The 70,779-nt window shown below is 52.1% G+C and overlaps 3 protein-coding genes and 1 non-coding gene across 4 annotated transcripts; 2 read left to right on the top strand and 2 right to left on the bottom strand.

Annotated features, from left to right (window-relative positions):
- Positions 1-7,389: 7,389 nt before the first annotated feature.
- LOC144273906 (olfactory receptor 11A1-like) lies at positions 7,390-8,407 on the bottom strand. The gene has a single exon (XM_077832620.1). It carries the CDS (start codon positions 8,356-8,358, stop codon positions 7,390-7,392), a length of 969 nt encoding a protein of 322 aa, XP_077688746.1. The 5' UTR covers positions 8,359-8,407.
- A 10,952-nt stretch (positions 8,408-19,359) lies between these two features.
- Positions 19,360-20,328, top strand: LOC144273880 (olfactory receptor 11A1-like). The gene has a single exon (XM_077832584.1). It carries the CDS (start codon positions 19,360-19,362, stop codon positions 20,326-20,328), a length of 969 nt encoding a protein of 322 aa, XP_077688710.1.
- Positions 20,329-49,620: 29,292 nt separating this feature from the next.
- Positions 49,621-50,589, top strand: LOC144273899 (olfactory receptor 11A1-like). The gene has a single exon (XM_077832614.1). The coding sequence runs from the start codon at positions 49,621-49,623 to the stop codon at positions 50,587-50,589; it is 969 nt and encodes a 322-aa protein (XP_077688740.1).
- A 439-nt stretch (positions 50,590-51,028) lies between these two features.
- TRNAK-CUU (transfer RNA lysine (anticodon CUU)) lies at positions 51,029-51,101 on the bottom strand. The gene has a single exon. It is a non-coding gene; the product is annotated as a tRNA-Lys (tRNA).
- Between the last annotated feature and the right edge of the window lie 19,678 nt (positions 51,102-70,779).

The following is a 70,779-nucleotide window of genomic DNA, read 5'->3' as shown; positions in this document are numbered from 1 at the left end:
TGTGTCTGGGCCCAGATTCAGTGCAACGACATGCTCCCAGCCATGCTCTGCAGTGCCACAGGGGCAGGGAGTAGGAAGTGAGATGGAGCAGGAAATGCACAGTCCCGGTGTTCACCTGAGAGACAGCTCCAGCTGGTCTCCTTCCCACTACGGCACTGTTTCGTCCTCTGTGAGAGCCCCAGGATCTGACAAAGGGCTCGCCTAAGGGGTGTGACTCTCCAGCGCAGTAGCCTGCCACGTACTGACACTCCATGGACCCTGCAGCAGCGCACTCAAGATTCCCTAGCACACTTTGACCTGCCCCCGTTTCAAACACCCCTAGGGCAAAGTCCACTAGGGGACTTTTAGTGCATGATAGCAGGGTCTGCGCGGCCCCTTACTGCACGGCAACCTAGAGCACTGCAGATTTCCACCCCAGCCTGCCATGCACTGACTCCCTGTGTGGACAAACCCCAGGAAGGATCAGATTTAAATTGAATCCACAGCAGGAAACTGCAATGCTGAGTGGATGTGGGGATTGGGACGTGGTTTCCACTTCCAGGCTGCTTCCCTCAGTGTCTCCAGCTCTCAGAGCTTGTCTGCAGGGTGAGAGAGCGCACTCAAGAGCACTGGGATTTCTAAAGGGCACCAGCAAGTTGCACGCGAACTGACTCGTATAGACTCTTGCTGGCGCCCACTGAAATTTCCTTTGTGCACAACGTTTGGTGCCCTGTAGAACTGACACCTCACGGTTGTGCACCACCACCCCACATGGACAAGCCCGCATTCGCTTGGCAAAGACACCTACCTTCTACTGCTGCTCTGGGCTGGCGCTTACTTTCTTGCTTGAAATGCACACATCTTCATGCCTCCTGCTCTGGAGCCTTCCAGAGTTTATAGAGGAAAGCTGCCTCTCGCTGGCTCAGGCAGCTGTTGGGATCTCCACTGTGGCTGCTGATAATGATCCCCTTGAAAGAGCCCTCAGGAGGGAATTCAGTGCTATATTGCTTGTTAAAACAGTGTAAACATCAATCTACACTACAGAGTTAGGTTGACGCAAGGCAGCTTATATCAACCTAACTGTGGAAGTCTCTACACTTAAATTTCGCTCCTGCCAAAGTAACTGCCCTGCTACGCTGACTTAATAATGCTTCCAGAGGCGTAGCGTCAAGGTCAATGTAGTTAGATCGATGCAGTGTCAGTGTAGACGCTGCCTTGCTTATGTCGACTGTTACTGGCTTTCAGGAGCCTTCCCCACAATGCCCTGCACTGACAGTACAATCAATACCAGCGCTCCTGGTGAGGCCGCGCACCGACGAGACAAGGAGCAAAGTGTAAACACGCACAAGCGATGTAATTACTGCAGCAGCGGTATGTCGACGTAAGTTAGGTCAACTTAGTTTTGTAGTGTAGACATGGCCTGATGAGTAGAGCAGAATGAGTTCCTTAGCATTAGGCCCATAGAAGTTATTCTTTGCTGACTGTCTGGGCTAGATTGCCCATTCGGGGATGAATGGACAGGAGTGATATATGTAAGATATGGGAGGGAATTGTTCTGCTCTGTTCAGCTCTGGTGAGGCCTCGGATGAAGTGCTGTGTCCAGTTCAGGGCGCCACACTTTAAGAGGGATGTGGACAAATTAGATACAGTGCAGGGGAGAGCAACAAAAAATGATAAAGAGGTTTAGAAAACCTGACCGATAAGGAAAGGTTGAAAAAATTGAGCATGTTTAGTCTAGAGAAGAGAAGGGTGAGGGGGGACATGATCCCAGTCTTCAGAGATGTACCAGGTCATTGGAAAGAGGATGATGATCAATTGTTCTCCATATGTACCAAGGGTAGGACAAGAAGGAATCTATAACAAAACATGCAGGAGGTGGGAGACACTGTGGAATCACAGAGCAACCTTGTGGCCCAGCAGAGAGACCACTGGACTCGGACTATTCCCAGCTGTGCACCTGGCCTGCTGGTTGACTGTGAGCAAGGCACATTGCGGCTCTGTGCCTCAGTTTCCCATCTGCAAAATGGGAGTATTGCTGTAAAGCTCTTGGGGATCTGCTGATGAAAAGGACAATAGCAAAGGTCAGTCTTTTGATTATTAGCGAGCCCCAGTGGCACGTCAACTGCAAACTTAGATGAGAACTACAGCTGTCTAAAAGGCATCACCTTTTACCAACCTTTTTCTCCTTCTGTTTGAAAAACTAGAAAATAAAATGTCAAAAAACTTTGTCAATGTAGAGTTAAAGTGTCTGGTGATAGCTCGGGCCCTTCTAGAATGCTGTGTTCCGCTAAACTCAGACTTCTGAAAACCAGGAAACACAGAGAGAAGGTGAATGCCTACACAACCTTAATTCTGCCCTACTTGAGCAATGCCCCACAACTCCCATAATGCACACACTCCCATTCTGCTTTTTCACTAGAATAGACAGGCGCTACCTGCACTTGCCCTGTGCTCAAACACGGATCCCACTCCCCCAACAGAACACTACCCATGTATAATTTAGAAGCTTCTTCATCCGCTTTCACAACCCCTTCACACAGGGCACCACCTAAACCTAGACTTCCCCCTATCCAGATTTAAATCCACAGACTGTTCTCATGTCCCACCTCACTACTGACAATGCCCATTCCAACACAGAATTGTGTCCGCTGTGGCAGGAGCAGGGCGCTGGGGTTTTCTAGTCAGGGGTACTGTCAGTGGGGAGGTGGGTCTGTGCATTCACAAAGGGACTTGGGCATTGAGTGTCACAACTCCTATCTTTTTGGTGCCTAGAAAAATCACAGGGCTCCACAAAGCCTGTGTGGTGCCCCCACAACGAAGGAGGAGAGATCAGCACCTAAGAATGGGATCCATAGAAGGACAGCACACTCAGCTGAGAGATTCCTGAGCTAGCTAATGGGAGACGATGAGGAGAGGGGGGTGTCCTCAGCACCACCCCTCTCCAGAAGTTCAGCACCTAAATCTGGGCTGGAGGGGGAAGCCTTGCTCTGCTTGGGACTCTCAGCCCCTCTCTTTGAGTTAGACACAGACGCCTCCTAGCTTGGAGTCCAACGTTTAGGCTATGCCGGCGTCACACCCTGGGTTCAATTCCCCCTTCCCCAGAGTGGAGAAGGGATTTGCCATCCCTCAGGTAAGTGCACTAACCACTGGAGTTATTGGCGATATTGGTGGGAGAAGGACTCCCACAGTCTCTCCCATTGAAGCTGTTCCTCTTGGCATAAATAATGAAAGAGGCCTTGGCCCAGAGACAGCAAATACGAAAAGGGCTCTGTAGCCTGGAAGACCAAGTGCTCCCTGGGATGCAGGAGACCTGGAATCCGAATGACTCTTTCATTATTTTAAAATCTAGGAATCAATTAATTCAGATCCACCCATCTAACCTCTTGCTGCCCCATCCCCGAATTAACCCACCCCAACAGAATTAACCCACCCCTCCCACACCCCACCCCAAATAAACCCCACCCCAACAGAACCTCCTGCCAGGGCCCCCCGCCCATCCCACCTCCCTGCCACACCAACCCCTATCTCGCCAAAAAAACTCATGCCACAAAGTCCCCTAATAAACCCCCCCGCCCAGAAAACATCACCCTGCCCATACCCTTTGTGATGGGTTCCCCCAGGGTGCCACTTGGAACTGGGGTACCACTGAGCCCTGCTGACCCACCAGCCTGGGCTCCCTCCTACACTATACTGCTGTGACAAGCTACAAAGCCCTCCAGGCTGTCTGTAAGCAAGGACTGGCCTGTCTCCCAAGATCTGTGAGAGTGATGGGTCGTCCTTCAGGATAGGTTGTAGAGACTACAATACCCACCTGCTGGAAACTACAATACCCACCTGCTGGAGTGAAGAAACAGATTGACAGAGCCGGAAGAGTACCCAGAAGTTACCTACTACAGGACACGCCCAACAAAGAAAATAACAGAACGCCACTAGCCATCACCTTCAGCCCCCAACTAAAAAATCTCCAACGCATCATCAAGGATCTACAACCTATCCTGAAGGACGACCCATCACTCTCACAGATCTTGGGAGACAGGCCAGCCCTTGCTTACAGACAGTCCCCCAACCTGAAGCAAATACTCACCAGCAACCACACACCACACAACAAAAACACTAACCCAGGAACCTATCCTTGCAACAAAGCCTGTTGCCAACATATCTATTCAGGGGACACCATTCTAGGGCCTAATCACATCAGCCACACTATCAGAGGCTCGTTCACCTGCACATCTACCAATGTGATATATGCCATCATGTGCCAGCAATGCCCCTCTGCCATATACATTGGCCAAACTGAACAGTCTCTACGTAAAAGAATAAATGGACACAAATCAGACGTCAAGAATTATAACATTCAAAAACCAGTTGGAGAACACGTCAATCTCTTTGGTCACTCGATTACAGACCTAAACATCGCAATTCTTCAACAAAAAAACTTCAGAAACAGACTCCAACGAGAGACTGCTGAATTGGAATTAATTTGCAAACTGGACACCATTACATTAGGCTTGAATAGAGACTAGGAGTGGATGTGTCATTACACAAAGTAAAACTATTTCCCCATGTTTATTCCCCCCCCCCACTGTTCCTCACATGTTCTTGTCAACTGCTGGAAATGGCCCACCTTGACTATCACTACAAAAGGGTTTTTTTTCTCTCCTGCTGGTAATAGCTCACCTTACCTGATCACTCTCGTTACAGTGTGTATGGTAACACCCATTGTTTCATGTTCTCTGTGTATATAAAATCTCCCCACTCTATTTTCCACTGAATGCATACGATGAAGTGAGCTGTAGCTCACGAAAGCTTATGCTCAAATAAATGTGTTAGTCTCTAAGGCGCCACAAGTCCTCCTTTTCTTTTTGCTTACAGCTTGGAATCCCTGGGTGTTCCATTCACAGGCTAAAAATCCCTTTAGCCTGAGTCCAGCACTTCCCCCCTGTTCAGTCTTTGTTCCTCAGGTGTTTCCAAGTGTGTTGTCGTAGGGAGAGTGAGTCCCAGTGTGATGTCATTTCCCCCTTTTTTATCTTCTTCCCACTTGCTGGAAAGCTCTTTTGTTGTGACCTGAGTCAAACAGTTCCCATGGTGTAGTGCTATCTCTGAGAGCTTTTGTCATAAATATAAAAGGAAGGGTAAACATCTTTAAAATCCCTCCTGGACAGAGGAAAAACCCTTTCACCTGTAAAGGGTTAAGAAGCTAGGAGAACCTCGCTGGCACCTGACCAAAATGACCAATGAGGAGACAAGATACTATCAAAGCTGGAGGGGGGAGAAACAAAGGTTCTCTCTGTCTGTGGGTTGCTTTTGCCAGGAACAGAAAGGAATGGAGTCTTAGAACTTACTAAGTAATCTAGCTAGATATGCGTTAGATTCTGTTTTGTTTAAATGGCTGATAAAATAAGCTGTGCTGAATGGAATGGATATTCCTGGTTTTGTGTCTTTTTGTAACTTAAGGTTTTGCCTAGAGGGATTCTCTATGTTTTGAATCTGATTACCCTGTAAGGTATTTACCATCCTGATTTTACAGAGGTGATTCTTTTACTTTTTCTTCAATTAAAATTCACATTTTCAGTCACACATACATAGCCAAATGTCATAACTTCACATAAGACGATAGCACATACAATCCAATGAGATATTACTGTCGAGCAGATCTAGACTTTTAGAATGATACCTCACAAGGCCTACTTTGTACAAAACATATCCTGGGGAATATTGGGGTGCCAGGGTGTCACACCCTGCATGCCTCAAAACCCTTCCTCCCCCACTACTCTCCATCCCCCATCCCAATTCCTCAATAAACACACTTCTTAAAACCACCTACACCTCCGTCCCCCACCATCCTCAAACCACTTCCGCCCCCCAAACCTTTCTCCGTCTTCACCCAAGCACCCACACACACTGCCCCACAACCCTTACTCCCCCCTGGGCTCTTATGCTGGCCCCAATACCCAGGTCCATCTACGCCACACATCAGCCCAAATGCCCCCAGCTCCTGGCTTTACCGACCCCCCCCACTTCTTCAGCCGCTCCTGTCCCCTGGGGCTCACCCCGGAACTCCCTGCAGACCTCCTCACCCCTTTACCCTGGCACCAGCATCCCACCTTCACTGTATCTGGGGCTGGGGACCATTCACCTCCTTAGCCCTCCCCTTCCTTGTCCCCTTGGGATGGTCGGACGGCTCAGCCCCCACTAACTCAGAGAAGCCCCCACAGCAAATCTGTGAGCGATGAGAGCCAACGGGCCGGAGCAGAAAGCTGGGCCCAGCCCCACAAGACACTGAGCGGGGGGCAGGCTGGCTCTCCAACCCCCCTTTCCCCTCGCTGGTGCCTCATCTCTGCACCAGGCCAGGGTAGAAACAGCGAGAGAAGGACCTGGCAGTTTTACTGACCTCCCCCAAAGGAGATCTTCACCAGCCCCCCCAGGGCGCTGGTTCGAAGGGAGCAATCCGTGGCTGGCCTGCTCTGGCCTCTGCTGAGCAGGAGATCAGACTAAAATGACCAGAATGGACTTTTTTCACCTTAAAAGCTATGAATCTCCAAGCTCCCCTCCCCTCAGGACGAATGGGTTTACAGGAAAGCATGACTCTTGCAGAGTGGAGAGAAGGTGTGTACATGGCGTGGGGGGGATTGGGAGTCCAGGGCCCCCTCTCTCTCTCTCCTGTCCCCTGCTCAGCTGAGAAGAAAAGAGCACAGTGAAAACCACAGTGATCTCCTTGGGGCACGGACCATTCCTCTCTGGAAAGAGCCCAGGACGGAGCAATGCACCGACAAGCTAGTAATAAATCATAAACCTCAAACGTCGGCAGGGCGTCTACAGTGCGACAGAGAAGGGGCTGGTTAAGAACTCCACATACAGAGCTGAACAGAGGAAGGCCGTCCGCAGTGTGCAACAGCAACTCGCATTGGTCCCACAAAGCCCATGAACAACTATACAGATTCTTGAGCACCAGCTCCTGGCTCCTGGTCCGTTCACTTACTATTTATCAGAGCTGGTGACAGCTTTTCAGTAACAGCAAATTCCAAGACAAAATTGAATTTTGCTTAAACAATTTTTTCATGGGAAATGTTTCCTTCCCTCGCAGATGTTGATTTTTTTTTTTTTTTTTTTTTTTGGCCAGGAACCTGAAAACACCACAGCCAATTATTTTTTCCAGTTTCCAGCTGGAAGGTTTTAAATTTCGCCTGCCAAAAAACAAGACTTTTTCATTTTCCAGGTTTTTGGGTCCTTGATGAAAAGTCAAAATTTTCTGCCAACCCCTCCCCCCCAAATATATTTTCAAACGTCTCTGTTCTTTACAAATATGTATGTGCACAAGCATGTCTTTCATACAGCACGTTTGTATCAGGGTCATTTGGCCCTGCTGCTTTGACAACAGAAACCTAATGGATTGACCCTCATTTCATTCAACTAGTCTGGATTCTTTGTAAGGGTCACAGCTCTCCTGACAGCATTTCTCAGGGCCTCCTGGACCTCTCTGTTTCTCAGGCTGTAGATGAGCGGATTGGCCAGGGGAGTCACGACTGTGTGGCCGATGGAGAACACTTTGTTCAGGGCTCTCCAGGTACCAGATTTTGGTAGCATGTAGACAATCATTATGGTCCCATAGAAAAGTGCCACCATAATGAGGTGAGAGGAGCAGGTGGAAAAGGCCTTTTGCCTCCCGGTGGTGGATGGGATTCCCAGGATGGTCGCAATGATACAAATATAGGAAGCCAGGGTTAAGAGAAAAGGGGAAAGTGCATCTAGGAAGGAAAATATATAAATAAGTGGGGTGATCTGGCTGGTGTCGCTGCAGGAGAGTGGAATCAGTGAGGTGAGATCACAAAAGAAATGGTCAATTTCATTAGGGCCACAGAAAATTAACTGTGGCATAAGACACATGAATATTCTACAAGCTAGAAATCCACTTATCCAAGACCCAGCTGCTAGCTGGAGACACAGCCTGCCATTCATAAGGGTGCCATAGTGTAGCGGTTTGCATATGGCTAAATACCTATCATAAGACATCACTGTCAGGAGATAACACTCTGTAGTTACCAGAGAACCAAATAAAACCAATTGTATCATGCAGCCCTCCACAGAAATGGTTCTGTTCCCAGTCAGGAGACTGGCCAGCATCCTAGGCAGGATGGTGGAGATGTAGCAGGTCTCCAAGCAGGACAAGTTCCCCAGAAAGAAGTACATGGGGGTGTAAAGGTGCTGATAAGCCACAACTAGCACAACAATGAGGATGTTCCCAGCCATGGTCACAATGTAGATCACTAGAAAAAGCAGAAAGAGAAGGATCTGCAGCTCGGGGAGATCCCCAAACCCCAGGAGGATGAATTCCGTGACGGACGTTTGATTTTCCCCTTCTCCTTTCTCCATGAGGTGCATCCTGTGACAGGGAAAAAGTAATGAGCATCGAAAGATTTGGCTGTACCGGGAAATTCAGTCGATAGCCATCATTTGATCCCCTAAGAGTTCCCACTGCAAATGGAGAGCTGGGTTTATATTCTCTCACACCAGAGAAACTGCTTCAGGAGCTGGAGACTCCACCACTTCCCTTGGTGCTTTGTTCCAATAGATAATCACCCGCCCTGGCAGCAGACTGCGCCTTATTTCCCATTGTCGTGTGTCTGGGTCTAGCGCCCAGCCCTTGGTTCTAGCTGTGCCTGTCCCTGGGAAATGGAAGAGCCCTTTGGTAACCAGTGGTTTCTCCCCACGGAGATATTGAGACCTCTACTCAAGTCACGTCTCCACAAAACTGATTTTGTGGCTCTATTCTGCAGCCTCCCCAACCTCTCCGCGTCTGTTTTACACCATGGCCCCAGCCCTGCACACGGTATTCCAGCATCGGTGTCACCAGGGCTCTCTGCAGATGAAACCCGCCCCCTGCTCCTGTTCTCTGCTCCCCTCTTTATACAGCCAAGGACATCACCAGCCCACGGCCCACCCCACCGCTCTGGGAGCTGATGTTGGGTTTCTCGCCCTCTGTAGCCCCTACCCGTGCTGTGATGGGGGCCATGGTCACACCCAAGAGCTGCACCGGGGAAGGGCAGGAGGGAGGTGGCACCATGGCCATGCCTGCGAAGAGGGAGTGATGCTGACCCACAGCACAGATGGGAAAGTGACTCTGCCTCCAGCCGTGACCAGGCACAAATCAAACCACCCTCGGGGCAGACGCACACGCCTCCTCTCGTTCATAGCACAGTAGTGACTGGTCCAGAGATACTGACACTGCTGACAACGAATTACCAGCTATGACTGTTAACTATTAATTATTGGCTGTCCATCACTGATTGTGTTGTGGCAATGGCAGGGGATCAGGTCCTTACTGCGCTGGGTGCTGCGTAAACACCCAACAATTAGTAACAATTCCTGGCTCGGAGGGCGCTGTGTTGAACTGCAGGCAGAGTCTTTGCCGTATCCCAGCTGCCACAGGGACCCCCTAACTCAGCCCTGCCAGCCGCTCTCTCACTGCAGCAGTACCGGGGCCTGGGGTGGGAGATACGGGGGGAGAATGGAAAGTCTGCCTGTGCCCGGTACTCATCCGCCCCCGTTACTGCCGTGTCCGAGCTCCTCGCAATCTGTAACCTGTTGATCTTCACGCCACTCTTGTGACTTAACATTGGGAGCTTGGGTGCTTCTGAAAATCCCACTCGGTGCCTAAATACCTTTCAAAACATGATCCAAACTGACTCAAAGTCGACCAGCAAGGCTGCGGCTGAGCAGAGAAGGGACCCCAGGTCTCCCGTCACAGGCTGGGGCCCTAACAGCTGCGGGCCCCACGCGCTGGGGGAGATGAAGGGAGAGCAGTCAGTGCTCGGGCAAAGGTTGTGACACATACACAGGGAGCGCTGCTTCCTGACCTGTAAGGATTCCAGTCTCCGTTCTGTGCAGTTCTAACGTACACCCCTTTCCTGGGGAAGCTCAGCACCACCCACAAAATGCTGATACCCTCTCTGCTCCCACGGAAAGCCACGGAGCAGACGCTCAGCAGGAGACACGAAACATCTCAGTGCTGGGCTGGGAAGGTGCATCGGAATCTGCCCCCTAGGAAAGGCTGGAGAGGCAGCTGAGAAGCAACTGAAAACCTGAGGGTCCCTGAGCAAAAAATGAGCTGTCCAGAGGAGAGAGGGGACAGCCAGCCAGAGCGCAAGCGGGTGCGGGGAGGAGAGACAGAGGGATGTCTAAGGGCAGAGATGAGAGCTGGGTCTCCTTATGATCCATCCGTGTCGCTAGGTGCAAACCACAAAGCAATCAACTCTGAAGTCCTTCCTCCGGCAGAGCTCCCAGCATGTGAGGACACTGCACAAGGTGGTGTCTCAGACCAAGGGCTGCATAGGTGTAAGGACCTAAAATCTGCCCCGAGGCTAGTGACACTCACCTTCAATCCTCAGCATGCAGCAGCGTGCTCTCCGTGGCCAGGGATTGGGGCTGGTGTCAATCAGCCTTCGTAGCTCTGTTCCTGGCAGCCCCCTACCTGTGGCTGCTGGGATGGGAACCTCTCACTGCCCAGGGTGATTGCTGGCATCACACAGACCCTTAGTGCCTCCTGCTCTGGGTTCTTGCCTGGTTTATCAGCGAAAGAAGCTCCCCCCTGGGCCTTGCCACTGCTGTTGGGATCTCCCCTGGGACTGCTGCCGGCGATGCTCTGGGTTCCCTGCAGAGGGGAATTGATGCTTTGTTCCATGTTTAAACAGTGTAACATCATAAGAACAGCCATACGGGGTCACACCAAAGGTCCATCTAGCTCAATGTCCTGTCACCCAACAGTGGCCAGTGCCAGGTGCTTCAAAGGAAATAAACAGACCAGGGCAGTTGTTAAGTGATCCATCCCCTGTCATCCAGTCCCAGCTCCTGGCAGTCAGAAATTCAGGGACACCCACAGCATGGGGTTGTGTCCCTGACCCTCTTGGCTAATAGCCATTGATGGATCCACCGTCCATGAACTTATCTAGTCCTTATTTCAACCCTGTTATACTTTTGGCCTTCACAACATCCGCTGGCAATGAGTTCCACAGGTTGACTGTGCGTTGTTTGTCTGCCTGAGGTCAGACTCCAGATGGTCTCGGCAGTGTTACCCCAAGGCGGTAAAGTTCAGGAGACCTGAAGATCACAGGGTCTGCTCCTTGCTGGTTGCCCAGAGGGGGGAGAACCACCACTTGCTCCATGGTTTTGTGACTTCCTCTGCACCAGTGTGCGGACCAGGTGAGCCACAGAGGGCTCCAACGATGCAATGTCGCCACAATTTGGCAGCTTCACATTGTCCCCAACATGGGCCCTGCTTGGCATCGTCTGGCTGGCCCAGAATGGACTGAACTGGGTCCCATCCCCTCTGAAGCTGGGGCTGGGAAGGCAGATGAACAATTGTTCCAGTGACAATTTTCCAAGCAACTCTGCTTGCTGTACAGTCACTGTGGCCAGCCAGCCACCCCCGGCATCCTTCTGAGGTCACCCCCATCACTTAGATTGACACTCGCTTTGTCTGGAGGGAGCTGGCCAGAGCTGGGGCGGGGGTGAGGGGCTCAGGCTGGAGGGAGCTGGCCAGAATGGGGGTGAGGGTGAGGGGCCCAGGTTGGAGGGAGTTGGCCTGAGTTGGGGCGGGGGTGAGGGGCCCAGGTTTGAGGGAGCTGGCCAGAGTATAAAATAAATATAAATTAAAAGGTTTCAGAGTAACAGCCGTGTTAGTCTGTATTCGCAAAAAGAAAAGGAGTACTTGTGGCACCTTACAGACTAACCAATTTATTTGAGCACTATAGCTCACGAAAGCTTATGCTCAAATAAATTGGTTAGTCTCTAAGGTGCCACAAGTACTCCTTTTCTTTTTATAAATTAAAAATCAATTAAAAGAATATAAAACAACATTAAAAAGCATAAAATAAAAAAATACATAATGATATTTTTAAATTTAAAAAATCCTTCGAAATGGAACCCATACGTGCCGGGTGAGAGTCAATGGGACGTGTGCTGCTCTCCTCAGACTAGAGGGGTGTCTGAGCACCCCACGTCCAGGCCCTCAAGGACAGGTCTCGACAGCAGTCTCACCCCGGCCCTGCGGCCACCCCAGCCCCGGTTAGCAATGAACTGTGAGACCCTCCAGCCTAAGGGAGTTAGACACCCAAATCCAATTAAAATCCCAGCCCTATTGAAAGTTAATGGGGGACTTGGGGTCTTAAGGTTCCTTGAGACCCCCTCCCATACAAGCTTGTTGTCTACATGGGGGTCTGTCCAGACACGCTGGATTGGTTGGGTTGCCTTGAAATTTGACCAGCTGATAGGATTTTAACCTGCGTTAACAAACGTGATGAGACTGTCAATCCAAGTGACAACGGGGTGTCCGCAGAATGACACGGGGGTGGCTGGGTAGCTGAGCTCAGAATCTGGCCCCACTGCCTTCTACAGCAGAATGGCTCAGGTAATGGCCAGTGGAACCATTTTCCTTCAGACTTCATAGCACCAGTTTCAGAGGGGCTGAGGTTCTGCTTTGGACTTTTAGTTCAGTCCATTCTGAGCCAGCTGAGGGTGCCAATAAGGCCCATATCAGGGACAGGGTGGAGCTGTGGCAGGATGGGTGGATAAAAGTAAACTTCATTACTGTTACCATCAAGCACCCTCCAGCTCCAGATCACAAGCACCTCACTATTAACCTGTGTGGACTGGACATTTAACAGGGAGCATCTGTCATCAGAGATGGGGCTGGAAGATGCTCAAAAGATGTGGACGCTCTCTCATACATCAGCGGCTGCTGCCATGGTCTGGGTGTCTCAGTGACATCCGTGCGGACGTTGACATCCAGCTTCTGGCATAGCTAGAGATATATAGAGCCGTGGTTACACCAACTCTGCTGTACCACCGTGAAACCAGGGCTCTGGGGCAGGCTGAGAAGTGGCGGAAAAATGGTTTTTGATTCTCGTTGTCTACGTTTAAGCAGGGGAATAGTCCCACTATTGTGGGGAACTTTCCTGGCTTCTGCACGACCCCGGTGAAGTGGGCTAGCGAAAGGATCTAAGTCCTCGCTCCCACTTCCTTTACCCAGTGGCTTCCCTGCCCTTGACGACTCCCTTTCTACTCTCCTGTCTGGCAGAGTCCTTGTAACCCCAACAAGGCTGGGCCCAGGATTCCTGGGGGGCTCGACCCCCAACCCTGCTGTGGTCACCTAGGACAGGGGCTAGGGTAACCCCACTCTGGGGTACTCTCTCTGCATTGGGCATTTCTCTGACCCACTGACCATTACATACAAGTTAAAGCAAATGCAAGTTATTTCATCAACAATTAATTTTAAAAAGAATAAGGGAAAATGGGAAAGGTTAAAGGAAACACATCAGCCCGCTCTGTGGCAGGGAACATCACAAACAGTGTCTCTGGAACGTCAGGGCCGTTCACAGCCTGTCCCTTGTAAGTCCCAGGCCTCCTGCTCAGGCCCTGGCTGTGCTGCAGGGATGCTGTGGGTTGGACACTTGCTCTGGTGGTGGCCACATGCTCTCAGGCTCTAAGTGGTAGGATCCTTCTTCCTAGTGTCGCCCCCGCCCTGTCGGGGTTACGATCCAAGCCTGGCCTGCAGAGCCCCTTGGCTGAGGCATCTCCCTGTGCTGGGCCCGCTGCCCAGGGTCCCCCTCGCTCTCCCCAGCTGCTCACTGCACCCAGCTCCGGACTGCTCCAGCCCCAGCTCCACCACTCGGTCTCTGCATGGCTGCTGCTGCTCTGCCTCCTGGGCTGCTTCTTTGGCTCCTCTGGCTCTGGTTGCTGCAGCTCTCTTCCCAGGGCAAGTCTGCTCTCTCTGGGCTGTGCCTCTGGCTTTGGGGCTGCAGCTCTGCTCCCAGCACAGGGTCTGCTCTCTCTGGATCTGGTACAGCTCTGCTCCCCAGCTCAGCTCGGGCCCCTGCTTTCCCCTTAGCTCAGCCCCACTCTGTCCGACCCAGGCAATTCCAGCTTCCATAGATGAAGAGTTCATGTTTAGCTATTCCACCTGGAAGCAGGCGGGGCACACCCTGACTGTTTTGTAGAAGCAATGCACACATTGCTCTATCCAAGGACAAGGGCTAGATATGAACCATGAGAACTTGATTGTTTGGACAGCAACTGTGGGAGGCTTTCTTAGCCTGGGCTCAAGGCCTGAGAACCAGGATTGTAGTAGATAAAGGATGGTAGCTAAGTATATGAATCAACGTCATGCATTCCTTTGGGTAGCAGTGTGTAATGCTTAGGGGGAGAAATATAATAAAAGGAGAAGGTGGAAGGCGGGGGGGCAGAACAGCCCATCTCCGCTGACCAGCCTGTTTGCTTGGATAAAGCTGTGTTCTGTCTCATCATTGAACTGCCACACATGGAGAACGGGACCTCCCTGGCCTCCTGACCCCCTGATTAGCCTGCCCGGGCTGTCATTCAGGCTGACCTGGAGCATTGGCCTCTCCCCATTGTTCCTGGGGGCTGTCAGTCTCAGGGTCCTGATTCCCCATCGACCCTTCCCCTTTTTTAGTACTGGGAGCTAACAACTAAAACACCCCCACTGAATGTTAGTAAGGGGGCAACAGTCCCCTAACATACGTCAGCTGCTCCGTATCAAGTGGCAGGACGAAATCAGGAATGAGGATGTTTGTAGAAAAATCCAGTAACTGCCTCCATCCACACCGGTTCGGTTCTGGCAGCTTTCTCGGAACAGACATATTGTTAGGCTGGATGACCAACAAATGCCGAAGGGGGTTTACCAAGCACTGCCACTGTATGATCAGCAGTCACACAGTCACCGAAAGCTTCAGTGGCATGATAAGGTCTCCAGTGATGGACATACACTGAACATCCAGCCAGAAGTCAGGGCCTAGCTAGAGATGGATCCGGGCAGCCAGAGCATGTCGGGGCCTAGCTAGGGATGGATCCAGGCGGCCAGGGCACATCAGGGCCTAGCTAGGGATGTATCTGGGTGGCCAGAGCACATCAGGGCCTAGCTAGAGATGGATCCGGGCAGCCAGAGCGCATCAGGGCCTAGCAGGAGATGGATCCGGGTGGCCAGAGAATGTCAGGGCCTAGCTAGGGATGGAGCCGGGTAGCGCTCAATGTGCAACGAATCTACATCCACCCTATGGGATTGTTGCCCTGATGCTCAAGTTGGTGGCTGGGTGAAAGTATTCCTAGCTACGCCAAGGCTGGGTTACCTTTGGGAATTGCCTCCATTCTCAGTGCCTTAGTTGTCTTGCCTGTGAAATGCGGATGAGGGCACTTGCCACTCTTTGCGACATACGTTGAGACCCATGTCTGGAAAGTGGTATGTAGGAGTTCAATCTGATCATTAAAGGGATTGAAGCCACTGTTGGATGACAGGACACTGAGCTAGATGGACCTTTGGTCTGACCCCATCTGGCCATTCTTATGATGTTACACCATTTAAACATGGAACAAAGCATCAATTCCCCTCTGCAGAGAACCCAGAGCATCGCCGGCAGCAGTCCCAGGGGAGATCCCAACAGCAGTGGCAAGGCCCAGGGGGCAGCTGCTTTCGCTGATAAACCCAGCAAGAACCCAGAGCAGGAGGCACTAACGGTCTGTGTCATGCCAACAATCACCCTGGGCAGCGAGCAGCCACAGGCAGGGGTCTGCCCAGCAACTGAGCTAGAAGGCTGACTGACACCAGCCCCCGTCCCTGGCCACGGAGAGCACGCTGCTGCATGCTGAGGATTGAAGGTGAGTGTCACTAGCCTCGGGGCAGATCTTCAGGTCCTTACACCTATGCAGCCCTTGGTCTGAGACACCCCCTTGTGCAGTGTCCGCACATGCTGGGAGCTCTGCCGGAGGAAGGACTTCAGAGTCAGTTTTTTTGTGGTTTGATGCTAGAGACACAGATGAATCAGAAAGTAGACCCCCCTCTCACATCCCTCTGGCTGGCTGTCCCCCTCTGTCTCCCCGACGACTGGTTGTTTGCTCAGGGACCCTGCCCCTCAGGTTCTCAGCTGCCTCTCCAGCCTTTCCTGGGGGGCAGATTCCAATGTACGTTCCTGGCCCAGTACTGAGATGCTTCGTGAGCGTCTCCTCCGTGGCTTTCCGTGGGAGCAGAGAGGGTATCAGCATTTTGGGGGGGGTGCTGAGCTTCCCCAGGAAAGCGGTGTACGTTAGAACTGCACGGAACGGAGACTGGAATCCTTACAGGTCAGGAAGCAGCGCTCCCTGTGTCTGTGTCACAACCTTTGCCCGAGCACTGACTGCTCTCCCTTCGTTTCCCCCAGCGCGTGGGGCCCGCAGCTGTTAGGGCCCCAGCCTGTGACGGGAGACCTGGGGTCCATTCTCTGCTCAGCCGCAGCCTTCCTGGGAAACCTTGGGAAAGTCAGTTTGGATCATGTTTTGAAAGGTATTTAGGCACCTAGTGGGATTTTCAGAAGCACCCAAGCTCCCAAAGTTAAGTCACAAGAGTGGCGTGAAGATCAACAGGTTACAGATTGCGAGGAGCTCGGACACGGCAGTAACGGGGGCGGATGAGTACCGGGCACAGGCAGACTTTCCATTCTCCCCCCATATCTCCCACCCCAAGCCCCGGCACCGCTGCAGTGAGAGAGCGGCTGGCAGGGCTGAGTTAGGGGGTCCCTATGGCAGCGCCCGGGGCGGCGAGTTATATCTCCACATGGTGCCTTGGCACCAGCAATATTCAGAGCCCAGGGGCCCAGCTCCACCAATATTTGGGGCCGGGTGTCCCCCCCGGCCCACCTGCCACCCCCCCGTGCCTCCCCCGAGTGTCCCCCGGCCCCCCGCTTGCTGCACCCAGCCCCAGGCGTGCGTCCCGGGCCCCGGAGCAGAGCGTTCTGTGCAGCTCCATGTGCCCCACTTCTCGACTGCCAGGGCAGACTGACTCTGAGCCTGCCTTTCCACCTCAGACCCTTCCCTTTTCCAGCGGGACCCTCCACCACCACCGGGGGCTCCCCCACCCGCAGGCACCGCTCCTGCCCCATGCTGGGCAAGGAGGCAGCCCCATCCCTTACCCCCAGTGAGGCTACAGTCAGGGGCAACAGCAGGGGAGGAGGCGCACGGAGCACCGCCGGCACCCACCACGGGGGAGGCCAGGGAGATTCCTGGCCCTGAGAGGGGCCCTAGGAGCACATGCAGTGACAGTGATGAGGGTGAGTGTGCTGCTGGGGAGGTTGGGAAAGGGGGGCTCCTCTCCCAGAGCTCGCTGCTGCCGGCAAGGAAAGGGCTTGGGGGAGTCCTCCTCTCTGGCCCCTGTCCCGGAGCAGCCTGCCTGCACCCCAAACTCATCCTCAGCCCTGCCCCACCCCAGAGCCCACACCCCCAGCCAGAGCTTTCACCACCCCCCACCACACCCTCAACCCTCTACCCTAACCCTGAGCCCCTCCAACACCCCAAACACCTTATCCCCAGTCCCAGCCAGAGCCCTCATCCCCCTGCACCCTAACCCTCCTCCTGAGCCCTGAGCCCCCTCCAACACCACAAACCCCTCATCTCCAGCCCCAGCCACAGCTCTCACCCCCCTCCCGGCACCCTAACTCTCGGCCCCAGCCCTGAGCCCCTCCAACACCCCAACACCTTATCCCCAATCCCAGCCAGAGCCCTCATCCCCCTGCACTCCAACCCTCTGCCCCAGCCCTGAGCCTCTCTAACACCCCAAACCCCCCAACCCTAGACAGAGCCCTCACCCACCACATTCCTACTCTCACCCTGAGCCCCTCCCACACCCCAACCCCTCATCTGCCACCTCACCCCACAACCCTCACCCCGGCACCCCCACCCTGCGCACCCCATCCCATCCCCAAACTCCCTCCCAGAACCTGCACCCCCTTCCTCCGCACCTCCTCCCATCCCCAAACTCCCTTCCAGAGCCTGCACCCTACACCCCAATCCCCTGCCCCAGCCTACAGCCTGCACCTCAGACCTCCTCCCCCACCCAAACTCCCTTCCAGAGCCTGCACCCTACACCCCAATCCCCTGCCCCAGCCTACGGCCTGCACCCCAGACCTCCTCCCCCACCCAAACTCCCTCCCAGAGCCTTGGGCACGTGCGGGGAGGAGTTTGGGCCGAGGCGGGTTCTGGGCACCACCAAATATTATACAAACCTGCCGCCCATGCCTGCAGTTCCACCCAGCGCGCTCCGAGCCGTCTAGCAACTGGGAATTGTTTCTAATTGTTGGGTGTTTACACAGCACCCAGCGCAGTAAGGACCTGATCCCCTGCCATTGCCACAACACAATCAGTGACTGACAGCCAGTAATTAACAGTCATAGCTGGTAATTCATTATCAGCGGTGTCAGTGTCTCTGGACCAGTCACTACTGTGCTATGAACGAGAGGAGTCTGCGTGTGCGACTGCCCCGAGGGTGGTTTGGTTTGTGCCTGGTCACGGCCGGAGGCAGAGTCACTTTCCCGTCTGTGCTGTGGGTCAGCATCACTCCCTCTTCGCAGGCATGGCCATGGTGCCACCTCCCTCCTGCCCTTCCCCGGGGCAGCTCGTGGGTGTGACCATGGCCCCCATCACAGCATGGGTATGGGCTACAGAGGGCGAGCAACCCAACATCAGCTCCCAGAGCAGTGGGCTGGGCTGTGGGCCGGTGATGTCCTTGGCTGTATAAACAGGGGAGCAGAGAATAGGAGCAGGGAGGGGGTTTCACCTCTGCAGACTGGTGACACTGATGCTGAAATACCATGTGCAGGGCTGTGGCCACGGTGTAAAACAGATGTGGAGAGGTTGGGGAGGGTTCAGAAAAAAAGCCACGCAAATGATGTGTGGGCTAGAGGAAATACCTTCCAGTGAGAGACTTAAAGAGCTGGGTCTGTTCGGTGTATGAAGGAGAAGTGACTTGATTACAGCATCTCAGCACCTTCGTGGGGAGAAAACCCTGGTTACCAAAGGGTTCTTTCATTGACCAGGGACAGGCATAGGCAGAGCCAAGGGCTGGAAGCTAAAGCCAGGCACGTTTCAATGGGAAATAAGGTGCACGTTTTCTTTATTTTTCCTGGTGAGGGTGATTATCCATTGGAAAAAACTGGCAAGGGAAGAGGTGGATTTTCAACTCCTCATATCTCCAGATCAAGACTGGCTGCCTTGCTGGAAGGTCTGTCTCAGCCAAAAACAAGTTATTGAGATCAGTGCAGAGTAAGTGGGGAAATTCTGTGACTTTTGTTACATAGGGACTCAGCCTGGATGATCCAATGGTCTCTTTTGGTCTTAAATCTAAGAATCTGTGAATGAGAAATGTTGGGGTGTGGGACAGAAGAGTGACAAATTAACTGGGTGGCAGTGCCCTGAGGTGGAAGTGAAGCAGTTTCTCTGGTCTGAGAGAATATAAACCCAGCTCTCCGTTTGCAGTGGGAACTCTTAGGGGATCAAGTGATGGAAATCAATGCAATTTCATGGTACAGCCAAATCTTTCGATGCTCATTACACTTTCACTACCACAGGATGCAGCTCATGGAGAAAGGAGAAGGGAAAAATCAAACAGCCATCATGGAATTCATCCTCCTGGGGTTCGGGGATCTCCCTGAACTGCAGACCCTTCTCTTCCTCATTTTCCTGGTGATCTACATTGCGACCATGGCTGGGAACATCCTCATCGTTGCCCTAGTTGTGGCTGATCAGCACCTTCACACCCCCATGTACTTCTTTCTGGGGAACTTGTCCTGCTTGGAGACCTGCTACTCCTCCACCATCCTGCCCAGGCTGCTGGCCAGTCTCCTGACTGGGGACAGAACCATTTCTGTTCCCGGCTGCATCACGCAGTTTCATTTCTTTGGTTCTCTAGTAACAACAGAGTGCTCTCTCCTGGCAGCCATGTCTTACGATCGGTATTTAGCCATATGCAAACCGCTGCACTATGGAACCCTTATGAATGTCCAGCTGTCCCTCCAGCTAGCAGCTGGGTCTTGGATTAGTGGATTTCTAATTTGTACAATAGTCACATGTGTTACATCACAGTTAATTTTCTGTGGCCCTAATGAAATTGACCATTTCTTTTGTGATTTCACCTCACTGATTCAACTCTCCTGCAGCGACACCAGCCAGATCACCCCACTTATTTATATATTTTCCTTCCTAGATGCTGTTTCCCCTTTTCTATTAACCCTGGCTTCCTATATTTGTATCATTGCGACCATCCTGGGAATCCCATCCACCACCGGGAGGCAAAAGGCCTTTTCCACCTGCTCCTCTCACCTCATTGTGGTGGCACTTTTCTATGGGACCATAATGATTGTCTACATGCTCCCGAAATCTGGTACCTGGAGAGCCCTGAACAAAGTGTTCTCCGTCTGCTACACAGTCCTGACGCCCCTGGCCAATCCGCTCATCTACAGCCTGAGAAACAGAGAGGTCCAGGAGGCCCTGAGAAACACTGTCAGGAGGGCTGTTACCCTCACAAAGAATCCAGACTAGTGGAAAGAAATGAAGATCAGTCAGGCTGGGTCCTACTGTGAAAGAAGGAGGGTCTAAGTGAGCCCGGATACAGAAATGCAGTATACAAGAGATGTTTGTGCACACACACACACACACACACACACAATAAGAGGGGACAGATAGTTGGGATTTTGCAGAGGAAAGGTGGGGGAGAAGATTTTGACTTTTCATCAAAACAACTGAAACCTGAAAAATTTTGCTTTTTGGCAATTGACATCTGAAAACCTTCATAAAATATCAGGGTTGGAAGGGACCTCAGGAGGTCATCTAGTCCAACCCCCTGCTCAAAGCAGGGCCACTCCCCAATTTTTGGCCCAGAACCCTAAATGGCCCCCTCAAGCACTGAACTCATAACCCTGGGTTTAGGAGGCTAATGCTCAAACCACTGAGCTATCCCTCCACCAAAGTTACTTGCTTTGCTCAACATGTGGCTTGAACCCACAACTCAGAGATTAAGAGCCTCATGCTCTACCAACTGAGCTAGCCCGGCTGCTTATAATGGACTGCTCAGATGGAAACTGTCAAAAATAATGCCACACACTGTTGTGATTGTGTTTAACGCCAGATGTTACAGAGATAAGAGGGGTGAGTTAATACCTTTTAATGGACCGTCTTCTACTGGTGAAAGACACAAGCTTTCAAGTTTATACAGAAGAGCTCTTCTTCCGGTCTGGGGAACATACTCAGAGTGTCACAGGTGGAACAGATTGTTTAGCATAAGTAGTTAGAACATATTGAAAAGGACTGATATCAAGTGATCACTTTATGAAAAAAGAGTTCACATCAGGTGATGGGGTGTTTTTGTCTTTTATCATTTTCAGTGTCTTCATTTGAGAGCACAGTGATTGTCTGGTTTCATCCACATAATTGCTATTGGGACATTTAGTGCACGGGATGAAGTACACCACATGTTGTGATAGGCTTGTGTAGGATCCATAGATCTTGATAGGTATGTTGTGGTGGGTGTTGATCATTGTAGCAGTGGAGATATGGCTGCTGCTGTTGTTCTGGCCGGGTCTGGCGTCGCTTTGAGTTGGTTCTAGCTGGGTCTGGTGGTCGCTTTGAGTCTGTAGGGAGCTGGCTCTGCTGATGAGGTTGGAGAAGTGAGGGGGTTGTTTGAAAGCCAGACGTGGGGATTCAGGAAAGATTTCTTTCAGGTTGTGATGCCCAACAAGTGTGGATTGCAATTTTTTAAATGGCAGGTTTCAGAGTAGCAGCCGTGTTAGTCTGTATTAGCAAAAAGCAAAGGAGGACTTGTGGCACCTTAGAGCCTAACGAATTTATTTGAGCATAAGCTTTCGTGAGGTAGAGCTCTCTTCATCAGATGCATTCAGTGGAAAATACAGTGGGGACATTTATATACACAGAGAACATGAAACAATGGGTGTTACCATACACACTGTAAGTAGACTGATCACTTAAGATGAGCTATTACCAGCGGCAGAGTGGGGCCGGGGGGGTGGAGAAAACCTTTTGTAGTGATAATCAAGGTGGGCCATTTCCAGCAGTTGACAAGAACGTCTGAGGAACTGTGGGCGGGGGGGGGAAATAAACGTGGGGAAATAGTTTTACTTTGTGTAATGACCCATCCACTCCCACTCTCTATTCAAGCCTAAGTTAATTGTATCCAGTTTGCAAATTAATTCCAATTCAGCAGTCTCTCATTGGAGTCTGTTTCTGAAGTTTTTCTGTTGAAGAATTGTCACTTTTAGGTCTGTAATCGAGTGACCAGAGAGACTGAAGTGTTCTCTGACTGGTTTTTGAATGTTATAATTCTTGACGTCTGATTTGTGTCCATTTATTCTTTTGCGTAGAGACTGTCCAGTTTGACCAATGTACATGGGAGAGGGGCATTGCTGGAGCATGATGGCATATATCACATTGGTGGATGTGCAGGTGAACGAGCCTCTGATAGCGTGGCTGAAGTGATTAGGCAGATTCTCACCCTTAGGCCCTGTCTACACTGGAAAGTTTCTGCCCAGTAAAGCAGCTTGCTGCTCTATAACTCCCAAGGTGTACACACGGCCAAGCCACTTAGTGCGCAGAATCTGCACAGTTGTAGCACTTTAAAAACACCACCCCGACGAGAGGCGTACAGCTTTCAACACCGGGGCTACAGCACCGCGGTGCCAGTGTAGGCACCCTGGTCGATTACAGCGCTGTGATTGGCCTCCAGGAGGTGTCCCACAATGCCTGTGCTCACCTCTCTGGTCATCGGTTTGAACTCTACAGCCCTGCCCTCAGGTGACCAACCATCATCCCCACCCCCTAAATTCCTTTGGAAATTTGAAAGTCCCCTTCCTGTTTGCTCGGTGACGCATGCAGTGGTCTCAGTGCATCTTTTCAGGTGGCCGTGACTGCTCCATGGACCAGGCGATCTCCGGCTTGGAGTAATGCCGAGCTGCTGGACCTCATCGGCATTTGGGGAGAGGAGGCTGTGCAGTCCCAGCTGTGCTCCAGCCATAGGAATTATGAGGCCGGAAGAGTTGCATCCGAGCGTGCTAAAGGAACTGGCAGCTGTGATTGCAGAGCCATTGGCCATTATCTTTGAAAACTCGTGGCGAACGGGGGAAGTCCCAGATGACTGGAAAAAGGCTAATGTAGTGCCAATCTTTAAAAAAGGGAAGAAGGAGGATCCTGGGAACTACAGGCCAGTCAGCCTCACTTCAGTCCCCGGAAAAATCATGGAGCAGGTCCTCAAAGAATCAATCCTGAAGCACTTACATGAGAGGAAAGTGATCAGGAACAGTCAGCATGGATTCACCAAGGGAAGGTCATGCCTGACTAATCTAATCACCTTCTATGATGAGATTACTGGTTCTGTGGATGAAGGGAAAGCAGTGGATGTATTGTATCTTGACTTTAGCAAAGCTTTTGACACGGTCTCCCACAGTATTCTTGTCAGCAAGTTAAAGAAGTATGGGCTGGATGAATGCACTATAAGGTGGGTAGAAAGTTGGCTAGATTGTCGGGCTCAACGGTAGTGATCAATGGCTCCCTCTCTAGTTGGCAGCCGGTGTCAAGTGGAGTGCCCCAGGGGTCGGTCCTGGGGCCGGTTTTGTTCAATATCTTCATAAATGATCTGGAGGATGGTGTGGATTGCACTCTCAGCAAATTTGCGGATGATACTAAACTGGGAGGAGTGGTAGATACGCTGGAGGGGAGGGATAGGATACAGAGGGACCTAGACAAATCGGAGGATTGGGCCAAAAGAAATCTGATGAGGTTCAATAAGGATAAGTGCAGGGTCCTGCACTTAGGACGGAAGAATCCAATGCACCGCTACAGACTAGGGACCGTATGGCTAAGCAGCAGTTCTGCGGAAAAGGACCTAGGGGTGACAGTGGACGAGAAGCTGGATATGAGTCAACAGTGTGCCCTTGTTGCCAAGAAGGCCAATGGCATTTTGGGATGTATAAGTAGGGGCATAGCCAGCAGATCGAGGGACGTGATCATTCCCCTCTATTCAACATTGGTGAGGCCTCATCTGGAGTACGGTGTCCAGTTTTGGGCCCCACACTACAAGAAGGATGTGGATAAATTGGAGAGAGTCCAGCGAAGGGCAACAAAAATGATTAGGGGTCTGGAACACATGACTTATGAGGAGAGGCTGAGGGAACTGGGATTGTTTAGTCTGCGGAAGAGAAGAATGAGAGGGGATTTGATAGCTGCTTTCAACTACCTGAGAGGTGGTTCCAGAGAGGATGGTTCTAGACTATTCTCAGTGGTGGAAGATGACAGAACAAGGAGTAATAGTCTCAAGTTGCAGTGGGGGAGGTTTAGGTTGGATATTAGGAAAGACTTTTTCATTAGGAGGGTGGTGAAACACTGGAATGCGTTGCCTAGGGAGGTGGTGGAATCTCCTTCCTTAGAAGTTTTTAAGGTCAGGCTTGACAAAGCCCTGGCTGGGATGATGTAATTGGGGATGGGTCCTGCTTTTGAGCAGGGGGTTGGACTAGATGACCTCCTGAGGTCCCTTCCAACCCTGATATTCTATGATTCTATGATTCTATATGATTCAATGTCGCACTCCTCTTGCCTTTGTAATTTAAGGAATAACTCCACTGCCACTCGTGACATGTTGGTCAGAGCGAGCAGCATTCCGGTCAACAGTTTTGGATCCATTCCTGCCGCCCGAAGGGGCAGGGCATGCAGTACACAAACTGATGAAAGATGGCGCCAAAAGTGGACAGAAGCACAGGGATTGCTGGGATGTGAAGCAATGCATCACGGGGCACTGGGACTGGACCCAGGATGCCCCATGACCCCTTCCACCTTCCCACAAGTCTTAGCAGCAGAAGAGAAAGAGGTGCTCTGTGGGATGGCTGCCCAGAGTGCACCACTCCGAATACCGCTGCAAGTGCCACAAGTGTGAACACGCTATTGCGCAGGCAGCTGACAATGTGAACACACAACAGCGGTTTCCCTTCTGCACTCTCTGAGCGGCACTGTAGCTACCGGTGCTGTAACTTTGCCAGTGTAGACGTGCCCTAAGAGATGATACAAACAGGCTGCAGACTCTTCAGGGGAAATCTGCACTTGCTTACAACGTGTAATCCCCGGGTGTTCCATTCACAGGCTAAAAATCCCTTTAGCCTGGGTCCAGCACTTCCCTCAGTTCGTCTTTGTTCCTGAGGTGTTTCCAGGTGTGTTGTTGTAGGGAGAGTGAGTCCCAGCGTGATGTCATTTCCCCCTTTTATATCTTCTTCCCACTTGCTGGAAAGCTCTTTTCCTGTGATCCGAGTCAAACAGTTCCCATTGTGTAGTGCTATCTCTGAGAGCTTTCTATTGTACATGGTTCCTGGGGTAATCCTTGTGCTTGTGTGCATTTCCTCAGTAAGCCATTAGCATTGTTTGTCCTTTGTACTGTTGTACCTGAAATGCTGCTTGTAGGTGCTTTCAATCTCACAATGTTTCAGTAACACATATATAGCCAAACTTCGTAACTTCACGTACAATGATAGCACATACAATCCAATGAGATATTACTATCTAGCAGATCAAGACTTTTCGAACGATACCTCACAAGGCCTACTTTGTACAAAACATATCCTGGGGAATATTGGGGTGCCAGGGTGTCACATCCTGCATGCCCCAAACCCCTTCCCCCCCACTGCTCACCATCCCCCAGCCCGATTCTTCAATAAACCTATTTCTTAAAACCTAGTACAGCTCCATTCCCAAACCACTTCCTCCCCCCAAACCTCCCTCTGTCTTCACCCCAGCTCAGGGACCCTCAGGTTCCCAGCTGTTTCTCAGCTACCTCTCCAGCCTTTCCTGGGGGGCAGATTCCGATGCACCTTCCCAGCCCAGTGCTGAGATGTTTCATGTCTCCTGCTGAGCATCTCCTCCGTGGCTTTCCGTGGGAGCAGAGAGGTATCAGCATTTTGTGGGTGGTACTGAGCTCCCCCAGGAAAGGGATGTACTTTAGAAATGCACGGAATGGAGACTGGAATCCTTACAGATCAGAAAGCAGCGCTCCCTGTGACTGTGTCACAACCTTTGCCCAATACTCAGAGTGTCACAGCTAAGTACAAGGTGGAACTGATTGTTTAGCATAAGGAGTTAGTACACATTGAAAGGGACTGAGATCAAATGATCACTTTGTGAATAAAGTGTTCACAGCAGGTCCAGAATTTTTTGATAAAATGTTGGTTTCATTTGTAAATGCTGATTCTTCAAAAAAAATTAAATTAAACATTAGTTTTGACTAAACTTTTGCCAGGAAGGTTTGAAAATTGCAACCTGAAATCAAATTTTGAAACACTGAACATTTTCATTAAATTTAATTCTTATTTTCCACCCAGCAGTGGTAAGGGGCTGGATGGGTGGGTGGGTGAGTGGATGGAAAGAAAGCTGATATTTTCTGTGAAAATAAAATGTGAATGCTGAATAGAATTTCTTAGAAAATTTTAGTTGCAAAAATTATTGAGGGAAGGATGAGAATCAAAAGCACCAAAGGGAATTAGGGACATAAGTTGATTTGAAAGTCAGGGCTCCTAACTCCCTAACACACTTTTGAAAATTCCCCCAGAAGACACATAATTTATTTGTTTATTATTTATGTATTTATTCAACAAGAGTTCAAGATTTTTTTCTTGTCCATTTTCTGGCCAGCTTTACTCATCCTGAACATGTCAGGGTTGGATTTTCAACAGTAGCTCGGGGCGTTAGGCACCCAACCGGACTATCAACAGGAACTACTGAGCACCTCCCTCTCTTAAAAAATAATTCCCCTAATCCACATTCCCACCCAAAACCCAGCACAGCCTCACGCCCTTCCAGGGGCTAAACTTCAATCTCTGAAGAGCAGGAAACAAAGCATTAAGGTACATGCCACCCCTGCAGAGTAACCTTAGCTCTGCCCCTTTTGAGCTGGCCCTAGCCATTGGGAGTGAATGGATTTAAATATGCTCCTGGGTGGCAATCAGAACATATAACACCCTTTGGGACCTTTAGAGTGACGCAAACTGAACAGTGAGGGGGCAAGTCACAAAGCAGTGCCCTTAATTTGGGGCAATTCCAAAAGTTGCTTTTAAACAAGACAGGTCTGCTCAGAAAATGACAGTCTTGGGAGATTCCTCTTTAGCTCAAATACCATCATCTCTGGTTAATTTCCCTTTCGTGGGGGATAGATTCATTCAAGGCAATGACCTCATCATCCATCTAAATAATTCATTTTTATTTTAGGTCATTAAAAAAAGAAGCTATAACATAACAAAGGTATTGATATTCCCCCACCCTTTTGTTTTGTTTTAAACAAACAATTGTACAAAGCAAACAGACCCGCTTGTGCTACTTCATCCCTTTTGCTAAGCGAAGAATCGCGTTGGCAGCAGTACTGCTGATCTTCCCTGCGTGCTCTCATTCCCACTACAACCTGCTCATATTTAATGGGCCTCCTCCTCTTAATACACTGGGGACTAACATCAGAGAGTCTCTGTTTACTGGAGAAAACATCAGGCACTAGTTAACTCTGACTGGTCTCCCCAGTGTGAATATTTTGCTTTTTGTTGGGAGAACCCCCTCTCTGTTGGCTTCCATGCAACATTTAATCGTGCAATAGCTTCATTGTCTGTCTATCCATCCAGTGGTGAGCTGGAGCCGGTTCGCCCCGGTTCGCTGGAACCAGTTGTTAAATTTAGAAGCCCTTTTAGAACTGGTTGTCCACGGAGGCGGAGCGGAGGGGAGCTGGGGCGGGAGGGTGTGAGGAGGGCCGCCCGCGCAGCAGGAGGTAACCTGTGGGGGCGGGGGCGTGCAGGGGAAATGCTCCCCGCCCCAGCTATCCTCCACCTCCCTAGGCCTGAGCACGAAGCCGCCGCTTGCTTCTCAGCCCTCCCAGGCTTCCTGCGCGAACAGCTGATTCGCGGGAAACCACGGGGGGAGCGGAGAACAGAGTGGGGCGGCACGTTCAGGGGAGCAGGCAGATCACAGATGAGGTGAGCTGGGGCCAGGCGAGGAGCTGCCAGTGGGTGCTCTGCACCCACCAAATTCTCCCGTGCGTGCTCCAGCCCCAGAGCATCCAGGGAGTCGATGCCTAAGGTGCCACTTTTGATGTGATCGGTGGGGGGAGCAGCTGCTCCCCCTGCTCCCCCGCTACCTACGTTACCCCACCTCTAGGAGCCAGAGAGACCTGCCGGATGCTTCCTGGGAGCCGCCCCAGGTAAGCACTCGCCCCCCCACAGGTCCTTCTGACTCTTAGGGGTGGAGCACGGTGGGGACCCACTACAGTGGCCCACAAGACCCTCCCGCCCGGTTCTGTGGGCAGTCAGGGGATGGGGGAGGGGTGTCAAGGAACGCAAGGAGTTGGATGAGGCAGGAGTCCCAGGGGGCGGGGGCAGGCCATGACCCCCTTGTGGGGTGAAGAGAGAACCGGTTGTTAAGATTTTGGCAGCTCATCTCTGTATCCATCCATCCGTCTATCAGTTTGTACTGGTGCCTGCCCATCCTGATATTATCTGAGGCCTCCCAGGGACACAGACTGGCATAACAGAGTCCCTACTGGACTTCACTGAGTGGCTGCCCTTCCCCTGGTTATGCTCAGATGCTGAAAACAGCTATTAGGACAATCGGGGGAATGGAAGGCCTACCTTCTGAGAGGAAACAGGAAGAGGCTGTCTTGTTTAGTCTAGTGAAAAGAAGGCAGAGAGGGGGTCTGAGTGCTCTGGATAAATACACTGGGTGGAGGTTAAATACCGGGAGAGGGGTGAAGAGCTATTGAAACTAAAGGACAAGGCTGGCTCCAGACAGGGGTGAAAGTGAGCCGGTACGGGCCAATACGGCGTACCGGTAAGAACCTGCACCTGCTCGTAGCCAGCCCACATTAAAGCACTGCAGCAGCAGCGTCCGGAGCCCCGGACCCTTTAAATCAACACGGGAACCCCCGGGCAGTGCGGGCCAGGCAGCCTGGAAGGTTGGCTGGGGAATGCTGACCCCCCCAACCCCTCCCCTCCCCCCAAAGGCCCCACCCCTTCCAGGGGCCAGAGCCACCCCGGACCCATAACAATAAGTGTCCTGTGTTACTTTCACCCCTGGCTCCAGAACAAATGGAAATGAACTGGCCATGAGCAAATTCAGCCTGGAAATGTGAAGTTGGTTTCTAACCACCAGAGGGGTGAGATTCTGGAGCAGCCTCCCAATGGGAGTTGGGGGTGGGGGAAAACAACTGAATCAGTTTTAAGGAAGAGCTGGAGAAATTTCTCAGTGCAACTGTGAGACAGGGCTGTGTGTGGTGGGGGGCAGGGCTCAGCAGCCCCGGGACTCACTTCTGATTTATATCTCGTGTTCCCACAAGCTCATGCATCAGAATTTCCACCAAGCACCCGCAGGAGTCAGGAAGGGATTCTCCCCCTTCTATAAATTTGTGACGGGTTCTTCCTGGGGTGCCACCTGGAACTAGGGTGCCGCTGAGCCCCCTGACACACCAGCCTGGGCCCCCTCTCCCACTGTACTGCTGTGACGAGTTGCAAAGCCCTCCAAGTTTGCACTTTCACCAGCATTTACCCAGGTAGGGACACGACACACCCAGCTGCAGTCACATGCAGGCTCTCTAACCACCAGTCTAGGACCCCAAAGCAGTACCATCCTGCCCTGGTCAAGTCTGGCCAGTATATGGATTTAATACCCGGTCCACCACTCCTTCAATGTGAGGAGGACCATGCAAACTGGTGATAACCAAGCTGAGACTTTCCCCAGACACCTCAGTAAAAAGCACACTGGTTTGGATTAAAACATAAAATAAGGTTATTAACTACAAAAGGATAGATTTTAAGTGATTATAAGTGATAGCAAACAGATCAAAGCAGATTACCTAGTAAATAAACAAAACTGCAAACTGAGCTCGTATAACAATGAAGGAAAACGCTTTGTGGTTTATGTATTCGTGCTCCTTGATGAGGGCAAACTATGGGCTCGTGAGTCCCATCAGTGGCCCCGGATCAATGTGGGGAACACCAATCTCTCAAAACCAGCCGTTATTTCAGATATGCCCACAACCTTTGGGTAAATCCCACGCCTCATCGCCTCAGAAACCACGGCCACCACTTTGCCTTCCAGTCAACTTTCCAACTCCAAACTGGTTAGCCACAGACCCGTAGCAGATTTATTAACTACAGAAAGAGAGATTTTAAGTGATTATAAGTAGTAGGCTTAAAAGGTCAGAGATAGTTATCAAAGAAAATAAAAGATAAGTGCATAATCTAAATCTTAAACCTTATTACACTAGGCAGTATTTAGAAGAAGCAATTTTCTCACCCCACTGGATGTTACAGTTCACAATACACAGGCCTCTTGCTCAAGCCTGGGTCCAGTCTCCTCTGTTGAAGTCTTCTGTCTCTCCAGCATTCTTGTTGCTCCCAGCATAGATGAGGGAGGAGAAAAGCCCAAGCATGATGCCCTAGTCGTCTGTTTTATATCTTTAGTTCATGTGCCTAGAAGACACTTGTCCAGATATGTCCTGGTGGGTGTTGCTGAGTCACAGTGATCAAGTAAACCCCCATTGTGGTGGACTTGTATAACTGAGTCATAGAGTTGATTAGTGGTTGGTTAACACCCACCTGGCAGTAGAGGCTCTCAAACTTACAACATATTTCAGTGACAACAATATAGGAAAATCTCATAATTTCAGACACACTAACAACATACATATTTGGATAGAACAACAGGTTTCAGCAGATCATGACCTTTCATATGATATCTTACATGGCATACTCTGTATAAAATATCACAACCATCTATGAATGATGAACACGGGGGTTACAGGGCACTATTTTGAGGTACAGTGTGTCACACCAGGCTCTCATGTTTTCAGGGTTTCTGGTGAAAGAACTCTGAGAATGCTCCATAGTTGCCTTGCTGGGCAATGGCAGACACATATAAACCACAAAGGACTTTAAGGAGGATGGCTGGCTTTTTGCTGACTTGCTCATTTTTGTCTAGCCCTTTTCTTTTATTTTTCTTCTTTAGTGCTCCTTTAGCTCACTTGGAAAGTTCCAGTTTAGAAGCCGTTCTCTGGGCTCCCATAATTGAAAGTCTTGGCCACAGAATTACCTCTCTTAAAGAAATCTAAGCACAATCTCTGTTTGTATTAATTCATCTCCTGAATCTTTCTCCCTCCACACCAGTACTCTCTCTCTCTCTCTCCCCCTCTCTCTCTCTCTCTCATTCTCTCAATGCAAATGCTGCAGAAAGAAAAGGGCAAGTTGTGTGCAAGGTGTGCTTTTGGCGAGAGATAAATGATTAACAGATCGCAAGGCCAGAAGGACCATTGTGGTCATCCAGTCTGACCTGCTGTATAATATAGGCCATTATATATCCCAAAATAATTCCCCAAGCAGATCTTGATTTAGAATAAATCACATGTTGATTTAAAAATGGTCAGTGATGGAGAACCGGCCACAAACTTTGTTAAATTGTTCCAATGGCTCATTGCCCTCATTGTTAAATATTGATGACATATTTCTACTTTTATTTTTAAAAATGAAGGCTCAAAAACTAATAGGAAAATAAGAAAAAAAACCTATTTTTTGTATTTTGAATAGCTTTAGAGAGTTTAAGGCAGTGGTTCTCAAACTTTTTTACTGGTGAACCCTTTCACATAGCAAGCCTCTGAGTGCGACCCCCCTTATAAATTAAAAACATGTTTTTATATATTTAACACCATTATAAATCCTGGAGGCAAAGTAGGGTGTGTGGGAGAGGCTGACAGCTCACAATCTACCATGTAATAGCCTCATGACCCCCGAGGGGTCCTGACCCCCCAGTTTGAGAACCCCTGAAGGTCAGACGGAAGCATTATGCTGAAAAATTGGGTTCAGAGAAGAGTCACGAGAATGATTAAAGGAATGGAAAATATGTCTGATAGTGATAGACTCCCGGAGATCAGTTATTTAGCTTAACAGAGAGAAGATTAAGTGTTGACTGGATCACAGTCAATAAGTACGTACATGGAGAACAGAAATTGAATAATAAAAGGCTCTTCAATCTAGCAGACAAAGGTGTAACAATAGCCAATGGCTGGAAGTTGAAGCTAGACAAATTTAGACTAGAAATAAAGTGGATAGTTTTAACAGGGAGGGTCGTAAACCATTGGAACAACTTGAAATGTTTAAATCAAGTCTGGATGTGTTTCTAAAAGAACTGCACTAGATCAATCACAGCTGTTGCCCTTGAAGCAGTAATTAATTCACAGAAGTCCAGTGGCTACAATGCTGAGCTGAGAGGAGCAGGTGGAAAAGGCCTTTTGCCTCTCACTGATGGATGGGATTCGCAGGACGGTGCACATGACACCAACGTCAAGGTTAATAGAAATGGGGAAAGTGCATCAAGGAAGATAAATATATAAAGAACCAGGGTGATCAGGCTGGTGTTGCCGCAGGAGAGTTTTAGCAGCGGGGTGAGATCAGCAGAAAATGGGCCATTTCATTGGAGTCTGTGATAAATGAAGGGAGGGGAAGCTCCCTTTTATGGACACCCAGCCAGACAAGGGTTAAAAACTCTCCCTGGCTAGGTCAAAGAAAGGGAGTGGTCACCTGACCAAAAGACCCAGTGGGACAGCTAGAATGTTTTAAAATTGGAAAAAAAACTTTCCCTTTGTGTGCTGTTGTTGTTCTCCAGAGAGCAGAGACACAGAGAAGCAACGCTGTAAGCAACTTTGAAACCAGGTATAAAAAAGCATCAGTTCATACCTCGAACCACTTATTTTACAACCCAGATATGTAAATAGATCAGGAATGTTTAGAAAGACGCAATTCGGTTTATTTCTTATTGGCTTGTGGACTCCCCTGTGCTATCCTCAAATCCTTTTTCTTTTGCTTGTAACCTTTAAGCTGGACCTCAAGAAGATTATTCTTGATGTTTAATTTTTGTAAGTGAGTTTTTTAAATCTAGCAAAAGCCTAAGTTCCAGTTGTATTTTCTTTCTTTTTGCTTTTAATAAAAATTTACCTTTTTTAAGAACAGGATTGGATTTTTGGTGTTCTAAGAGGTTTGTGCACATGTTGTTTAATTAGCTGGGGGCAACAGCTAATTTCCTTTGTTTTCTTTCTCAGCCCCTCCCTGACAGGAGGGTGAAAGGGCTTGAGGGTACCCCACAGGAAGAAATTCCCAAGTGCACCTTCCTGAGTTCCAAGGGGTTTTTTTGCACTTGGGAGGTGGCAGCATCTAGCCATCCAAGGTCAGAGAGAAACTGTGACCTTGGGAGTTTAATACAAGCCTGGAGTGGCCAGTATTAATTTTTAGAATCCTTGTAGGCCCCCAAGGTCTTCACTCGAAGAACCAGAGTGGGGAATGACATGGTGACAGACTGAAAGCACAGGCCTCAGGATTTTAAAAGAACTCATTTTTCCTTTTTGCTGCTTGAAAGCCAGGGAGGGGTTTTTTCCATTCTTTTCTTTTCTTTACTGCCTAAGGGGGAACAGGGACGCAAAGGGTTCAACCTGCAAAGCCAGGGAGTCCAACAAGCAGTTTTGGTTTTTTTCTAGCTTCGTGGCAACAGAATAGCTAGGCTAGAGTAGGGCATCCCTGTGCACGAGATTGAGGTTGGGCACCGAAACCCTAGAAAAACCAGTCTTCCCAAAGCAGCACGCCATGGAGAAGACACACCCAGATCAAGCCCAGACATCCAGCTCCATGACAGAAATGCAGGGAGGGGATGGGGGACCAGGAACTTCCCAGGAGAGAAGGGTCAGCCCTCCCCAACCCAAGATCCAGATGCCAGGATGGAAGGATGCCTTTAACTCAGGCCGAGTTCTAACTGAAACAGAAAGGAATTTCTTCCTAGAGATGAAGCACTTGGAAGCGGAGGACAAGCGCTTGGAGGCGTAAGTGGAGGCAAAGTACTGGCAGGCAGAAGCGGAGACAAAGAGCTTGGAGGTGGAAGTGGAGGAGAGGAGAGAGGCAAAGTGCTTGGAAATGAAGCGCTTGAAGGTGGAAGCGGAGCAAAGCGCTTGGAGTCGGAAGCGGAGGAGAGGAGAGAGGTGAAGCACTTGGAAGTGGAGCTGAAGCTCTCAGAGCTGGAAAGGGCTAAGCTGGATCAATCAGGGAGCCCTAACAATCCTTATCCAGGTACCACTCCCCACTCCAAAAAATTCCCCACATACAAGGTAGACGATGATACAGAGGCCTTCTTAGAAAATTTTGAAAGGGCCTGCCTTGGGTACAACATCCCTATAGAGCAGTATATGGTGGAGCTAAGGTCACAACTCAGTAGACCCTTAGCAGAGGTGGCAGCTGAAATGCCTAAAGAACACATGAATGAGGACAAACTTTTTAAACACGAGACCAGAATTAGGATGGGACTAATACCTGAGCATGCCCGTCAGCAGTTCAGAGCCCTAAGGTGGAAACCAGATGTGGCATTTTCCCGACACGCATATCACATTGTAAAAAATTGGGATCACTGGATATCAGGAGCAAATGTTAAATGTCTGGAAGATCTGTCTCTCCTAATAAAAATCGATCAGTTCTTAGAGGGTGTTCCTAAGGAATAGAAAGGTACATCCTAAATGGGAAGCCCAAAACAGCAATCAGGGTGGGGGGCGGGAGATCACAGCCAAATGGGTGGAGGTGGCGGACAAGAAGAAAGCTAGTAGCAGTTGGAGCAGATACCAGAAGGGGCAACCCAAAACAGCAACCCACCAACAAAGTCAGCCAAAGGTCCCCCCTCACAAGGAGGAGCCCTCCACACAGCCAGGGAGACCCCAGATGCCCTCTTGTCCCAACCACCCACCTCACACCAGCCCACAGTCAGCTGGGCGATGCTTTAAATATAATGAGCTGGGGCATGTGAGGGCCAACTGCCCCAAGAGCAGCAGCAGACTGCAACTCATTGCCCGGAGTCCCACCAAGAGCCTTCAGGCCCAGATGCCTCTCAAATTCCCCAAAAGTGAAGGGAAAATGTGAGTGTAGGAGGGAGGAAGATTATTGCGTGGAGAGACACTGGTGGTGTAAGGTCCTTCTCTTACTGTGACAGTCTGAGGTCCTGTTCTTAGGCTAAGGCCTTTGGCTAAGCAACAGAGGCAGCCATAAACTGGGAAGCGACAGGTCACATCCTCACATTCCAAACCAGTCACATTGATATCAGGTGCTATTGGGCTGTTAGGAATACAATCCTGTCCTGATAATGCCTATCGCCTCCAGAGAAAGAGAAGTGCTGAGAAGATGTAAAAGGAAACTTAGTTTGATAGCATCCTGTCTGGCAAGAACTCACTTATCGATAGCTGGGATGTGAAATCCTCACTTCTGTATTGTTTTGTCATTATACTTCCCACTTTGCTATTGTTTGTCTGTATAATCTCTGTCTGGTTCTGTGATTATTCCTGTCTGCTGTATAATTAATTTTGCTGGGTGTAAACTAATTAAGGTGGTGGGATATAATTGGTTAAATAATCATGCTACAATACGTTAGGATTGGCTAGTTAAATTTCAGGGAAATGACTGGTTAAGGTATAGCTAAGCAGAACTCAAGTTTTACTATGTAGTCTGCAGTCAATCAGGAAGGGAATGGGGTGTGTGGGGGGTGGCGGAGAAATGGGAAGAGGGAATGGGGGTAAGGAAATTGGAATCATGTTTGGCTAAAGGGGGAAATGGGAAGAGGGAATGGGGGTAAGGAAATTGGAATCATGTTTGGCTAAAGGGGAAAATGGGAACAGGGAATGGAGGTAAGGAAATTGGAATCATGTTTGGCTAAGGGCAGGAATGAGAACAGGGACACAGGTGTAAGGCTCTGTGGTGTCAGAGCTGGGAAGGGGGACACTAAGGAAGGAAACTAGAATCATGCTTGCTGGAAGTTCACCCCAATAAACATCGAATTGTTTGCACCTTTGGACTTTGGGTATTGTTTCTCTCTGTTCTTGCGAGAAGGACCAGGGAAATAAGTGGGTGAAGGAATAAGCCCCCTAACATCTATGACCCTTATCCCATCCCCATGCTACTGGGAGAAGACTTAGCCAACCATGTGAGGCTAACAAAAAGGGTGGGGCTGGTCACCCGCAGCCAGGCTAAACAGGCCTCCACACCTAACTCCATTCCTGAGCCTCCTACAGGGATTCAGCAACCTGACCCCAAACCATAGTCTATGGCAGCAGTTATAGATCCAGTTGCTGGGACCCAGCCAGAACCAGCCCAAGAATCAAAACTGGTGGAGCAGTCAGCACCAGAGCCCGTGCTTGCAACCCCACCAGAGTCAGGGGAGCCAGCACCAAGGGGCACCACAGAGCCTGTACCTGAAGCAGCAGCTAAACCGAAGCAAGAAGCTCAACTGGAGCCGGAAATACAACCTAGTGCACCAGCAGAGAGCAATTCACAGTCAACGGCAACACTCCCATCACCTGCATTGCGTCCAGTGGGATCAAGCCCAAGTCCACAACTCAGCAAGGAACCAATGTCTCCAGCATCAAGGGAGCAGTACCAGGCAGAGCAGGAAGCAGATGAAAGCCTCAAGAGAGCTTGGACGGTGGGACGGAGCGACCCACCGCCTCTCAGCTCTTCCAGTAGGTCCAGGTTTGTTGTAGAAGGAGGACTCTTATGCAAGGAAACCCTTTCTGGTGGGCACAAGGAGGACTGGCATCCTTAGAGACACTTGGTAGCTCCAACTAAGTATAGGGAAAAGCTCTTGAGCTTAGCCCACGATCAACCTAATGGCCATGCTGGGGTGAACAGGACCAAGGACCGTTTGGGGAAGTCATCCCACTGGGAGGGGATGGGCAAGGACATTTCTACCTATGTCCAGTCTTCTGAGGTGTGCCAGAGGGTTGGAAAGCTCCAAGACCAGGTCAAGGCCCCCCTCCAGCCACTCCCCATCATTGAGGTTCCATTTCAGTTCTGGGTCCTTTCCCTAAGAAGACCCCCAGAGGAAAGCTGTGCATACTGACCTTCACAGATTTTGCCACCCAATGGCCAGAAGCAGTAGCTCTAAGCAACAACAGGGCTAAAAGCATAATCCAGGCATTGGCAGACATTTTTGCCAGAGTATCACAGAATCATAGCATATCAGAGTTGGAAGGAACCTCAGGAGGTCATCTAGTCCAACCCCCTGCTCAAAGCAGGACCAATCCCCAACTAAATCATCCCAGCCAGGGCTTTGTCAAGCCTGACCTTAAAAATATCTAAGGAAGGAGATTCCACCACCTCCCTAGGTAACGCATTCCAGTGTTTCACCACCCTCCTAGTGAAAAAGACTTTCCTAATATCCAACCTAAACCTCCCCCACTGCAATTTGAGACCATTACGCCTTGTTCTGTCATCAGCTACCACTGAGAACAGTCTAGAGCCATCCTCTTTGGAACCCCCTTTCAGGTAGTTGAAAGCAGCTATCAAATCCCCCCTCATTCTTCTCTTCCACAGACTAAACAATCCCTCAGCCTCTCCTCATAACTCATGTGTTCCAGTCCCCTCATCATTTTTCTTGCCCTCCGCTGGACTCTTTCCAATTTTTCCACATCCTTCTTGTAGTGTGGGGCCCAAAACTGGACACAGTACTCCAGATGAGGCCTCATCAATGTCAAATAGAGGGGAACGATCACGGCCCTCGATCTGCTGGCAATGCCCCTACATATACATCCCAAAATGCCATTGGCCTTCTTGGCAACAAGGGCACACTGTTGACTTATATCCAGCTTCTCGTCCACTGTCACCCCTAGGTCCTTTTCCGCAGAACTGCTGCCTAGCCATACGGTCCCTAGTCTGTAGCAGTGCATGGGATTCTTCCGTCCTAAGTGCAGGACTCTGCACTTGTCCTTGTTGAACCTCATCAGATTTCTTTGGCCCCTCTGGCTCTGGTTGCTGCAGCTCTGCTCCCAGGGCAAGTCTGCTCTCTCTGGGCTGTGCCTCTGGCTTTGGGGCTGCAGCTCTGCTCGCAGGACAGGGTCTGCTCTCTCTGAATCTGGCACAGCTCTGCTCCCCAGCTCAGCTCGGGCCCCTGCTTTCCCCTTAGCTCAGCCCCACTCTGTTCGACCCAGGCAATTCCAGCTTCCATGGAGGATGGGACCTCCCTGGCCTCCTGACCCCCTGATTAGCCTGCCCACCCTGTCATTCAGGCTGACCTGGAGCATTGGCCTCTCCCCATTGTTCCTGGGGGCTGTCAGTCTCAGGGTCCTGATTCCCCATCGACACTTCCCCCTTTTTAGTACTGGGAGCTAACAACTAAAACACCCCTACTGAATGTCAGTAAGGGGGCAACAGTCCCCTTACATACGTCAGCTGCTCCGTATCAAGTGGCAGGACGAAATCAGGAATGAGGATGTTTGTAGCCAAATCCAGCAACTGCCTCCATCCGCATCAGTTCGGTTCTGGCAGCTTTCTTGGTACAGACATATTGTTAGGCTGGATGACCAACAAATGCCGAAGGGGGTTTACCAAGCACTGCCACTGTATGATCAGCAGTCACACAGTCACCGAAAGCTTCAGTGCATGATAAGGTCTCCAGTGATGGACATACACTGAACATCCAGCCAGAAGTCAGGGCCTAGCTAGAGATGGATTCGGGCAGCCACAGCACGTCAGGGCCTAGCTAGGGATATATCCAGGTGGCCAGAGCACGTCAGGGCCTAGTTAGGGATGGATCCAGGCAGCCAGAGCACGTCGGGGCCTAGCTAGGGATGGATCCAGGCAGCCAGAGCACATCAGGGCCTAGCTAGAGATGGATCCGGGTGGCCAGAGAATGTCAGGGCCTAGCTAGGGATGGAGCCGGGTAGCGCTCAATGTGCAAGGAATCTACATCCACCCTATGGGATTGTTGCCCTGATGCTCAAGTTGGTGGCTGGGTGAAAGTATTCCTAGCTACGCCAAGGCTGGGTTACCTTTGGGAATTGCCTCCATTCTCAGTGCCTCAGTTGTCTCGCCTGTTGTGACAATTTGACGCAGCAGGGAGCGGGGAGTGTTGACCTGGGAATGTGCCCTGGGGATGGGAGACCTGAGAGCCTGTCACCTGAGCCAGGAGGGGGAGGGGGAGGTAACAACTCTGCCCAGGAATGTGGACAGAGGCTGCAGGAGAGAGCCTGCTGGGGGGGGTTAGTTTCAGTTTGGTGCTGGGTGGAGGAACGCAGGGAACCCCAGGGCTGGGGTCTAAGCTCCCTGCTCCCCCAGAAGGACTTGACTGAGGGGTCCTGGCTGTACCCACAAGCTCTGTTTGAGACTGTGTTCCTGTGGTCCAATAAACCTTCTGTTTTACTGACTGGCTGAGAGTCTCAGTGAATCCCAGGAAGAGGGGTGCAGGGCCTGGACTTCCCCACACTCCGTGACAACTGGTGGCAGAGGTGGGATGTACTGCACCCCGTGAATGGCGCTTCCTGCAGTAAGTGACTGGGGAACAGTCAAACAAAGGGGGATTGACGGGGACCAGGCGTGCTGAAGATTCAGAGAGAGACAGTTTCAGGGGGCAGTTAACCCCTGGGAGTGTGTGACCAGAGAGAAGGACTTTTACAGTAACAGGGTCCCCCCGGGGGATTGCAGCGAGCGGTCCCAGGGGCAGAGGAGTCTGCAGCTCGACCCTGGCAAAGAAGTGGTGACCTCAAGAAGGACTGGCACACTAGGGATTTTTCCTGGAAACTGTGGAAAGCTGCTCAGCCTGCGAGTACCCAGCAGGGAGATGTACGCTAAATGCCTTAAGAGTGACCTGGTGGAGCTGTGCAGGCAGAGGGGGCTGCGCATTGGGAGGTCTACCAAGGAACAGCTGATTGCCCAGTTGGAGGAGAGGGATCGCTTGGATGACCCGATCCCTGTCCCTGAGGGAAGCCGCCTGGTGGATGCAGCGTGGGCCCTGGGGCCTGACCGGGCTGGTAGGGGTCAGATTGCTGCCGAGGACATCCCGAGACCCTTCCTACCTATGCCTGGGGGAGGGGTTGGGGGAAGCCCAGCGAATACTGAGGGCACCCTGACCCCGGCAGCCAGCAGGGGATCCTCCTGGCGGAGCTCCCCATCCCTGGAGCGGATGCGGCTGGAATGGGAGAGGGAGATGAAAATGAGGGAGCTGGAGGATCATGAAAAACAACATCAACATGAACATCAGGAGAAGGAGAAACAAAGACAGCATGAACTGGTGCTGGTCAGGCTGAGGAGCAGTGGGCCCCCGGCTACGGAGAGTGAGGGGGGACCCAAGACTGCAAGGAGCTTTGATAAGTGCTTCCTGGCCCAGCGGAAGGAGGGGGAGGACATAGATAGCTTTCTGACGGCCTTTAAGAATACCTGCGAGATGCACAGGGTTGACCCTGCAGACAGGCTCCAGTTTCTCACCCCCTTACTGGACCCCAAAGCCGTGGAGGTGTACAGCCGAATGACAGGGGTGGAGGCAGCGGACTATGAACTGTTCAAACAGGCCCTGCTCCGTGAGTTTGGGCTGACCCCCGAGATGTACCGGAGAAGGTTCCGGAGTCAGCGTAAAACGCCTGAGATCACATACCTACAACTGGTCAACCGGATGCAGGGATATGCCCGCAAGTGAACAGCTGGGGCCCAAGCTAAAGCGGACCTGCTTGACCTAATTGTACTGGAGCAATTGTATGAACAGTGCCCTTCCGACCTGAGGCTATGGTTGGTGGACAAAAAGCTAGAGAACCCCCAGCACGCAGGGCAGCTGGCCGACGAGTTTGTGAACAGTCGGTCAGGGGCTAGCAGGAAGCAGTCCCAAAAGAACAGGCCCCCCCCGATGCAGAGAGAGAGTCACCATGGGACCTCCCAGCGGGGAAATAGGGAGAACCCCCTCCCAAGGGGAACGCCTGGCATTGGGCCCCTCCGACCTGCTCGAGGGGACCAACGTGACCTGAGCTGCTATCACTGTGGCCAGAGAGGCCACGTACGGACCCAGTGCCCCAGGCTCAGGGACAGACTGAGCAGACCCAACCTACCCAGGGTTAACTGGGTAGGGACCCAGCTGGACGAGGGGCAGACGACCCAGGCAAGGGGGGCTGCCAGTTTACCACCTGCTCAGGAGGGAAGAGTACCCCAGGCCAGCTCCGCCAGAGGGCTGGATGCTCTGGACTCAGGGTGCTCGGTTTACAGGGTGGGCGCGGGGCTGTCCCTCCGGAGAGAGTGCCTTGTTCCCCTGGAGGTGGATGGGAGGAAGGTCAATGGATACTGGGATACGGGCGCGGAGGTGACGCTGGCCTAGCCCGAGGTGGTGGCCCCAGATCGGGTGGTGCCCAACACCTACCTGACCCTGACAGGGGTGGGCGGGACCCCATTTAAGGTGCCCGTGGCAAGGGTACACCTGAAATGGGGAACCAAGGAGGGCCCCAAGGATGTGGGGGTACACCACCATTTGCCCACTGAGGTTTTGATGGGGGGAGACCTAGAGGACTGGCCAAGCAAGCCCCAGACCACCCTGGTTGTGACCCGTAGCCAGAGCCGGCGAGGGGCACTGCGCCCTGACCTTGAGGAGGGTACCACACTGGAGGTGCAGGACCCTACCCTGGTGGGGAGGGAGCGCCGAGGGGCACGGCTCAGAGAGGCTGTGGCCTCAGACCCGGCCAATGAGAGGGAACCGGTCCCCATCCCTTCCCCAGTCGCTGAGTTCCAGGCCGAGTTGAGGAAAGATCCCTCCTTGCGGAAGCTCAGGGACCTGGCCGACCTCAGTGTGGGACGGACCATGAGGAGAGGTTGCCAGGAGAGGTTCCTGTGGGAGAAGGGGTTCCTGTACCGAGAATGGGCTCTCACAAGGGAAGTAGAGTCCTGTGGGATCAGGAGGCAGCTGGTGGTCCCCCAGAAGTATTGCAGCAAGCTACTGTACCTGGCCCATGACATCACCCTCTCAGGGCACCAGGGAATCCGGCGCACCCGGCAGAGGTTGCTACAGAACTTTTACTGGCCCGGGGTCTTTACCACCATCCGGCAGTATTGCCGATCCTGTGACCGCTGTCAGAGGGTGGGGAAGGCCCGGAACAAGGGGAAAGCGGCTTTGAGACCTTTGCCCATCATAGAGGAGCATTTCCAGAAGGTGGCCATGGACATCGTGGGGCCTCTCAGCAAGACAACCCGGTCGGGGAAGAAATACATTCTGGTGGTGGTAGATTTTGCCACCCACTACCCTGAGGCAGTGCCCTTAGCTTCCATTGAAGCAGACACCGTGGCAGATGCGCTCCTGACCATTTTCAGCCAGGTGGGGTTCCCCAAGGAACTCTTGACAGACCAAGGGTCCAACTTCATGTCGGCCCTGCTCCGGTGCTTGTGGGAGAAATGTGGGGTCCGGCACAACTGGGCCTCAGCTTATCACCCCCAGTCCAATGGGCTGGTGGAGAGGTTCAATGGGACGCTAAAGATGATGCTGAAAACCTTTATGAACCAGCACCCGCAGGATTGGGACAAGTCCTTACCTCACCTGCTGTTCGCGTACAGGGAGGTGCCCCAGGAGTCTACCGGATTTTTGCCTTTCAAACTGTTATATGGAAGAAGGGTGAGGGGCCCCCTGGACCTGATGAGAGACGAGTGGGAGAGGAAGGCCACTCCCAATGGAGAGTCAGTGGTGGAGTATGTCCTGATCTTCCGAGAGAGACTGGCTGAACTCATGGGCCTGGCCAGGGAGAATCTGGCCAGAGCCCAGAAGAAGCAGAAGGTCTGGTATGACCACACGGCGCGGGCCCGTGCCTATGCCACCGGGGATCAGGTGATGGTTCTCATCCCCGTGAGAAAGAACAAACTACAGGCCGCCTGGGAGGGCCCTTTCAAGGTTGTCAAGCAGCTCAATGAGGTAAACTATGTGGTGGAGCTGTCGAACCGGGCGCACCACCGCTGGGTGTACCATGTGAATATGATGAAGCCATATTATGCCAGGGGGAATGTGGTGTTGGCCGTGTGTGGACAGTGGGAGGAGCAGGGGGATGACCCTTTAGTAGATCTATTCCCTGGGACCAGAGCTGGTTCCACCTAGAAACAATTCCCGTCTCGGATCAGCTAACCCCTGCCCAGTAAGCTGAGGTCAGGGGGGTGCTGCATCCGTACCGACAGCTGTTTTCCAACCAGCCTGGACGCACTAATCTGACTGTCCACCGGGTGCAGACAGGGTCGCACCCGCCAATAAGATGCTCCCCCTTCCGAGTCACAGGGAAAACTGCTCAGGACCCGGAAAGAGAGGTCCGGGACATGCTGGCTTTGGGGGTGATCCAGCCATCTGCCAGCCCTTGGGCCTCACCGGTGGTGCTGGTCCCCAAAAAGGATGGGTCGGTCTGGTTCTGTGTGGACTATCGGAAGCTCAATGTCATCACTGTATCTGATGCCTACCCCATGCCCAGGCCTGACGAGCTCCTAGACAAGCTGGGAGGAGCTCGGTACCTTACCACCATGGACCTTACAAAGGGCTACTGGCAAGTGCCGCTGGATGCAGATGCCCGGCTGAAATCGGCCTTTATCACCCCTCTGGGGCTCTATGAGTTCCTGACCCTGCCTTTCGGCCTCAAGGGAGCGCCGGCCACCTTCCAGCGCCTAGTGGACCAGCTACTGAGGGGGATGGAGAGTTTTGCCGTCGCGTATATTGATGACATCTGTGTCTTTAGCCAGACCTGGGAAGACCACATGTCCCAGGTTAGACAAGTGCTGGACTGACTCCAGGGGGCTGGGCTCACTGTAAAAGCGGAGAAGTGCAAGGTGGGGATGGCTGAAGTGTCTCACCTGGGCCATCGGGTGGGGAGCGGCCGCCTAAAGCCGGAACCAGCCAAGGTGGAGGTGATCAGAGACTGGCCCACTCCCCACACCAAAAAGCAGGGCCAAGCCTTTATTGGGATGGCAGGATACTACCCAAGATTTGTGCCCCACTTTAGCGCCATAGCTACCCCCATCACTGAGCTATGCAAGAAGGGGAAGCCAGACAAGGTGGTCTGGACCGAGCCGTGCCAGGAGGCTTTCTGGGCGCTGAAGGAGGCTCTGGTCAGTGGCCCAGTTCTGGCAAACCCAGACTTTGACAAGCCCTTTGTGGTGTTCACCGACGCCTCAGACACGGGACTGGGGGCGGTGTTAATGCAGGAAGATGAAAAGGGGGAGAGACACCCCATCGTGTACCTGAGCAAGAAGTTGCTACCCTGGGAGCAACACTACGCGGCCATCGAGAAGGAGTGCCTGGCCACGGTGTGGGCCCTCAAGAAATTAGAGCCCTATCTCTTCGGGCGACACTTCACCGTCTACACTGACCACTCTCCCCTGACCTGGCTCCACCAGATGAAAGGAGCCAACGCCAAGCTCCTGAGATGGAGCCTGCTCCTGCAGGATTACGACATGGACGTGGGCCACGTGAAGGGAAGTGCCAACCTGATAGCGGATGCGCTGTCCCAGAGAGGGAGCCCCGAACTTCCACAGGTCACTGGTCACAGTGACCCCGCTCAGTTCAGTCTCGAAGGGGGGAGAGATGTGACGATGTGACGCAGCAGGGAGGGGGGAGTGTTGACCTGGGAATGTGCCCTGGGGATGGGAGACCTGAGAGCCTGTCACCTGAGCCAGGAGGGGGAGGGGGAGGTAACAACTCTGCCCAGGAATGTGGACAGAGGCTGCAGGAGAGAGCCTGCTGGGGGGTGTTAGTTTCAGTTTGGTGCGGGGTGGAGGAACGCAGGGAACCCCAGGGCTGGGGTCTAAGCTCCCTGCTCCCCCAGAAGGACTTGACTGAGGGGTCCTGCCTGTACCCACAAGCTCTGTTTGAGACTGTGTTCCTGTGGTCCAATAAACCTTCCATTTCACTGGCTGGCTGAGAGTCTCAGTGAATCCCAGGAAGAGGGGTGCAGGGCCTGGACTCCCCCACACTCCGTGACACCTGTGAAATGCAGATGGGGGCACTTGCCACTCTTTGCGACATACGTTGAGACCCATGTCTGGAAAGTGGTATGTAGGAGTTCAATCTGATCATTAAAGGGATTGAAGCCACTGTTGGATGACAGGACACTGAGCTAGATGGACTTTGGTCTGACCCCGTATGGCCGTTCTTATGAAGTTACACTGTTTAAACATGGAACAAAGCATCAATTCCCCTCTGCAGGGAACCCAGAGCACCTCCGGCAGCAGTCCCAAGGGAAATCCCAACAGCAGTGGCAAGGCCCAGGGGGCAGCTGCTTTCGCTGATAAACCCGGCAAGAACCCAGAGCAGGAGGCACTAACGGTCTGTGTGATGCCAACAATCACCCTGGGCAGCGAGAGGTGCCTGTCCGAGCAGCCACAGGCAGGGGTCTGCCCAGGAACTGAGCTACGAAGGCTGACTGACACCAGCCCCAGTCCCTGGCCATGGAGAGCACGCTGCTGCATGCTGAGGATTGAAGGTGAGTGTCACTAGCCTCGGGGCAGATATTCAGGTCCTTACACCTATGCAGCCCTTGGTCTGAGACACCCCCTCGTGCAGTGTCCTCACATGCTGGGAGCTCTGCCGGAGGAAGGACTTCAGAGTCAGTTGCTGTCATAAATATAAAGGGAAGGGTAAACCCCTTTGAAATCCCTCCTGGCCAGGGGAAAGCTCCTCTCAACTGTGAAGGGTTAAGAAGCTAAAGGTAACCTCGCTGGCACCTGACCAAAATGACCAATGAGGAGACAAGATACTTTCAAAAGCTGGGAGGAGGGAGAAAAACAAAGGGTCTGGGGCTGTCTGTATGCTGCTTTTGCCAGGGACAGAACAGGAATGGAGTCTTAGAACTTTTAGTAAGTAATCTAGCTAGGTACGTGTTAGATTATGATTTCTTTAAATGGCTGAGAAAAGAACTGTGCTGAATAGAATAACTATTTCTGTCTGTGTATCTTTTTTGTAACTTAAGGTTTTGCCTAGAGGGGTTCTCTATGTTTTGAATCTAATTACCCTGTAAAGTATCTACCATCCTGATTTTACAGAGGTGATTTCTTTACTTCTATTAAAAGTCTTCTTGTAAGAAAACTGAATGCTTTTTCATTGTTCTCAGATCCAAGGGTTTGGGTCTGTGGTCACCTATGCAAATTGGTGAGGCTTTTTATCCAACATTTCCCAGGAAAGGGGGGGTGCAAGTGTTGGGAGGATTGTTCATTGTTCTTAAGATCCAAGGGTCTGGGTCTGTAGTCACCTAGGCAAATTGGTGAGGCTTTTTACCAAACCTTGTCTAGGAAGTGGGGTGCAAGGTTTTGGGAAGTATTGTGGGGGGAAAGACGTGTCCAAACAGCTCTTCCCCAGTAACCAGTATTAGTTTGGTGGTGGTAGCGGCCAATCCAAGGACGACGGGTGGAATATTTTGTACCTTGGGGAAGTTTTGACCTAAGCTGGAAAAGATAAGCTTAGGAGATTTTTCATGCAGGTCCCCACATCTGTACCCTCGAGTTCAGAGTAGGGGAGGAACCTTAACAGTTGCTTTGTGGTTTGGTGCTAGAGACATGGATGGATCAGAAAGGAGACCCCGCTCTCATATCCCTCTGGCTGGCTGTCCCCCTCTGTCTCCCCGATGGCTGGTTGTTTGCTCAGGGACCCTGCCCCTCAGGTTCTCAGCAGCCTTTACAGCCTTTCCTAGGGGGCAGATTCCAATGTACCTTCCTGGCCCAGGACTGAGATGCTTCGTGAGCGACTCCTCCGTGGCTTTCTGTGGGAGCAGAGAGGGTATCAGCATTTTGTGGGGGGTGCTGAGCTTCCCCAGGAAAGGGGTGTACGTTAGAACTGCACGGAACGGAGACTGGAATCCTTACAGGTCAGGAAGCAGCGCTCCCTGTGTCTGTGTCGCAGCCTTTGCCCAAGCACTGACTGCTCTCCCTTCATTTCCTCCAGCGCGTGGGGCCCGCAGCTGTTAGGGCTCCAGCCTGTGACGGGAGACCTGGAGTCCCTTCTCTGCTCAGCCGCAGCCATGCTGGGTGACTTTGAGTCAGTTTGGATCATGTTTTGAAAGGTGTTTAGGCACCAAGTGGGATTTTCAGAAGCACCCAAGCTTCTAATGTTAAGTCACAAGAGTGGCATGAAGATCAACACGTTACAGATTGCGAGGAGCTCAGACACGGCAGTAACGGGGGCGGATGAGTACCGGGCACAGGCAGACTTTCCATTCTCCCCCCGTATCTTCCACCCCAGGCCCCGGCACCGCTGCAGTGAGAGAGCGGCTGGCAGGGCTGAGTTAGGGGGTCCCTATGGCAGCGCCCGGGTCGGTGAGTTATATCTCCACGTGGTGCCTTGGCACCAGCAATATTCAGAGCCCAGGGGCCCAGCTCCACCAATATTTGGGGCCGGGTGTCCCCCCGGGCCCACCTGCCACCCCTCCCCGTGCCTCCCCCGAGTGTTCCCCGGCCCCCCGCTTGCTGCACCCAGCCCCACAGCATGCGTCCCGGGCCCCGGAGCAGAGCGTTCTGTGCAGCTCCATCTGCCCCACTTCTCGATTCCAGGGCAGACTGACTCTGAGCCTGCCTTTCCACCTCAGACCCTTCCCTTTTCCGGCGGGCCCCTCCCCACCACCGGGGGCTCCCCCACCCGCAGTCACCGCTTCTGCCCCATGCTGGGCAAGGAGGCAGCCCCATCCCTTACCCCCAGTGAGGCTACAGTCAGGGGCAACAGAAGGGGAGGAGGCGCACGGAGCACCCCCAGCACCCACCACGGGGGAGGCCAGGGAGATTCCTGGCCCTGAGAGGGGCCCTAGGAGCACATGCAGTGACAGTGATGAGGTTGAGTGTGCTGCTGGGGAGATCGGGAAAGGGGGGCTCCTCCCCCAGAGCTCGCTGCTGCCGGCAGGGAAAGGGCTTGGGGGAGTCCTCCTCTCTGGCCCCTGTCCCAGAGCAGCCTGCCTGCACTCCAAACTCATCCTCAGCCCTGCCCCACCCCAGAGCCTGCACCCCCAGCCAGAGCTTTCATCACCCCCCACCGCACCCTCAACCCTCTACCCTAACCCTGAGCCCCTCCAACACCCCAAACACCTTATCCCTAGTCCCAGCCAGAGCCCTCATCCCCCTGCACCCTAACCCTCCTCCTGAGCCCTGAGCCCCCTCCAACACCACAAACCCCTCATCTCCAGTCCCAGCCAGAGCTCTCACCCCCCTCCCCGCACCCAACCCTCTGCACCAGCCCTGAGCCCCTCCAACACCCCAGCACCTTATCCCCAATCCCAGCCAGAGGCCTCATCCCCCTGCACTCCAACCCTCTGCCCCAGCCCTGAGCCTCTCTAACACCCCAAACCCCACAACCCTAGACAGAGCCCTCACCCACCACATTCCTACTCTCACCCTGAGTCCCTCCCACACCCCAACCCCTCATCTGCAGCCTCACCCCACAACCCTCACCCCGGCACCCCCACCCTGCGCACCCCGTCCCATCCCCAAACTCCCTCCCAGAACCTGCACCCCCTTCCTCCGCACCTCCTCCCATCCCCAAACTCCCTTCCAGAGCCTGCACCCTACACCCCAATCCCCTGCCCCAAACTTCGGCCTGCACCTCAGACCTCCTCCCCCACCCAAACTCCCTCCCAGAGCCTTGGACATGTGGGGGGAGGAGTTTGCACAGAGGCGGGTTCTGGGCACCACCAAAAATTATACAAACCTGCCGCCCATGCCTGCAGTTCCACCCAGCGCGCTCCGAACCGTCTAGCAACTGGGAATTGTTTCTAATTGTTGGGTGTTTACACAGCACCCAGCGCAGTAAGGACCTGATCCCCTGCCACTGCCACAACACAATCAGTGACTGACAGCCAGTAATTAATAGTTAACAGTCACAGCTGGTAATTCGTTATCAGCAGCGTCAGTGTCTCTGGACCAGTCACTACTGTGCTATGAAGGAGAGGAGTCTGCGTGTGCGACTGCCCCGAGGGTGGTTTGATTTGTACCCTGGTCACGGCCGGAGGCAGAGTCACTTTCCCGTCTGTGCTGTGGGTCAGCATCACTCCCTCTTCGCAGACATGGCCATGGTGCCATCTCCCTCCTGCCCTTCCCCAGGCAGCTCGTGGGTGTGACCATGGCCCCCATCACAGCACGGATAGGGGCTACAGAGGGCGAGCAACCCAACATCAGCTCCCAGAGCAGTGGGGTGGGCCGTGGGCTGACGCTGTCCTTGGCTGTATAAACAGGGGAGCAGAGAATAGGAGCAGGGAGGGGGTTTCACCTCTGCAGACTGGTGACACCGATGCTGGAATACCGTGTGCAGGGCTGAGGCCACGGTGTAAAACAGATGTGGAGAGATTGGGGAGGGTTCAGAAAAAAGCCACACAAATGATGTGTGGGCTAGAGGAAATACCTTCCAGTGAGAGACTTAAAGAGCTGGGTCTGGTCAGTGTATGAAGGAGAAGTGACTTGATTACAGCATCTCAGCACCTTCATGGGGAGAAAACCCTGGTTACCAAAGGGTTCTTTCATGCCCAGAGACAGGCATAGCCAAAGCCAAGGGCAGGAAGCTAAAGCCAGGCACGTTTCAATGGGAAATAAGGTGCACGTTTTCTTTATTTTTCCTGGTGAGGGTGATTATCCATTGGAAAAAACTGGCAAGGGAAGAGGTGGATTTTCAACTCCTCATATCTCCAGATCAAGACTGGCTGCCTTGCTGGAAGGTCTGTCTCAGCCAAAAACAAGTTATTGAGATCAGTGCAGAGTAAGTGGGGAAATTCTGTGCCTTTTGTTACATAGGGGCTCAGCCTGGATGATACAATGGTCCCTTTTGGTCTTAAATCTAAGAATCTGTGAATGAGAAATGTTGGGGTGTGGGACAGAAGAGTGGCAAATTAACTGGGTGGCAGTGCCCTGAGGTGGAAGTGAAGCAGTTTCTCTGGTCTGAGAGAATATAAACCCAGCTCTCTGTTTGCAGTGGGAACTTTTCGGGGATCAAATGATGGAAATCAATGCAATTTCATGGTACAGCAAAATCTTTCGATGCTCATTACACTTTCACTATCACAGGATGCAGCTCATGGAGAAAGGAGATGGGAAAAATCAAACAGCCATCATGGAATTCATCCTCCTGGGGTTCGGGGATCTCCCTGAACTGCAGACCCTTCTCTTCCTCATTTTCCTGGTGATCTACATTGCGACCATGGCTGGGAACATCCTCATCATTGCGCTAGTTGTGGCTGATCAGCACCTTCACACCCCCATGTACTTCTTTCTGGGAAACTTGTCCTGCTTGGAGACCTGCTACACCTCCACCGTCCTGCCCAGGCTGCTGGCCAGTCTCCTGACTGGGGACAGAACCATTTCTGTTCCCGGCTGCATCACGCAGTTTCATTTCTTTGGTTCTCTAGTAACAACAGAGTGCTCTCTCCTGGCAGCCATGTCTTACGATCGGTATTTAGCCATATGCAAACCTCTGCACTATGGAACCCTTATGAATGTCCAGCTGTCCCTCCAGCTAGCAGCTGGGTCTTGGATTAGTGGATTTCTAATTTGTACAATATTCACATGTGTTATATCACAGTTAGTTTTCTGTGGCCCTAATGAAATTGACCATTTCTTTTGTGATTTCACCTCACTGATTCTACTCTCCTGCAGTGACACCAGCCAGATCACCCCACTTATTTATATATTTTCCTTTCTAGATGCAGTTTCCCCTTTTCTATTAACCCTGGCTTCCTATATTTGTATCATTGCGACCATCCTGGGAATCCCATCCACCACCGGGAGGCAAAAGGCCTTTTCCACCTGCTCCTCTCACCTCATTGTGGTGGCACTTTTCTATGGGACCATAATGATTGTCTACATGCTCCCGAAATCTGGTACCTGGAGAGTCCTGAACAAAGTGTTCTCCGTCTGCTACACAGTCCTGACGCCCCTGGCCAATCCGCTCATCTACAGCCTGAGAAACAGAGAGGTCCAGGAGGCCCTGAGAAACGCTGTCAGGAGGGCTGTGACCCTCACAAAGAATCCAGACTAGTGGAAAGAAATGAAGATCAGTCAGGCTGGGTACTATTGTGAAAGAAGGAGGGTCTAAGTGAGCCCGGATACAGAAATGCAGTATACAAGAGATGTTTGTGCACACACACACACACACACACACACACAATAAGCGGGAGACAGATAGTTGGAATTTTGCAGAGGAAAGGTGCGGGAGAAGATTTTGACTTTCCATTAGAACAACTGAAACATTTTGCTTTTTGGCAATTGACATCTGAAAACCTTCATAGAATATCAGGGTTGGAAGGGATTTCAGGAGGTCATCTAGTCCAACCCCCTGCTCAAAGCAGGGCCACTCCCCAATTTTTGGCCCAGAACTCTAAATGGCCCCCTCAAGCATTGAACTCATAACTTTGGGTTTAGCAGACCAATGCTCAAACCACTGAGCTATCCCTCCCCTGCCCCAAAGTTACTTGCTTTGCCCAACATGGGGCTGGAACCCACGACCCTGAGATTAAGAGCCTCATGCTCTACCAACTAAGCTAGCCCAGCTGCTTATAATAGACTGCTCAGATAGAAACTGTCAAAAAAAATGCCACGCACTGTTGTGATTGTGCTTAACCCCAGATGTTACAGAGATAAGAGGGGTGAGTTAATACCTTTTAATGGACTGTCTTCTACTGGTGAAAGACACAAGCTTTCAAGCTTATACAGAAGAGCTCTTCTTCCGGTCTGGGAACATACTCAGAGTGTCACAGGTGGAATAGATTGTTTAGCATAAGTAGTTAGAACATATTGAAAAGGACTGATATCAAGTGATCACTTTATGAAAAAAGTGTTCACATCAGGTGATGGGGTGTTTTTGTCTTTTATCATTTTTCAGTGTCTTCATTTGAGAGCGCAGTGATTGTCTGGTTTCATCCACATAATTATTATTGGGACATTTAGTGCACGGGATTAAGTACACCACATGTTGTGATAGGCTTGTGTAGGATCCATAGATCTTGACAGGTATGTTGTGATGGGTGTTGATCATTGTAGCAGTGGAGATATGGCTGCTGCTCTTGTTCTGGCCGGGTCTGGCATCGCTTTGAGTTGGTTCTGGCCGGGTCTGGTGGTTGCTTTGAGTCTGTAGGGAGCTGGCTCTGCTGATGAGGTTGGAGAAGTGAGGGGGTTGTTTGAAAGCCAGACGTGGGGATTCAGGAAAGATTTCTTTCAGGTTGTGATGCCCAACGAGTGTGGATTGCAATTTTTTAAATGGCAGGTTTCAGAGTAGCAGCCGTGTTAGTCTGTATTAGCAAAAAGCAAAGGAGGACTTGTGGCACCTTAGAGCCTAACGAATTTATTTGAGCATAAGCTTTCGTGAGCTACAGCTCACTTCATCAGATGCATTCAGTGGAAAATACAGTGGGGAGATTTATATACACAGAGAACATGAAACAATGGGTGTTACCATACACAGTGTAAGGAGACTGATCACTTAAGATGAGCTATTACCAGCAGGAGAGTGGGGCGGGGAGACAAAACCTTTTGTAGTGATAATCAAGGTGGGCCATTTCCAGCAGTTGACAAGAACATCTGAGGAACTGTGGGGGGGGGGGGAAATAAACATGGAGAAATAGTTTTACTTTGTGCAATGACCCATCCACTCCCACTCTCTATTCAAGCCTAAGTTAATTGTATCCAGTTTGCAAATTAATTCCAATTCAGCAGTCTCTCGTTGGAGTCTGTTTCTGAAGTTTTTTTGTTGAAGAATTGTCACTTTTAGGTCTGTAATCGAGTGGCCAGAGAGACTGAAGTGTTCTCCGACTGGTTTTGGAATGTTATAATTCTTGACGTCTGATTTGTGTCCATTTATTCTTTTGCCTAGAGACTGTCCAGTTTGACCAATGTACATGGCAGAGGGGCATTGCTGGCACATGATGGCATATATCACATTGGTGGATGTGCAGGTGAACGAGCCTCTGATAGCGTGGCTGATGTGATTAGGCAGATTCTCACCCTTAGGCCCTGTCTACACTGGAAAGTTTCTGCCCAGTAAAGCAGCTTGCTGCTCTGTAACTCCCAAGGTGTACACACGGCCAAGCCACTTAGTGCGCAGAATCTGCACAGTTGTAGCACTTTAAAAACACCACCCCGACGAGAGGCGTACAGCTTTCAACACCGGGGCTACAGCACCGCGGTGCCAGTGTAGGCACCCTGGTCGATTACAGCGCTGTGATTGGCCTCCAGGAGGTGTCCCACAATGCCTGTGCTCACCTCTCTGGTCATCGGTTTGAACTCTACTGCCCTGCCCTCAGGTGACCAACCGTCATCCCCACCCCCTAAATTCCTTTGGAAATTCGAAAGTCCCCTTCCTGTTTGCTCAGTGACGCATGCAGTGGTCTCAGTGCATCTTTTCAGGTGGCCGTGACTGCTCCATGGACCAGGCGATCCCCCGCTTGGAGTAATGCCGAGCTGCTGGACCTCATCGGCATTTGGGGAGAGGAGGCTGTGCAGTCCCAGCTGTGCTCCAACCATAGGAATTATGATACCTTCGGACAGATTTCACGATGCATGACACAATGTGTCCTGGTCCTGGCCCCTCTGCAGTGCAGGGTTAGAGTGAAGGAGCTGCAGAACGCCTACCACAAGACGCAGGAGGCAACTCCAGTGCTGTGCCCATGAACTGCTGGTTCTACAAAGAGCTGGACACGATACTCGGAGGCAACCCCACCTCCACTGCGAAGGCCCCTGTGGATGCTTTGTTGGCTCGCATGCCAGCTGAGAGTGGACCAAGCCAGGAGGAGGAAATCTTGGGAGAGGATGTAGGAGGAGGGGCAGGGGGACCCAGAGGGAGAGGATGACTCGGAGGCTGGAGATGCATGCAGCCAGGAGCTCTTTTCTACCCCGGAGGAGGCTAGCCAGTCACAGCTGTCAGAGCTTGGTGAAGCGGAAACAGGAGAGGAGGCCACTGATAAGAGTATCTGATTTTGGGAATCGCCGAAGCAAGTTGCTGGAGGTAGGAGGTTGGAAGAAAGCAGCCTGGTCTCCCATCTCATGCCTATCCTGAGCGGTGGAACAGGCTGTTGATTGATGTCCTCACTTCACAGGAATCTCCCTCAGCGATCTCCAGGAAACTCCCGTGGTGATACTGGGCAATCCGCTGCCGCAGGTTCTTCGGCAGAGCTGCTTTGTTTCTTGCCCCATTAATGGTAACTTTCCCATGCCATCATAGACGGGGAGACCATTGCTGCACACAGGTGAGCCGCATGGGGCCTGGGCAGAAGCCACAGGCTTGGAGAAGACCCTCCCTTGATTCCCTGCTCACCCTCAGCAGTGAGATATCTTCTATAATGATCACCCCCTGTGTAAAGTGTGAGGAATGGAATGATTATCAGGCCCCCGCTACAGTGCTGGCTCTCCCCAAGAGCCACATGCCCAGTGTACAGCAGACTCCGGGAAGAGTGATTTACCCTGCCCCTGTGGCTACTCACCATTTGGGGGGTCTTGTGGCTCATGTGCGCTTGCCTAGGGTCAGACAGTTAGTGACAGGTGTGTGAGTACTTGCTGTGTTTTAAAGCACTGAATCAGTGCTGTCTGTGTTGCAAACAATACTGCTTCGTAAAATGTTGCATTTAAACTTCACAGAGATGACCTTGGGAACCCAGCCTCCCTCTTGGTTATTGGCAGCGGAACGGCTGTGCAGAATTAGAAAGCGTCCAAGAAGAACTAAGGAGGACTTTCTGCGTGAGGTTATGATGCACTCTGCTGCCAAGAAACAGGAACTGAAGGAGTAGCGGGACAGCAGAAAGAGGGACCGAAAGGAGTATGCGGCACGCCAGAATGCAGCCACGGAGGGGCTCTTGCATGTTATGGAGCATCAAGTGAACACGTTCCAGGAAATACTAGCTCTTCAAACCGAACAGCTCTGCGCCCGCCCTCCCCTGCAGCTGCCGTCGCAAAACTCTTTCCCGTGCACCCCCCAGACAACGCCAACAAACTCTTATCAGCCTCCTGGCTCCAGTCTGTACCCGCGGCATTCCACTCCTCCCTGTCACAGTCCAGCCCTGCGGACTCCCAGTACCCACTGCACTCATCACCCGTCCCTCTGCAGTTTGGCCCTGCTGAAGTACAGAACCCGCTGCACTGTATTCCAAAGGAGAAGGTTGGACATGATCCCTGGACATACACAAATCTTTAGCTGTCCTGGGACCCCTCCTCCTCCTGGGACCTTCCCATTCCCCTGCCTGCTGATGTATTTTTTTCATTTGACTCTCTCCTCCGGTTGTTGTCCTTTAATAAAAGAATTGTGTTGGTTTTAAAGCAATCTTTATTCTATTAATTGAAAGCAAAAAGAGCACTGCAAAGCAACATACAATTGTGTTAAACCCCCTTATTGCATCATGTGCACCAATCACCTCCTAGCATTACAAGCACTGCACTCCCGAGCATAGCAACACATATTAGTGGCTTTCAGCTTCCAGTCGCTGCCTCAAGGCATCCCTGATCCTTATGGCCCCACGCTGCGCCCCTCTAATAGCCCTGGTCTCTGGCTGTTCAAACTCAGCCTCCAGGTGCTGAGCCTCTGCGGTCCAGCCCTGAGTGAAGCTTTCACCCTTCCTTTCACAAATATTATGGAGCATGCAGCGTGCGGCTTTAAGCATAGGAATATTGTCATCGGCCAGGTCCAGCTTCCCACAGAGGCATCACCAGTGGGCTTTTAAATGGCCAAAAGTACACTCACAGTCATTCTGCACCTGCTCAGCCTGTTGTTGAACTGCTCCTTGCTGCTGTCAAGTTGCCCCATGTATGGCTTCATAAGCCACAGCATTAAGGGGTAGGCGGGGTCTCCCAGGATCACAATGGTCATTTTGACTTCCCCTTGGGTGATCTTCTGGTCCAGGAAGAAAGTCCTAGCTTGCATCTTCCTGAACAGGCCAGTGTTATGCAACGTTATGCACGTTCTGCAAAGCTATCCACAATGTCATGCATGTTGCTCAGAGTCACGGTCTTTTGGAGCAGGATGTGATTAATGGCCCTGCACACTTCCATCAACACGAGTCCAGTGGTCGACTTTCCTACTCCAAACTGGTTAGCGACCGATCAGTAGCAGTTTAGAGTAGCCAGCTTCCACAGTGCAATCGCCACGTGCTTCTCCAATGACAGGGCAGCTCTCACTCTTGTGTCCTTGTGCGGGTGAGCTCATCACACCCCATGAATGTGGCTTTCTCATCCGAAAGTTCTGCAGCCACTGCTCATCATCCCAGATGTGCATGACGATGTGATCCCACCACTCAGTGCTTGTTTCCCCCAGCCCAAAAGCGGCGTTCCACAGTGGTCAGCACCTCCATGAATGCCACAAGCAATCTCATGTTGTAGCTAGTACGCATGGCAAGATCAATGTCACACTCCTCTTACCTTTGTAATTTAAGGAATAACTCCACTGCCACTCGTGACATGTTGGTCAGAGCGAGCAGCATACCGGTCAACAGTTTGGGATCCTTTCCTGCAGCCCGAAGGGGCAGGGCATGCAGTACACAAACTGTTGAAAGATGGCGCCAAAAGTGGACAGAAGCACAGGGATTGCTGGGATGTGAAGCAATGCATCACGGGGCATTGGGACTGGACCCAGGATGCCCCACGACCCCTTCCGCCTTCCCACAAGTCTTAGCAACAGAAGAGAAAGAGGTGCTCTGTGGGATGGCTGCCCAGAGTGCACCACTCCGAATACCGCTGCAAGTGCCACAAGTGTGAACACGCTATTGTGCAGGCAGCTGACAATGTGAACACACAACAGCGGTTTCCCTTCTGCACTCTCTGAGCGGCGCTGTAGCTGCCGGTGCTGTCACTTTGCCAGTGTAGACGTGCCCTAAGAGATGATACAAACAGGCTGCAGACTCTTCAGGGGAAGTCTGCACTTGCTTACAGCGTGGAATCCCCGGGTGTTCCATTCACAGGCTAAAAATCCCTTTTGCCTGGGTCCAGCACTTCCCTCAGTTCAGTCTTTGTTCCTGAGGTGTTTCCAGGTGTGTTGTTCTAGGGAGAGCGAGTCCCAGCGTGATGTCATTTCCCCCTTTTATATCTTCTTCCCGCTTGCTGGAAAGCTCTTTTCCTGTGATCTGAGTCAAACAGTTCCCATTGTGTAGTGCTATCTCTGAGAGCTTTCTATTGTACATGGTTCCTGGGATAATCCTTGTGCTTGTGTGCATTTCCTCAGTAAGCCATTAGCATTGTTTGTCCTTTGTACTGTTGTACCTGAAATGCTGCTTATGGGTGCTTTCAGTAACACATATATATATACAAACTTCGTATATACACATATATACAAACTTCGTAACTTCACGTACAATGATAGCACATACAATCCAATGAGATATTACTATCTAGCAGATCAAGACTTTTCAAATGATACCTCACAAGGCCTACTTTGTACAAAACATATCCTGGGTGCCGGGGTGTCACATCCTGCATGCCCCAAACCCCTTCCCCCACCACTGCTCACCATCCCCCAGCCCGATTCCTCAATAAACCTACTTCTTAAAACCTAGTGCATCTCCATTCCCCACCATCCTCAAACCAATTTCTCCCCCCAAACCTCCCTCTGTCTTCACCCCAGCTCAGGGACCCTCATGTTCTCAACTGTTTCTCAACTACCTCTCCAGCCTTTCCTGGGGGGCAGATTCCGATGCACCTTCCCAGCCCAGTGCTGAGATGTTTCATGTCTCCTGCTGAGCGTCTCCTCCGTGGCTTTCCATGGGAGCAGAGCAGTATCAGCATTTTGTGGGTGGTACTGAGCTCCCCCAGGAAAAGGATGTACTTTAGAAATGCACGGAATGGAGACTGGAATCCTTACAGATCAGGAAGCAGTGCTCCCTGTGTCTGTGTCATAAATATAAAGGGAAGGGAAAACCCCTTTAAAATCCCTCCTGGCCAGAAGAAAAATCCTCTCACCGGTAAAGGGTTAAGAAGCTAAAGGTAACCTCACTGGCACCTGACCAAAATGACCAATGAGGAGACAAGGTACTTTCAAAAGCTGGGAGGAGGGAGAAAAACAAAGGGTCTGTGTCTGTCTGTATGCTGCTTTTGCCGGGGATAGACCAGGAATGGAGTCTTAGAACTTTAGTCAGTAATCTAGCTAGGTATGTGTTAGATTATGATTTCTTTAAATGGCTGAGAAAAGAACTGTGCTGAATAGAATGACTATTCCTGTCTGTGTGTCTTTTCTGTAACTTAAGGTTTTGCCTAGAGGGATTCTCTATGTTTTGAATCTAATTACCCTGTAAGGTATCTACCATCCTGATTTTACAGAGGTGATTTCTTTACTTCTATTAAAAGTCTTCTTGTAAGAAAACTGAATGCTTTTTCATTGTTCTCAGATCCAAGGGTTTGGGTCTGTGGTCACCTATGCAAATTGGTGAGGATTTTTACCAAACCTTCCCCAGGAAGGGGGGTGCAAGGATTGGGAGGATTTTGGGGGGAAAGACGTGTCCAAACTACGTTTCCCAGTAAAGCCAGTTAGAGTTTGGTGGTAGCAGTGGAGATCCAGGGACAAAGGAAAATTAATTTGTACCTTGGGGAAGTTTTAACCTAAGCTGGTGAAAGTAAGCTGAGGAGGTTTTCATGCAGGTCCCCACATCTGTAGCCTAGAGTTCAGAGTGGGGGAGGAACCTTGACATGGTGGCAGAGTGGTGGGATTAACCTGAAATCATTTTGAGATCAATTTGAGATTTTTTGAACTAGAAATACAAATTTTAAAAAGGAAAAAAAAATTTTTTTCCTTTGGGGCTGCTGGAAAGGAGGTCCAACTGAAAGCAGCTAGTTTTTTCTCTGCTTTGGGGCCAGAGCAGAGACAAAAGGGGATTATCTTTGTGAATTGCAGGTTTTCTTTGCCTGGAGGCAGGGTACTTAACTCCTGCAGGGAAATTCAGTCTTCCAAACCAGAGCTTTTTTTCCCTAAAAGTAAATGGGGGCGGGGGGGTGTTCTATCCATTTTTTTGGAGACAAAAGTGGCAAGAGGTTTTATTTTAGGATTTGGGGTATTTTTGTTTGTTTGTTTTACAAGGAGCACAGGTTTGAAAAGGAATTTTTTTTTCCTTTGGGCTGCTGGTAAGCAGGTTTCCAAGTAGTTGGAGGTTTTTTGCTTTGATTTGGGGCCAGAGCAGAGACAAAGGGAATTGTCTTTTTCTGTAGGCTGACAATCACTATCAGAGAATAGGTATCCTATTCCAGCACAGCAAAATTTTAAAGCCAAGTTTTGTTCATTTTATTTCTAACCCTCAGGTGTAAAGTTAGTTAAAAACAGAGAGGTTAGGATGACAGAATCCATGGCACAACAAAAGATGGAATTAGCCAGATTTCAGGCTGAGGAAAAACAAAAGGAACATGAAAGACAGATAGAACTCCTGTGGCTGGAGAAGGAGGTACAGGAGGCTGCCCACAAGGGGGAAATGGAGGCAAGGAAGCATGTGGAGGAGGAGAAGGAAAAAGAGAGGAAGCATGAACTGGAGATGGAGAAGGTAAAGGCTCAGCAGAATATACCAACAAACCCTAGCAATCCTTCTCCCGGTACCACTTCCCATCCCAGAAAGTTCCCCACCTACAAGGCAGGTGATGATACGGAGGCCTTCTTAGAAAACTTCAAAAGGGCCTGCCTTGGGTACAGCATCTCTACCGACCAATACTTGGTAGAGCTGAGGCCGCAGCTCAATGGACCCTTAGCTAAGGTTTGCGGCTGAAATGCCTAAAGAACACATGAACAAGTATGAACTGTTTAAATCCAAGGCGAGAGTCAGAATGGGGATAACACCCGAGCAGTCTCGTCGGAGGTTCAGAGCCCTAAGGTGGAAACCAGATGTGTCATTTACCCGACATGCCTACCACATTGTGAAACATTGGGATGCCTAGATATCAGGAGCCAGTGTTGAATCTCCAGTAAATTTGCCCTTCCTAATGCAAATGGAACAATTCTTAGAGGGTGTTCCTGAGGAAATAGAAAGAAACATCCTAGATGGGAAGCCCAAAAGTGTAATCGAGGCAGGAGAGATTGGAGCCAGATGGGTGGAGGTGGCAGAGAAGAAGAAAACTGGTCGCAGTTGGAGCGAAGACCAGAAGGGACAACCCCAGACCACACCCTATTACCGGGGGCTGCCCAAGGCCCCACCTACCTCCCAAAGAACCCTCCGGACACCTTATCCTCCCACCACCCCATTCTTCAGCAACCCACCTCGCCCCAGTGACCCGTCAGCTGGACGATGTTTTAAATGTAACGAGCTGGGGCATGTAAAGGCCAACTGCCCCAACAACCCCAACAGATTACAGTTCATTGCACTGGAATCACACCAGAGGTCCGCAGGCCCAGATACCTCCCAGATACCCTTGGAGCGGAGGCAAACTGTGAGTGTGGGCTGGAAGAAGGTCACCGCGTGGAGGGACACCAGAGCACAAGTGTCAGCTATCCATGCTTCCTTAGTGGACCCCAATTTAATCAACCCAGAGATCCAAGTGATGATTCAACCCTTCAAGTCCAACTCTTTCGATTTGCCTAATGCCAAGTTGCCTGTCCAGTACCAGGGCTGGTCAGGAATGTGGACTTCTGCAGTCTATGATGATTATCCCATCCCCATGCTGTTGGGGGAAGACTTCGCCAATCATGTGAAGCGGGCCAAGAGGGTGGGAATGGTCACCCGCAGCCAGGCTAAACAAGCCGTGAGGCCTAGCTCTGTTCCAGAAACTTCTATCAGGACCCGGTCAGAGGTGATGGACTCGGACTCCAGGCCAATGTCTGCAACAGCGGTACTGGATCCAGTCCCAGAGACCCAGATGGAACCAGTCCCAGAACCGGAACCAGTGGAACAACCAACACCAGACCCATTGCCAGCACTGAATCCAGTACTTGCAACCTCAACACCAGAGGGCCCCACTGAACATGAACCGGCAGCAGCCCATAACCCTACACAAGAGGCTCAGCCAGAGCCTGAACCCCAACATAGTGTCCCAGTGGAGAGCGGTTCACAGTCAACGGAAACAGCCCCACCCCCTACATCGCTTCCTGAGGGACCAAGCATAGGTCCACAATCCAATGAGGAACTGATGTCTCCAGCACCAAGGGAACAGTTCCAGACCGAACAGGAAGCAGATGAAAGCCTCCAGAGAGCTTGGACAGCGGCGCGGAGCAACCCACCGCCTCTCAGCTCTTCTGATCGATCCAGGTTTGTTGTAGAAAGAGGACTTTTATACAAGGAAACTCTTTCTGGTGGACACCAGGAAGACTGGCATCCTCAGAGACAGTTGGTAGTTCCAGCTAAATACCGGGCCAAGCTCTTGAGCTTAACCCACGATCACCCTAGTGGCCATGCTGGGGTGAACAGGACCAAAGACCGTTTGGGGGTCATTCCACTGGGAGGGAATGGGCAAGGATGTTTCTACCTATGTCCGGTCTTGTGAAGCGTGCCAAAGAGTGGGAAAACCCCAAGACCAGGTCAAAGCCCCTCTCCAGCCACTCCCCATCATTGAAGTTCCATTTCAGCGAGTAGCTGTGGATATTCTGGGTCCTTTTCCGAAAAAGACACCCAGAGGAAAGCAGTATATCCTGACTTTCATGGATTTTGCCACCCGATGGCCGGAAGCAGTAGCTTTAAGCAACACCAGGACTAAAAGTGTGTGCCAGGCACAAGCAGACATTTTTGCCAGGGTAGGTTGGCCCTCCGACATCCTCACAGATGCAGGGACTAATTTTCTGGCAGGAACTACGGAAAACCTTTGGGAACCTCAAGGGGTAAATCACTTGGTTGCCACTCCTTACCACCATCAAACAAATGGCATGGTGGAGAAGTTTAATGGAACTTTGGGGGCCATGATAAGTAAATTCGTAAATGAGCACTCCAATGATTGGGACCTAGTGTTGCAGCAGTTACTCTTTGCCTACAGAGCTGTACCACATCCCAGTTTAGGGTTTTCCCCATTTGAACTCGTATATGGCTGTGAGGTTAAGGGGCCATTACAGTTGTTGAAGCAGCAATGGGAGGGATTTACACCTTCTCCAGGAACTAACATTCTGGACTTTGTAACCAACCTACAAAACACCCTCCGAACCTCTTTAGCCCTTGCTAAAGAAAACTTACAGGATGCTCAAAAAGAGCAAAAAGCCTGGTATGATAAACATGCCAGAGAGCGTTCCTTCAAAGTAGGAGACTAGGTCATGGTCTTAAAGGCGCTCCAGGCCCATAAAATGGAAGCATCGTGGGAAGGGTCATTCACAGTCCAGGAGCGCCTGGGAGCTGTTAATTATCTCATAGCATTCCCCACCTCCAACCAAAAGCCCAAGGTGTACCATATTAATTCTCTAAAGCCCTTTTATTCCAGAGAATTAAAGGTTTGTCAGTTTACAGCCCAGGGAGGAGATGACGCTGAGTGGCCTGAAGGTGTCTACTACGAAGGGAAAAGTGCTGGTGGTGTGGAAGAGGTGAACCTCTCCCTGACCCTTGGGCATATGCAGCGACAGCAGATCCAGGAGCTGTGCACTAGCTACGCACCAACGTTCTCAGCCACCCCAGGACTGACTGAACGGGCATACCACTCCATTGACACAGGTAATGCTCGCCCAATTAAAGTCCAACCTTACTGGATGTCTCCTCAAGCTAAAACTGCTATAGAATGGGAGATCCAGGACATGCTACAGATGGGTGTAATCCGCCCCTCTGGAAGTGCATGGGCATCTCCAGTGGTTCTAGTTCCCAAACCAGATGGGGAGATACGTTTTTGCGTGGACTACCGTAAGCTAAATGCTGTAACTCACCCAGACAACTATCCAATGCCCCGCACAGATGAACTATTAGAGAAACTGGGATGGGCCCAGTTCATCTATCAACAGGAACTACTGAGCACCTCCCTCTCTTAAAAAAAAATAATTCCCCTAATCCACATTCCCACCCAAAACCTTTGTTGGTGCAGAGTTCAGGCACCCAGCACAGACTCACGCCCTTCCAGGGGCTAAACTTCAATCTCTGAAGAGCAGGAAACAAAGCATTAAGGTACATGCCACCCCTACAGAGTAACCTTAGCTCTGCCCCTTTTGAGCTGGCCCTAGCCATTGGGAGTGAATGGATTTAAATATGCTCCTGGGTGGCTATCAGAGCATATAACACCCTTTGGGACCTTTAGAGTGACACAAACCGAACAGTGAGGGGGCAAGTCACAAAGCAGTGCCCTTAATTTGGGGCATTTCCAAAAGTTGCTTTTAAACAAGACAGGTCTGCTCAGAAAATGACAGTCTTGGGAGATTCCTCTTTAGCTCAAATACCATCATCTCTGGTTAATTTCCCTTTTGTGGGGGATAGATTCATTCAAGGCAATGACCTCATCATCCACCTAAATAATTCATTTTTATTTTAGGTCATTAAAAAAAGAAGCTATAACATAACAAAGGTATGAATTTGCCATGCAAAAAGCAATATCAAGCACATGTGTTTGACTTGTGAGTTTGTACACAAGTGTTTGATGGGGAGTCCAGGGCTGTATTGCACAGTAACTGCTGGATGTGTTTGATGTAAGCTTTATGTGTCTGTAAAAGTCCTCATGTATGTTTAGAACTGTCATAAATATAAAGGGAAGGGTAACCACCTTTCTGTAGACAATGCTATCAAATCCCTCCTGGCCAGAGGCAAAACCCTTTCACCTGTAAAGGGTTCAGAAGCTAAGGTAACCTAACGGGCACCTGACCCAAAATGACCAATAAGGAGACAAGATACTTACAAATCTGGAGCCGTGGTGAGGAACAAAGGGTTCTGTCTGTCTGTGTGATGCTTTTGCCGGGAACAGATCAGAAATGCAAGCCTTCCAACTCCTGTTAAGTTGTCACCCAGGGAAGCTACAAATCATCGTGGAGGGGGCCATAAGACTGAGTAACTTTTGAACTGTACTCTCGTGTGGGGGGAGTTTGACTGTGTCTTAACTGCGTTTGTAGGGACACAGGGGGTGTGGCACGGAGCTGCCCCCCGATCCATCGGTGCCCCCCCAACACTACTACAACCGTCACGGCCCCCCCGCCATCCGTCCCTGCTGGCAGTTTGCCATCTGCCTCTGGATTTAGCTCCTTGCTCTGAATTACGCCTTCCAGACCAGACACAACAGCTGACCAAAGGAGACTGTTTGGACAAACACGCGTGGGTCCACATCCCCCCCCCGTTCCCAGGCCTGTTCACCCCACAGTTTGCCCCTATTACCTGACCCCAACTCCTGTTTCCCCCCCCGTCCAGTCTGACCCATTTGCCCCCCTGCCCCCGCCTGCTGCCCAGCAGGGAGATCTGGTTAATCTGCTTCCCCCTCCCCCCTCCTCCTTCTGGTGCCTCCCCATCTCTTCCTGCTCACAATGGCGGGGAACAAGAGGGGTGAGGTCCCTCTAACAACGTCAGATGCCCCTCCCCCACCTACCCCCCTGCCCAACCCCCAAGCCTCCCCCACCACCACTGCTGCCAAAACACCTGCCACCACCTCCACTGGGGCATCGGCAGCAGGAGGCACCGGGGCGACTACTGTCGCTCCTATGCCCACCGCCCCCCCAGATTCTAGGAGAGCCCCCCAGTTGGCTGGAAAGACCAGGGTGTGAAGAAGGGAAAGGGCCCTGCTACAACCACCAGGCCCTCCCGCCTTTTGGGGGAGGGATAGCTCAGTGGTTTGAGCATTGGCCTGCTAAACCCAGGGTTGTGAGTTCAATCCTTGAGGGGGCCATTTAGGGATTTGTGGCATAAATTGGGGATTGGTCCTGCTTTGAGCAGGGGGTTGGACTAGATGACCTCCTGAGGTCCCTTCCAAACCTGATATTCTATGATTCCATGGCAGGGGCTGCTCCCAACCGCTGTGGCCTCATCATCGACCCTGGCGTCCCTCCCCGCTGTTCCCTCCACCAGCTCGGCGAGCGTCCCTCCACCGGCCCCCAGGGCATATGCACGGGCGGTAGCATCCCCCCCCCGCCCCCGCGTGCTGCCTCATTATCTCGCCCACCCACCACCTCCGCTACCATCAATACTGGCCGGGGCCCCTTTCCCACCATAACCAGGAAGCACGGCGTCCGTTAGCTCCTGGTGCCCGCCTCGCCCCACATGGAGACATACGTGCAGGTGTTGGCGAGGGTGATAGGACCTACGGCTATTGTGGCGGCCTCCAAAATGTATGGGAAGGTCGTCTTTTTCTTAGCATCTGAGGCTGCCGCCCAGGAGGCGGTGGAGAAGGACCTGGAGGGGCGGGGGGTGTTCGTCCAGAGAGGCACTCGAAGGTTCCTTCCTAGTCCCCTACCAGGGAGCCCACTATCGGGTCTACTATTCCACAGGAGAGGCCCGGTGCTACCTCTGCCAATCAGCAGAGCATGTCCAAAGAGACTGGCCCTTGGCCCGGCTGCGAGGGGCATCCGAGACCCCCGAGACCCGGCAGGACTTCGGCTCCGTCATTGCCGACGCCCCTGGCTGCCCGACACCTGAAACCACCTCTCCTCCTGCTCGATCCACCGCTGCACCCGCCCGGGCCAAAGGGACACTTCCCCTACAACGCCCAGACGAGCGAGAGAGCCCCGCCCTTGCTGTTAACAATCCGGCAGAGCCTATGGAGGAGGGTGCAGCCAAGATATTACCGGGCATAGAAGAGGGCCCCCCAAGGAGAACCACCCCACATTCTGCCTCTCCGTTCCCCCCCCCCGAGTCCCTGAACCATCGTCTCTGCCCCCCAACACGACCCCTGCTAACCAGCCCCCAGATGATGCTATGGAGGCCTGGACCCTAGTCCAGGGGAAGCGAGGCAAGCGGAAGGCTCGAGCTCCACTGCACCCATCCGATGCGGAGGCCTCCCAAAAGACCAGGAAGGGATGCACTGATACTGAGCCTTCCGCTATGGCCACGAGTGAGATCCATCCGCCGGTGTCGGGGGGGGGGGGGGGGGAAGACACAATAGCACTGGAAGGCAGGATCTCCCCTCCACGGGAGACCCTCCCCTCTGAGACCCCTGAGGAAGCCCCTTCTGTCCGAATATCACCCGAACCTCCCGTGAACCACGAAGCGACCGTCGAAGCGGGCGCCAGAGGGGAGACCCCCGGGGTGGCACAAGACAACCTCTCCTCCATGTATGAGGAGATCGAGGCCCTAGGTTTGACCCCGGTCACCCAGGGAGAGGATGACCTACTGACGGCTGGCCTCGATCTGGGCAACCTCACCCCAGTCCCCCTTTCCCCATGCTCCCTCCCCCTAACCGCCTTCCTGGGTGAGCACCCTGCAGAAGGTGGTCCACCACCTGATGCCGTGGCTGCCAAATCCACCACAGAGCCTGCGCCTAGCATCACTGGGAGAACCCCTCCCCACCCCCTTAACCCTCGAATCTGCTCGGGAGGTGCCACCTTTCAGCTGCTTGCCTCCCGAAACCCAGAGCCTCGCCTCTGCCCCTGCCCCCACCCCTGTCCCTGGCCCAATCTACCTCCTTCTGCAATGCTATTGACACCCCTGGGGTTATTTCTTTCCCTTTTTTTGTGGATCCCCCCCAAGGAGCAGCCTTTGCATTTTCCTGCCACGACCCAATAGGAGCAGCAATTTTCCCTCCACCATCCCCTTCTATCCCAAGGCTTGAGATGGATCTAATAACGTTAGCCTGTCAGACGCCCCGTCGGTGGTCTGCACCCTGCCTGCCCGTCTCAGCGGACCACGAGGCTGCATTAAGAGCCCCACCAGGGAATAACCCGGAAATCGCAACCCCACCCCCCAATGAGCTGCGAAAAGCCTTGCAGGAGGTTTTAGAAGACATCCGTGGCTCCCGCAACAGGGTACAGCTAGCTCTCCAGCTATGAGGGGATTTAGATCAACTCCTCCAGGCCACAAGGGCCCTTATAAAGGAGGGTAGAGGGAAAGGAAGGCACGGTGCCGTGGCCTATGGGCGGGCCCGCAGCTTCCGTGATGATTTACTCACTTACGGGATGGGTCACAGATAGTTGCACGACCCGCCGGGGGCCTCGAACACCCCTGCCAACAAGGAACCCCCCCCGCCCCGAGCCCTCCGCATGATGCCTCTCATTATTGCAACTTTGAACACCAGGGGCTGTAGGATGGCTCTCCGCAGGTCCCAGGTGCTCTCTTACCTTCACGAAGGGGGGTACTCTGTGGTTTTCCTGCAAGAGACCCATAAAGATCCGACCGCCGAGGACTGCTGGTGGCTGGAGCGGGGGGACGGGGTATACTTTAGCCACTTCACGATTCAACAAGCTGGAGTGGCGACCCTGTTCTCCTCCAACCTACGGCCCAAGGTGCTATGGGTCACTGAGGCCGTGCCGGGCCACCTGCTGCATATCCGAGTCTGAATGGAGGGGCTCGTGGTCAACCTCGTTAACATCTATGCCCCGACAATGAGCCCGAAGCGGCCGCAATTCTATCAGCGGGTGTCCAACTTCCTTGGCACCCTGGATTCTCACGAGTGCCTTGTCCTGGGACGGGACTTTAACACCACCCTCGTAGAGCAGGACTGCTCAGGGGCCGAGCCGAGCCCGGCCGCTGCGAACATTCTCCGAGGAATAGTCGAACATCACTCCCTAGTGGACGTCTGGTGTGACCACCACCCAGATGACACTTCCACGTTCACCTTTGTCCGGGTGGAGGCCCATCGGTCACGCCACTCTCGGTTGGACCGTATTTATTTATCCCGTTTCCATCTTTCACAAGCCCACTCTTCCAACATCCAGCCGGCCCCGTTCTCTGACCACCATCAAGCCACCATAACAGCCTCCCTCTGTACAGAGAGGCCAGAGCCGGCCTATTGGCACTTTAACAACAGCCTGTTGGAGGATGAGGGCTTCGTGACGTCCTTCCGGGAGTTCTGGCTGGCCTGGCAAGAGCAGCGGCATGCCTTTCCCTCGGCGCGGCGATGGTGGGATCTAGGGAAGGTGTGCGCCAAGCTCTTCTGCCGTGACTACACCCGGGGCACCAGCCGACGGAGAAATGCAGAGATAGAGCAGATGGAACGGGAGGTCTTAGAGATGGAGAGGCGTCTGGCCACCAGCCCCGATGACCCGTTCCTCTGCGGAGCGTGCCGGGAGAAACGAGAGGAGCTCAGGGCCCTCAAGGACTATCGTGCCCGAGATGCCTTTGTTCGATCCTGCATCCGCCTCCTTCGGGAGATGGATCGCGGCTCCCATTTCTTCTACGCCCTAGAGAAAACGAGGGGGGCCAAGAAACAGGTCACCTGCTTTCTAGCAGAAGACGGCACCCCCCTCACGGATCAAGTGGAGATGTGTGGGAGGGCCTGTGACTTCTACGCAAGAGTTCTCTCCCCGGATCCGACTGATCCTGGTGCTTGCAGGGTGCTCTGGGAGGAACTCCCCACGGTCAGCGTGGGCGACCAAGACTGACTAGAGCTGCCTCTCACCCTGGCTGAGTTCTCGGAAGCCCTCCGTCGCATGCCCACCAATAAATCTCCAGGCATGGACGGGCTGACCGTGGAGATCTTCCGCGCGTTCTGGGACATCCTTGGCCCAGACCTAGCCGCTGTCTGGGCCGAGTCTTTGCAGGGAGGGGTCCTCCCTCTTTCGTGCAGGCGAGCGGTGCTCGCCTTGCTGCCAAAGAAGGGGGACCACCACAATTTACGAAATTGGCGTCCCATCTCGCTCCTTAGCATGGACTACAAAATCGTAGCGAAAGCAATCTCACTGCAGCTAGGGTCCGTGATGGTGGACGTGATCCACTCACACCAGACCTACACTGTCCCGGGCCGCAGCATTTTTGACAACCTATTTCTAGTTCGAGACCTTTTGGAACTCGGGCGTAGAGACGGTCTGTCTTTCGCCCTCCTGTCTCTTGATCAGGAGAAGGCGTTCGATAGAGTCGACCATGGGTACCTGCTGGGCACTCTGCAGGCGTTTGGATTCGGACCTCAGTTTGTGAGTTTTCTCCAGGTGCTGTGCGCTTCCGCGGAGTGTCTGGTTAGGCTCAACTGGACCCTGACCGAACCGGTCAGCTTTGGGCGAGGAGTACGGCAGGGGTGCCCCCTCTCGGGCCAGCTGTACGCTCTGGCTATCGAGCCCTTCCTCTGTCTCCTCCGCAGGAGGTTGACAGGGTTGGTGCTGCAGGAGCCGGAGCTGCGGCTGGTCTTGTCAGCGTACGCCGATGACGTGCTCCTCGTGGTCCAGGACCCAGACAACCTGGTGCGGGTGGAGGCTTGCCAGGCCATCTATTCGGCAGCCTCCTCCGCCTGAGTCAACTGGGTCAAGAGCTCTGGCTTGGCGGTGGGGGACTGGTGGCAGGCGAGCTCCCTCCCACCCGCGCTTCAGACCATCCGGTGGAGCAAGGGTCCACTGCCCTACCTAGGCATTTACCTTTCTGCCACGCAACCTTCTCCGCCGGAGAACTGGCAAAATTTAAAAGGCGGGGTGATAGAGCGGCTCCGGAAATGGACGAGGCTACTCCGATGTCTCTCCCTCTGAGGGAGAGCACTGGTGCTTAACCAACTAGTCCTGTCCATGCTCTGGTACCGGCTCAACAACCTGGTCCTGGCCCTGGGTTTCCTGACCAACCTCCGGACATCGATTCTAGAGTTCTTTTGGTCAGGAATGCACTGGGCCCCTGTTGGGGTTCTTCATCTACCGCTGAAGGAAGGAGGGCAGGGCCTGAAGTGTCCGCACACTCAGGTCCGTGTCTTCCGCCTCCAGGCCCTGCAGAGGCTCCTCTATAGTGCAGGTAGTTTGACGTGGAGCATATTGGCACACGCCTTCCTCCGATATGACCGGCAGCTCTTTTATCTCTGTCCGAGAGGTTTTCCGCGAGACCTCTCCGGGCTGCCGGTCTTCTATCAGGACCTTCTCCAGAACTGGAAATTGTTTTCAACAACCAGGTCCGTGGCGGCCACCGTTGGAGCAGATCTGCTCTTGGAGCCCCTGCTGCACAACCCCCAGTTCCGTGTACAGGTGGCGGAGTCCCGCTCAGTGCGCCAGAGTTTTGTCTTGGCAGAAGTCACGAGAGTCGGAGACCTCCTGGACTACGACCGGGGAGACCGGGGACTGTGACTTAACATTGGGAGCTCGGGTGCTTCTGAAAATCCCACTCGGTGCCTAAATACCTTTCAAAACATGATCCAAACTGACTCAAAGTGCCCAGCAATGCTGCGGCTGAGCAGAGAAGGGACCCCAGGTCTCCTGTCACAGGCTGGGGCCCTAACAGCTGCGGGCCCCACGCGCTGGGGGAAATGAAGGGAGAGCAGTCAGTGCTCGGGCAAAGGTTGTGACACAGACATAGGGAGCGCTGCTTCCTGACCTGTAAGGATTCCAGTCTCCGTTCTGTGCAGTTCTAACGTACACCCCTTTCCTGGGGAAGCTCAGCACCCCCCACAAAATGCTGATACCCTCTCTGCTCCCACGGAAAGCCACGGAGGAGACGCTCAGCAGGAGACACGAAACATCTCAGTACTGGGCTGGGAAGGTGCATCGGAATCTGTCCCCCCAGGAAAGGCTGGAGAGGCAGCTGAGAAGCAGCTGAGAACCTGAGGGTCCCTGAGCAAAAAATGAGCTGTCCAGAGGAGAGAGGGGACAGCCAGCCATAGCACAAGCGGGTGCTGGGAGGAGAGACAGAGGGATGTCTAAGGGCAGAGATGAGAACTGGGTCTCCTTATGATCCATCCGTGTCTCTAGGTGCAAACCACAAAGCAATCAACTCTGAAGTCCTTCCTCCGGCAGAGCTCCCAGCATGTGAGGACACTGCACAAGGGGGTGCCTCAGACCAAGGGCTGCATAGGCGGAAGGACCTGAAATCTGCCCCGAGGCTAGTGACACTCACCTTCAATCCTCAGCATGCAGCAGCGTGCTCTCCGTGGCCAGGGATTGGGGCTGGTGTCAGTCAGCCTTCGTAGCTCAGTTCCTGGCAGCCCCCTACCTGTGGCTGCTGGGACGGGAACCTCTCACTGCCCAGGGTGATTGCTGGCATCACACAGACCCTTAGTGCCTCCTGCTCTGGGTTCTTGCCTGGTTTATCAGCGAAAGAAGCTCCCCCCTGGGCCTTGCCACTGCTGTTGGGATCTCCCCTGGGACTGCTGCCGGCAATGCTCTGGGTTCCCTGCAGAGGAGAATTGATGCTTTGTTCCATGTTTAAACAGTGTAACATCATAAGAACAGCCATACAGGGTCACACCAAACGTCCATCTAGCTCAATGTCCTGTCACCCAACAGTGGCCAGTGCCAGGTGCTTCAAAGGAAATGAACAGACCAGGGCAGTTGCAAGTGATCCATCCCCTGTCATCC

This window comes from Eretmochelys imbricata, chromosome 13 (assembly GCF_965152235.1).
Source record: "Eretmochelys imbricata isolate rEreImb1 chromosome 13, rEreImb1.hap1, whole genome shotgun sequence".
In the NCBI taxonomy this organism is placed as follows: Eukaryota; Metazoa; Chordata; order Testudines; family Cheloniidae; genus Eretmochelys; species Eretmochelys imbricata.
Note: the sequence above shows the minus strand (reverse complement) of the source record. Positions and strands in the feature narration are given on the sequence as shown.

What these genes read in the sequence shown, in the direction of transcription:
- LOC144273880 (XM_077832584.1), top strand. Translation starts at nt 19,360, where the DNA reads ATGCAGCTCATGGAGAAAGGAGAAGGGAAAAATCAAACAGCCATCATG.
- LOC144273906 (XM_077832620.1), bottom strand. Translation starts at nt 8,358, where the DNA reads ATGCACCTCATGGAGAAAGGAGAAGGGGAAAATCAAACGTCCGTCACG.
- LOC144273899 (XM_077832614.1), top strand. Translation starts at nt 49,621, where the DNA reads ATGCAGCTCATGGAGAAAGGAGATGGGAAAAATCAAACAGCCATCATG.